Source organism: Oncorhynchus keta, unplaced genomic scaffold (genome assembly GCF_023373465.1).
Source record: "Oncorhynchus keta strain PuntledgeMale-10-30-2019 unplaced genomic scaffold, Oket_V2 Un_contig_1353_pilon_pilon, whole genome shotgun sequence".
NCBI lineage: Eukaryota > Metazoa > Chordata > Actinopteri > Salmoniformes > Salmonidae > Oncorhynchus > Oncorhynchus keta.
The window spans coordinates 1-64297 of record NW_026278261.1 but is presented as its reverse complement, the minus strand read 5'-3'; the positions used below and the strand labels follow the sequence as shown (position 1 = coordinate 64297).

The following is a 64297-nucleotide window of genomic DNA, read 5'->3' as shown; positions in this document are numbered from 1 at the left end:
TCTGCTCTGATTGGCTGCTGTATAACACACATGTGGTCCATCACCCCTCCATCTGGAGAGCTACTGGGCGTGCAGGTTCTTGGTTCAACCCTGCTCAAACACACCAGTCAGCTTATCAAGGTTCCTGTTGAGCAGCTGATATTTTACAACGTGGTTGTGTTAGAGCAGGGCTGGAGTAAAAGCCTGCACCCCCAGCAGCTGGAATCTCCTGGAGGATAGTTGACCATCCTGCAACATTACATTTATAACCAAATACTGTGAGCGGCCCAGCCAGAGCCCGGACTTGAACCCGATCAAACATCTCTGGAGAGACCTGAAAATAGCTGCACAGCGACGCTCCCCATCCAACCTGACAGAGCTTGAGAGGATCTGCAGAGAAGAATGGGAGAAATTTCCCCAAATACAGATGTGCCAAGCTTGTAGCGTCAAACCCAAGAAGACTCGATGCTGTAATCGCTGCCAAAGGTGCTTCAACAAAGTACTGAGGAAAGGGTCTGAATACTTACGTAAAATGTGATATATATATATATACATTTTTTGCAAACATTTCTAAAAACCTGTTTTCCCTTTGTCATTATGGGGTATTGTGATGTCATTATGGGGTATTGTGATGTCATTATGGGGTATTGTGATGTCATTATGGGGTATTCAAATCAAATCACATTTTTTGTCACATACACATGGTTAGCAGATGTTAATGCGAGTGTAGCGAAATGCTTGTGCTTCTAGTTCCGACAATGCAGTGATAACCAACAAGTAATCTAACTAACAATTCCAAAACTACTGTCTTATACACAGTGTAAGGGGATAAAGAATATGTACATAAGGATATATGAATGAGTGATGGTACAGGGCAGCATACAGGAAGGCAGTTAGTTTGTGATGTCATTATGGGGTATTGTGTGTAGATTGATGGGGGGAACGATATAATCCAATTTAGAATAAGGGCTTTAACGTTAACAAAAGGTGTAAAAAGTCAAATGGTTTGAATACTTTCTTAAGGCATATGTATATCCCTACTTTACAGTGGGAAGATCCCAACCCCACACACACACACAGGCCCCTCCTCTGGGCAGCAAAGTAAACACTGGTTTCCAGGGGAGAGTGTGTTTGTTTTGGTTCAGATGCTGTAGTGCGTCTGCAGGTGGTTCAAACAAAAGAAGAGGAAGGAGAGATGAGGAAGAAGAAGAGTGAAAGACGTATGAAAGGAGAGAGAAAGAAAATAACAGGAAAAGTAAGATAAAAAAAATAAAAAATAAATTGAAATCAAACTGTAGAACTATAAAACTATAATCAAACAACCGTATAACCAGCTGAGCTATAATCAAACAACCATAGAACTATAATCAAACAACCGTAGAACTATAACTAAACAACCGTGAGAACTATAATCAAACAACCGTGAGAACTAACTGGAACTATAATCAAACAACTATAGAACTATAATCAAACAAACCGAGAACCATAATCAACAACCGTAGAACTAGCTGAACTATAATCAAACAACCATAGAACTATAATCAAACAACCGTAGAACTAGCTGGAACCATAATCAAACAACCATAGAAATTCAATTCGAGCTATAATCAAACAACCGTGAGAACTAACTGGAGCTATAATCAAACAACCATAGAATTCATATAATCAAAACAACCGTAGAACTAATTGGAGCTATAATCAAACAACCATAGAACTAACTGGAGCAATAATCAAACAACCATAGAACTATAATCAAACAACCATAGAACTAAATCAAACAACCGTGAGAACTATAATCAAACAAACCATAGAACTATAATCAAACAACCAACTAGAATCAAACAACCGTAGAACCAATCAAACAACCGTATAGAAACTATAATCAAACAACCATAGAACTATAATCAAACAACCATAGAACTAATCAAACTATAATAAACAACCATAGAACTATAATAATCAAACAACCGTGAACAACTGAACTATAATCAAACAACCGAACCAACTGAGAACAAACAACCAGAACTAACTGGAGTAATAATCAAACAACCATAGAACTAACTGGAGCAATAATCAAACAACTGTAGAACTAACTGGAGCTATAATCAAACAACCATAGAACTATAATCAAACAACCATAGAACTATAATTAAATAAATTCATAATCAAACAACCATAGAACTATAATCAAACAAACCATAGAACTAACTAATCAAACAACCATAGAACTATAATCAAACAAATCATAGAACTAACTGGAGCAATAATCAAACAACCATAGAACTAACTGGAACTATAATCAAACAACTGTAGAACTAACTGGAGCTATAATCAAAACAACCATAGAACTATAATTAAACAACTATAATCTATAATCAAACGAGAAACTATAATCAAACAACCATAGAACTATAGAAATAACTGGAACTATAATCAACAACCGTAGAACTATAATCAAACAACCGTAGAACTAATTCTACAAGCACCAACAACCATAGAACTAACTGGAGCAATAATCAAACAACTGTAGAACTAATTCGAGCTATAATCAAACAACCATAGAACTATAATCAACAACCATAGAACTATAATCAAACAACCATAGAACTATAATCAAACAATTCATAGAACTATAATCAAACAAACTATAGAACTATAATCAAACAACCATAGAACTATAATCAAACAACCATAGAACTATAATCAAACAACCATAGAACTAACTGGAACTATAATCAAACAACCATAGAACTATAATCAAACAACCATAGAACTATAATCAAACAACCGTAGAACTATAATCAAACAACCGTAGAACTAACTGGAACTATAATCAAACAACCATAGAACTATAATCAAACAACCGTAGAACTATAATCAAACAACCATAGAACTATAATCAAACAACCGTAGAACTAACTGGAGCTATAATCAAACAACCGTAGAACTATAATTAAACAACCGTAGAACTATAATCAAACAACCGTAGAACTAGCTGGAACTATAATCAAACAACCGTGGAACTAAATGGAGCTATAATAAAACAACCGTAGGGATTAACTGGAGCTATAATCAAACAACCGTAGAACTATAATCAAACATCAGTAGAACTAACTGGAACTATAATCAAACAACCGTAGAACTGGAGCAATAATCAAACAACCATAGAACTATAATTAAACAACCGTAGAACTAGCTGGAACTGTAATCAAACAACCGTAGAACTATAATTAAAAAACCGTAGAACTAGCTGGAACTATAATCAAACAACCGTAGAACTATAATTAAACAACCGTAGAACTATAATCAAACAACTGTAGAACTAGCTGGAACTATAATCAAACAACCGTAGAACTATAATTAAAAAAACGTAGAACTAGCTGGAACTATAATTAAACAACCGTAGAACTATAATTAAAAAACCGTAGAACTAGCTGGAACTATAATCAAACAACCGTAGAACTATAATTAAACAACCGTAGAACTATAATCAAACAACTGTAGAACTAACTGGAACTATAATCAAACAACCGTAGAACTATAATTAAAAAAACGTAGAACTAGCTGGAACTATAATCAAACAACCGTAGAACTATAATTAAACAACCGTAGAACTATAATCAAACAACCGTAGAACTATAATCAAACAACTGTAGAACTAGCTGGAACTATAATAAAAAAAACGTAGGGATTAACTGGAGCTATAATCAAACAACCATAGAACTAGCTGGAACATAATTAAACAACCGCAGAACTAGCTGGAACTATAATCAAACAACCGTAGAACTATAATAAAACAACTGTAGAACTAGCTGGAACTATAATCAAACAACCGTAGAACTATAATTTAAAAAACGTAGAACTAGCTGGAACTATAATCAAACAACCGTAGAACTATAATTAAACAACCGTAGAACTATAATTAAAAAACCGTAGAACTAGCTGGAACTATAATCAAACAACCGTAGAACTATAATTAAACAACCGTAGAAATATAATCAAACAACTGTAGAACTAACTGGAACTATAATCAAACAACCGTAGAACTATAATTAAAAAAACGTAGAACTAGCTGGAACTATAATCAAACAACCGTAGAACTATAATTAAACAACCGTAGAACTATAATCAAACAACCGTAGAACTATAATCAAACAACTGTAGAACTAGCTGGAACTATAATAAAAAAAACGTAGGGATTAACTGGAGCTATAATCAAACAACCATAGAACTAGCTGGAACTATAATCAAACAACCGTAGAACTATAATTAAACAACCGCAGAACTAGCTGGAACTATAATCAAACAACCGTAGAACTAACAACTCTAGAACTATGCAAATAGGTGTACAACTCTAGAACTATGCAAATAGGTGTACAACTCTAGAACTATGCAAATAGGTGTACAACTCTAGAACTATGCAAATAGGTGTACAACTCTAGAACTATGCAAATAGGTGTACAACTCTAGAACTATGCAAATAGGTGTACAACTCTAGAACTATGCAAATAGGTGTACAACTCTAGAACTATGCAAATAGGTGTACAATTCTAGAACTATGCAAATAGGTGTACAATTCTAGAACTATGTAAATAGGTGTACAATTCTAGAACTATGTAAATAGGTGTACAATTCTAGAACTATGCAAATAGGTGTACAATTCTAGAACTATGCAAATAGGTGTACAACTCTAGAACTATGCAAATAGGTGTACAATTCTAGAACTATGCAAATAGGTGTACAATTCTAGAACTATGCAAATAGGTGTAAAATTCTAGAACTATGTAAATAGGTTTACAATTCTAGAACTATGTAAATAGGTGTAAAATTCTAGAACTATGTAAATAGGTGTAAAATTCTAGAACTATGCAAATAGGTGTACAATTCTAGAACTATGTAAATAGGTCTACAATTCTAGAACTATGTAAATAGGTGTAAAATTCTAGAACTATGTAAATAGGTTTACAATTCTAGAACTATGTAAATAGGTTTACAATTCTAGAACTATGTAAATAGGTTTACAATTCTAGAACTATGTAAATAGGTTTACAACTATAGAACCTCCAAACAACACAACTGTAGAACTAGAGAAATAGATAGTTGTAATTAACCTCAAAACCTTTTCTTTCACTCATGTATTTTGTAATAAATCTGTCTTTTTTCAGCACCTTACTTTTGCTACAAACGACAACCCTCCACCCCCTTCTCTCCCTACACATCCCTCCTCTTCTCCGTCTCCGTCAGTGTCAGCACGAGAACTGCCAAGGAGAGGGGGGTTTGGGGAGAATATAAACACACACAGTATAAACTTGTCCAACTAGATCAGTGGCTCGTATTACCATGTGAAGGTCCAATGTTTTTGTTTTGTGTGTGTGTGTGTGTGTGTGTGTGTGTGTGTGTGTGTGTGTGTGTGTGTGTGTGTGTGTGTGTACGTATATGTGTGTGTGTGTGTGTGTGTGTGTGTGTGTGTGTGTGTGTGTGTGTGTGTGTGTTAGTGTGTTAATTGTTGTGGGGGAGTGTTACAGTAGCTAAAGTAGCAAGCCTGAAAAAGGCCACAGTGTGATAGGAGCGAGGGAAGGGTGTGTGAGGGGGCGGGGGAGTGTGTGTATGGGGGAGTGTGTGTGTATGGGGGAGTGTGTGTGTGGGGGAGTGTGTGTGTGTGAGGGGCGGGGGAGTGTGTATGGGGGAGTGTGTCTATGGGTGAGTGTGTGTATGGGTGAGTGTGTGTATGGGGAGTGTGTGTGTGGGGAGTGTGTGTGTGTGTGTGTGTGTGTGTGTGTGTGTGTGTGGGTGGGGGAGTGTGTGGGTGAGTGTGTGTATGGGTGTGTGTGTGTGTGTGTGTGTGTGTGTGTGTGTGTGTGTGTGTGTGTGTGTGTGTGTGTGTGTGTGTGTGTGTGTGTGTGTGTGTGTGAGTGGGTGGGGCCTAAGGGGAGCTCTGAAAGGAAAACCAGTGAGTGGAGAGCAGGAGAAAAAAAACACAAGCTGAGGCAAAAAAACAACAACCTGGGCTGGGACCACCAGGAGCTCACATGGCTGCCAAGCCGTGCTATATATGCATAGCTTGTGTACACATGGTATGACACCGGATGGCCCACGTGAAAAGGACAACACACACGCTACCAGGGGGAGACAGACACACAGGGGAATATGCTAGAATACTTCCTCTTCCAGGTTTTTTCTGACCTCAAAGTATTGGGCGAGTGTTTTCAGGCACCTATATCCAAACAGTAAAAGATAATAATAATAATAATAATAATAATAATAATAAAAGTATATAATTTTCAGAACGGATAAATGTTTTTATTGTAAAATTAAATGACTTAAAATGACTAAACCCAGATATAAAAGTACGAAAAGATAAGAGCTCTATCTGAAATAAAGATAGAGCTCTATCTTGAATAAAGATAGAGCTCTATCTGGAAATAAAGATAGAGCTCTACATTAGAGCCTATCTTGAAAAGATAGAGCCCCATATTGAAATAAAAGATAGAGCCTATATTGAAATAAAAGATCTTGAAATAAAAGATAGAGCTCTATATTGAAATAAAAGATAGAGCTCTATATTGAAATAAGATCATGTTGTTTGAGAACTAACAGTCACCAAAACAAAACTAGACAAATCAGAGACAATCTGAAATTCCCGAATATGGTGTCATGGCACGAGCCTCCACTAAAGCCACATTCAGAGATTCTGAACATGTGTGTGTGTGTGTGTGTGTGTGTGTGTGTGTGTGTGTGTGAGCAGGCATGTGTTGGTGTGTCTCCTCACCTGAGGGTCCCTGTCGGAGAGGCAGCGGGCTGACCAGGTGTCTCAGGTCCTCGTGGCATTGTGGAATGCTGATCTTGAGGGGAGATGTGGGGAGGAGGGTGAGGCGGGGCTGGGGAGACACGCCGCTCCTCCTCTCTCGACTCGTCCCCAGACAACAGAGAGGAGAACTGGATTTGATCACTGTACTGGGGAACCTGAACGCACATCTAGGAGAGGAGAGGAGGAGGGAGGGAGAGGGAAGAAGAGGAGAGGGAAGAGGAGGAGAGGGAAGAGGAGGATGAGGGAAGAGGAGGCTAGGAAGAGGAGGCGGAGGAGGGAAGAGGAGGCGGAGGGAAGAGGAGGAGGGGGAAGAGGAGGAGAGGAGGGAAGAGGGAGGAGATTTAAGAGGGGAGGAGAGGGAAGAGGAGGCGAGGAGGGAAGAGGAGGAGAGGGAAGAGGAGGGAGAGGGGAAGAGAGGGAAGAGGAGGCGAGGAAGAGGAGGCGGGGAAGAGGGAGGAGAGGGAAGAGAGGAGAGGGAAGAGGAGGAGAGGGAAGAGGAGGCGAGGGAAGAGGAGGAGAGGGAAGAGGAGGAGAGGGAAGAGAGGAGGAGAGGGAAGAGGAGGGAGGAGGGGAAGAGGAGGGAAGAGAGGGAAGAGGAGGAGAGGGAAGAGGAGGCGAGGGAAGAGGAGGCGAGGGAAGAGGAGGAGAGGGAAGAGAGGGAAGAGGAGGCGAGGAAGAGAGGAGGGGAAGAGGAGGAGAGGGAAGAGGAGGAGAGGGAAGAGGAGGCGAGGGAAGAGGAGGCGAGGAAGAGAGGCGAGGGAAGAGGAGGCGAGGGAAGAGGAGGCGAGGGAAGAGGAGGCGGAAGAGGAGGCGAGGAAGAGGAGGAGAGGAGGGAGGAGAGGGAAGAGGAGGCGAGGAAGAGGAGGCGAGGGAAGAGGAGGAGAGGGAAGAGGAGGAGAGGGAAGGGAAGGGAAGATGAGATCGAGAGGAAGACGGACGGAGGTGTTTACTCAGTATATCTTAGAGTTACAAGACATCTCTTCAGTAGAACACTTCCTACTTCTGGTAGTGCAGGCTTTAGTTCCAACCCAGCAATAAGTTTAAAACCTCAACAGAATCGGGTGGACTCCTCCGCGGACGGTTGAGCTAACGTAGGCCAATGTGATTAGCATGAGGTTGTAAGTAACAAGAACATCTCCCAGGACATAGACATATCTGATATTGGCAGAATGCTTAAATTATTGTTAATCTAACTGCACTGTCCAATTTACAGTAGCTATTACAGTGAACTAATACCATGCTATTGTTTGAGGAGAGCGCACAATTATGAACTTGAAAATGTATCCATAAACCAATTAGGCACATTTGGGAAGTCTTGATACGACATCGTGCTTCTACACCTGCATTGCTTGCTGTTTGGGGTTTTAGGCTGGGTTTCTGTACAGCACTTTGAGATATCAGCTGATGTACGAAGGGCTATATAAATACATTTGATTTGATTTGAACAGAAATGCAATGGTTCATTGGATCAGGCTAAAACTTTGCACGTACACTGCTGCCATCTAGTGGCCAAAATCTAAATGGCACCTAAAGTCCAAAGTTAAATAAGGAAATGTATTATATTTTACCAGATCTAATGTGGTATATTCTCCTACATTCATTTAACATTTCCACAAACTTCAGTGTTTCCTTTCAAATGGTATCATGAATATTCATATCCTTGCTTCAGGTCCTGGAGCTACAGGAGTTTTTGGGTAGTTTTTAAAAAAAATATGTTTTTTTATTAAGGAACCTTTTAACACACCTGGTTACACCTGTGGTAACAGGCCTCCAGACTAACATTTTCCCCTGGTGATACTGGTGCCACTAAGTTTTTCAGTTGGTGGCAGCAGGTTAGCATATAGACAGAGACAGACAGACTTTTGCACACACACACACACACACACACACACACACACACACACACACACACACACACACACACACACAAATAGTTCACACACACAGCTGTACCTGCCTCACACTTCATTTCTTTTAACATCCACATACCTGGGTAAGAACAGGAGCTATCCCTTTGTTCTCCTTTCAAAATGTGTGACCCGAAAAGGAGGAGGAGATACATCTCTAATTGATGAGATCCCATTGATGATTGAGATGACATCATAGAATTAAGAATCCTATTCTCATTACAAAAAAAAAAAACAACAGTATTGTCATCTGTGTGATCAGCTGACGGCTTGACGCTGCGGCAACGGTGATCTTGGGCTTAAAGGGCTGCTCAGTCACGGAAACCCATTTTCACGAAGCTTCCGATCAATAGTCATTGTGCTGACGTTGCTTCCAGAGGCAGTTTGGAGTCTGTAGTGAGTGTTGCAACAGAGGACAGACGACAACAACAAAAAATGCTTCAGCGGGCCCCTTCACTACAGACCCTGGGCCCCTTGAGCTTGGGCACTACAGACCCTGGTTCATTCCTTCCTTCCTGGGTGAGCAGTCTGGCACTGCATCTCAGGGTGTCACTACAGACCCTGGTTCGATTCCCTTCCTGTGAGCTTGGGCTAGAGGTGTCACTACAGACCCTGGTTCGATTCCTTCCTGTGAGCTTGGGCACTACAGACCCTGGTTCGATTCCTTCCTGTGAGCTTGGGCTCGGGGTGTCACGACAGACCCTGGTGGTCGATTCCTTCCTGTGAGCTTGGGCTAGAGGTGTCACTACAGACCCTGGTTCGATTCCTTCCTGTGAGCTTGGGCTAGAGGTGTCACTACAGACCCTGGTTCGATTCCTTCCTGTGAGCTTGGGCTCGGTGTCACTACAGACCCTGGTTCGATTCCTTCCTGTGAGCTTGGGCTCAGAGGTGTCACTACAGACCCTGGTTCGATTCCTTCCTGTGAGCTTGGGCTAGAGGTGTCACTACAGACCCTGGTTCAATTCCTTCCTGTGAGCTTGGGCTAGAGGTGTCACTACAGACCCTGGTTCGATTCCTTCCTGTGAGCTTGGGCTCGGGGTGTCACTACAGGGTGGCGCAGCAGTCTTGGGCTAAGGCACTGCATCTCAGCTTGGGCTAGAGTTGTCACTACAGACCCTGGTTCGATTCCTTCCTGTGATCTCGGGCTCCCGGGTGGCGCAGCAGTCTAAGGCACTGCATCTCAGCGCTAGAGGTGTCACTACAGACCCTGGTTCAGACCCTGGTTCTCCCGGGTGGCGCATTCCAGACTGTATCACAACCCTGGTTCGAGTGTATCATGTGTTTGAGTCCTATAGGACGGCGCACAATCGACCCAGAGTTGTCCAGGTTAGGGTTTGGCAGTCATTGTAAATAAGAATTTGTTCTTAATCGACTTGCCTAGTTGAAAGATTAAATAAATAACATTTAAAAATGGCGTGTCCTACCACTTCGAGGCTGAGCCGTTGTTTCTCCTAGACGTTTCCACTTCACAATAACAGCACTTATTGTTGACCGGGGGGCAGCTCTAGAAAGGCAGACATTTTACAACCTGACTTGGTTGGAAAGGGTGCATCCTACGACGTTGAAAGTCACGGCGCTCTTCACTAAGGCCATTCTACTGTTAATGTTTGTCTATGGAGATTGCATGGCAGTGTGTTCGATTATATACAGCTGTCGGCAACGGGTGCGGCTGAAATAAACAAATCCACTAATTTGAAGGGGTGTCCACATACTTTTGTCCATGTATTATTCATGTATATATTAAACCCCTTCCAATTAGTGGATTAGTGTGTTTTGTCTGTCTATCTATATATAGATATTGTTTTTTTTTTTCTGGGGGTAATGTGTGTATTTTTCTGTATTTCTTGCTAGGTATTAGTGTTGGGAGTTGTGAAACACACGTATATTGCTGCACCTGCAGATCTGTGTTACGCGACCAATAAACGTTGATTTGATAGTGAATAGCCGTCATGCTGACTTGAGACTGTTTACATTCTGTGTTTACGGGGACGCAATGTCGCCACCACCGTCCGTCAAAACCACAGTGAGTAGCACAAATTAACTCTAAAAATGTTTCCTTTAGCTACACTGCGCAGTCTCCTAAAGACCATAAGTTTTCAATGCGAATGGCTAATGCATAGAGTAGACAACTTTGACTAGTGGTCTTAACTTTCTAACTTACAGCTAAAAAAATGTGAATAGTGGCAGGTGTTTGTTTATTAACAAGTCCAAAAAAAAAATTGCTTTAACATAACTAGCATGCTAATGTTGCTAACTTTACAGTAGGCAGAGCTAAAAATGTGACTTGTGGCAGGTACTTACTCCCGGGGCAGCTGCAGGAGGCGCGCCTCTCCTCTGAAACACGCCGTCCACGAAGACGCCGTTCTTCCCGAGGCAGCGCAGCGAAAACCCGCACGGCTCCTCGAAGGTGATCTGCAGGTGCCGCCGAGAGATGAAGCTCGAGTGACCCATGTTTATATCCACGGAGCCGTGCGACGAGTTACGCCTACGGTCACTGTCCGCTGCCTCATGACGAAATCAAAGTCCCGGCCTTCGAGCCTGGCCAGGGCCCGAGGAGGAGACGCGAGGCGAGGAGGCATCGCGCAGCCCCGACTCAGCACCGAAGAGCCTGAGAAGGTGAAATTGGGAGGGTATGCGGGTGAGGTCACCCCGACTCGAACAGGGCTGCACGGGGCAGATTGCAAGGCCAGTAGGGCTCGAGCTCCGGTGTCGTCCCGAAAGTCTGCCATCTTCTTTTTGGGGAGGGGGTGAATACAAACACACTCTCGACTCTCAGACACACAGGTCCCAGTAACGCGAAGGGTTATTGGACGGGCCGCTCACGAGCTCCGTCGCTGTGGGAAAGAGACAGAAACAACATGGATTCTGGCCGCGGCGAAAACCCGGCGTGAACGAGGGAGTGTGAATCCGGAAATGGCGTTAGTTTCGAAAAAGTTGTCTCGACCCTCAATCCAATAACACCGATAAGAGAAGTGGTAAACATCACACTGTTTGCTGCTCAGTATTACACACCCCCATCCTATAACCCACGAGCCCTATTTATTTGTGGCATTGTTCAAGACCGGGATGACTATTATTATTATTGAAGATGTTAGGCATATTGTAATCTTATTTAACAATATTATCTTAAGATGAATTGTTTTTGTCTTGTTTGTTTCTAAACGGGAAAAGGAGGCTTTGGACGGGAGAGGGTTATAATGCTCGTTTCCAGGAACCGGACGACACGTGCATTGGTTCCGGGCCAGAATGAGAAATGTTTTTAATTTGAGCAGATGACTTGTTTTGGTCACTGCTTTCCCCGACTGTTTGTTCGTAATATGAAGGTGAACTTTTCTCTGTGTGAAGGAGATGAACTTTGGTGACCAGAGATTCTCTCTACACTGTGTTTATAAATGCGGAAAGTACAAGAGAACTGGAAAGTGTGGAGAGTGGATCGGTAGTTTGGAATGGGGCCAGGCGAGTTTTACCACCCTAACGGGGAAAAAGATTGCAGTCAGTGCAATTTAACTGCATTTAAAGTCTTTAACAGCTGTATGTTACAAATACTGCGTACAAAATAGCACTGTTAAAAAAATTAAAATTAAAATAGAGTAATTTTACTGCATCCGAAATACCACAGTTGACTGATGTTACTGCAGTTTCAAAACTAATATTTGTTTGTTGTGGTTGTAAGGGCAGCGCTGTGTATTTACATCCACACGAGGGCGGTACTGGGATCGGAAACGAAACCTACGTAATGACCCAGTCTTAACACTACAATTAGGCTTAACTGAATAAATTATAAATATGTATTGATCAATTAAAAAAGTGTGTGTGTGTGTGTGTGTGTGTGTGTGTGTGTGTGTGTGTGTGTGTGTGTGTGTGATTAAAAACAAAACAAAAACTCAGTTTTAAGTGAGAATGGACTGAAGAAATCACAAATGCCTCTTCCACCCATGCTCTACCAAGGGTTTTCCCTGCACCACTAGGCCTCTTCCACCTGTGCTCTACCAAGGGTTTTCCCAGCACCACAAGGCCTCTTCCACCCATGCTCTACCAAGGGTTTTCCCAGCACCACAAGGCCTCTTCCACCCATGCTCTACCAAGGCTTTTCCCAGCACCACAAGGCCTCTTCCACCCATGCTCTACCAAGGGTTTTCCCAGCACCACAAGGCCTCTTCCACCCATGCTCTACCAAGGGTTTTCCCAGCACCACAAGGCCTCTTCCACCCATGCTCTACCAAGGGTTTTCCCAGCACCACAAGGCCTCTTCCACCCATGCTCTACCAAGGCTTTTCCCAGCACCACAAGGCCTCTTCCACCCATGCTCTACCAAGGCTTTTCCCAGCACCACAAGGCCTCTTCCACCCATGCTCTACCAAGGGTTTTCCCAGCACCACAAGGCCTCTTCCACCCATGCTCTACCAAGGGGTTTTCCCAGCACCACAAGGCCTCTTCCACCCTACCAAGGCACAACAGCTTTTTGACCTACTACAGTAGCTATGTTGGTCTATTGTACTTTAAAACAATGTGTAAGGCAGGTTGCTTAGGATTCAAAACCTTCTCAAACAGCCTCATTCATACTGCTAGAGGAGGTGCTTCCCACAATGGTGCTGGGAAAACCCTTGGTAGAGCATGGGTAAGGCAGGCCTGCTTAGTGATTCAAAACCTTCTCAAACAGCCTCATTCATACTGCTAGAGGAGGTGCTTCCACAATAGTGTGATTTGTGCCACAGACAAGGTAACGTATTGGATTCTTCACACACCACAGTAAGATTGTATCTCATTATACCTTTTCATGCTTTAAAAAAAAAAAAATTAAAACAAATTTAGCTTTTATACTTACACTGAACAAAAATATAAATGTGTTATGTAACAATAAGATTTTACTGAGTTACAGTTCATATCAGTCAATTGAAATAAATAAATTAGGCCCTAATCTATGGATTTCACATGACTGGGAATAAATGTATTATTATTTGTGTATAGTGGATCAGAAAACCAGTCTGTCTGGTGTGACCACCGTTTGTCTCGTGCAGCGTGAAACATCTCCTTCACATAGAGTTGATCAGGCTGTTGATTGTGGCCTGTGGAATGTTGTTCCACTCCTCTTCAAATGGCTGTGGTTGAAGTTGCTGGATATCGCCGGGAACTGGAACACGCTGTCGTACACATCGATCCAGAGCATCCCAAACATGCTCAATGGGTGACATGTGTGGTGAGTAATGCAGGCCATGGAAGAACTGGGAACAGTTTCCAGGAATTGTGTACAGATCCTTGCGACATTGTTGCGTTATCATGCCGAAACATGAGGTGATGGCGGCGGATGAATGGCGTGACAACGGGCCTCAGGATTGCCATCGATAAAATGTAATTGTGTAGCGTATGCCTGTCCATTCCATAACAAGACCATCACAGTAGGGCTGTTCACCTGCATAACCTTGTAGATTGTCAAGAGCAAATTTGGAAAACTCCTGACCCGAACACTGTAACGAACGAACGAAACGAAATGACAAACTGCTGAGAAACAGCTACAAAATACAAAGTCATTAGACAAGCACGAAACTCACGAGAGAAAATTCTAGACATACTTACAAATCTGAAAGTGTGCTTAGGTGGCCAAACCCTTGAATACAAAACGTCTGCTACAAATGTCCAGTTGTTTTCATTTCTTTACTTACCTACACACACACACACACACACACACACACCTACCTTTTTGTCTCGCACTGTTGGTTAGAGCCTGTAAGTCAACATTTCACTGTGAGGTCTACTACACCTGTTGTATTCAGCATTTCACTCTAAGGTCTACTACACCTGTTGTAGTCAGCATTTCACTGTAAGGTGTACTACACCTGTTGTATTCAGCATTTCACTGTAAGGTCTACTACACCTGTTGTATTCAGCATTTCACTCTAAGGTCTACTACACCTGTTGTATTCAGCATTTCACTGTAAGGTCTACTACACCTGTTGTATTCAGCATTTCACTCTAAGGTCTACTACACCTGTTGTATTCAGCATTTCACTGTGAGGTCTACTACACCTGTTGTATTCAGCATTTCACTGTGAGGTCTACTACACCTGTTGTATTCAGCATTTCACTGTAAGGTCTACTACACCTGTTGTATTCAGCATTTCACCGTAAGGTCTACTACACCTGTTGTATTCAGCATTTCACTGTGAGGTCTACTACACCTGTTGTATTCAGCATTTCACTGTAAGGTCTACCTACACCTGTTGTATTGAGCATTTCACTGTGAGGTCTACTACACCTGTTGTATTCAGCATTTCACTGTGAGGTCTACTACACCTGTTGTATTCAACATTTCACTGTGAGGTCTACTACACCTGTTGTATTCAACATTTCACTGTGAGGTCTACTGAGTCAGGACCACTGCTTGGGCCTTGAAACACTCGTTTGAATTCCTCAGCAAAGGCAGAGTAGCTGGCACAGCAGGAACTATGGGCATCCCACACAGCAGTAGCCCAGGCCAGGGCTTTTTCCGACAGCAGGGTGATGATATATGCGATTTTAGACCGGTCGGTGGGGAACGACGAGGGTTGCAGCTCGAAGGAGAGGGAACATTGGGTGAGAAACCCTTTACAAGCACTTGGATCACCTGAGAACCGCTGGGGAGGTGGAAGACGAGGTTCAGCCAGGAGGTTACTGTCATTAAGGTTAACTGCCATGGGTACGTGAATCTGAGGTACTGGGACGGGAACTGTTGCCAGGGTAAGTCGATCAGATATCTGCTTTATGGAAGTCAGCATCTCCGACAGAAGATGAGAATGTCTAGCCATTAAGGCCTCTTGCTGAACCAGGGTGGCTTCGTGGCGTTGGACAGTCTCCTGGTGGTGGGACAGCATGGCAACAAGGTCCTGGGAACTGGCTGCCTCTGGGTTCATTTTTTGGCTCTGTGTTTCTGTCAGGAAACACAGAGCCACGAATAGTCGGCAGAAGCCAGAAGATGAGGCAGACACAGCAGTACTTGAGACGGTGTATTTAATGAAGTAAAAAGTGAAGTCCTTCAGGAAAACATGAAACTCCACAACCTCAAAAGGAATTCCACAAGAACAAAGGTAATCCTCCAAGACAAAAAGGTAAATCCACAAGGTGGAAGGTATAGCATAAAAAGCCTCAAAAGATACTCAAAAATAAATAAACAAGAACAAAAAAATAATTCCACAAGAGAGTCCACCGGGATCAACAAGAGTTCACAGAATACTAGGGCTGGGTGGTAACATACAAACACAGAGCAAAGAACTGAGGAAAACTAAGGGTTTAAATACAATCAGGGGAAACGAGGCACAGGTGCAAATAATAATGGGGATCAAGGGAAAACAAAAGGTCAAAAAGCACAATGGGGGCATCTAGTGACCAAAAACCGGAACAACCCTGGCCAAATCCTGACACACAGTAATACCACTCACCACATATAACAGGGAATAACAGTAGTGTTCTGTGGGGAATAACAGTAGTGTTCTGTGGGGAGTAACAGTAGTGTTCTGTGGGGAATAACAGTAGTGTTCTGTGGGGAATAACAGTAGTGTTCTGTGGGGAATAACAGTAGTGTTCTGTGGGGAGTAACAGTAGTGTTCTGTGGGGAATAACAGTAGTGTTCTGTGGGGAATAACAGTAGTGTTCTGTGGGGAATAACAGTAGTGTTCTGTGGGGAATAACAGTAGTGTTCTGTGGGGAATAACAGTAGTGTTCTGTGGGGAGTAACAGTAGTGTTCTGTGGGGAATAACAGTAGTGTTCTGTGGGGAGTAACAGTAGTGTTCTGTGGGGAATAACAGTAGTGTTCTGTGGGGAATAACAGTAGTGTTCTGTGGGGAATAACAGTAGTGTTCTGTGGGGAATAACAGTAGTGTTCTGTGGGGAATAACAGTAGTGTTCTGTGGGGAATAACAGTAGTGTTCTGTGGGGAATAACAGTAGTGTTCTGTGGGGAATAACAGTAGTGTTCTGTGGGGAATAACAGTAGTGTTCTGTGGGGAATAACAGTAGTGTTCTGTGAGGGAATAACAGTAGTGTTCTGTGGGGAATAACAGTAGTGTTCTGTGGGGAATAACAGTAGTGTTCTGTGGGGAATAACAGTAGTGTTCTGTGGGGAATAACAGTAGTGTTCTGTGGGGAATAACAGTAGTGTTCTGTGGGGAATAACAGTAGTGTTCTGTGGGGAATAACAGTAGTGTTCTGTGGGGAATAACAGTAGTGTTCTGTGGGGAATAACAGTAGTGTTCTGTGGGGAATAACAGTAGTGTTCTGTGGGGAATAACAGTAGTGTTCTGTGGGGAATACCAGTAGTGTTCTGTGGGGAATAACAGTAGTGTTCTGTGGGGAATAACAGTAGTGTTCTGTGGGAATAACAGTAATGTTCTGTGGGGAGTAACAGTAGTGTTCTGTGGGGAATAACAGTAGTGTTCTGTGGGGAATAACAGTAGTGTTCTGTGGGGAGTAACAGTAGTGTTCTGTGGGGAATAACAGTAGTGTTCTGTGGGGAGTAACAGTAGTGTTCTGTGGGGAATAACAGTAGTGTTCTGTGGGGAATAACAGTAGTGTTCTGTGGGGAATAACAGTAGTGTTCTGTGGGGAATAACAGTAGTGTTCTGTGGGGAATAACAGTAGTGTTCTGTGGGGAGTAACAGTAGTGTTCTGTGGGGAGTAACAGTAGTGTTCTGTGGGGAATAACAGTAGTGTTCTGTGGGGAATAACAGTAGTGTTCTGTGGGGAATAACAGTAGTGTTCTGTGGGGAATAACAGTAGTGTTCTGTGGGGAGTAACAGTAGTGTTCTGTGGGGAATAACAGTAGTGTTCTGTGGGGAATAACAGTAGTGTTCTGTGGGGAATAACAGTAGTGTTCTATGAGGGAATAACAGTAGTGTTCTGTGGGGAGTAACAGTAGTGTTCTGTGGGGAATAACAGTAGTGTTCTGTGGGGAATAACAGTAGTGTTCTGTGGGGAGTAACAGTAGTGTTCTGTGGGGAATAACAGTAGTGTTCTGTGGGGAATAACAGTAGTTTTCTGTGGGGAATAACAGTAGTGTTCTGTGGGGAATAACAGTAGTGTTCTGTGGGGAGTAACAGTAGTGTTCTGTGGGGAATCAAATCAAATCAAATCAAATCAAATTTATTTATATAGCCCTTCGTAACATCAGTGTTCTGTGGGGAATAACAGTGCTGTACAGAATAACCCAGCCTAAAACCCCAAACAGCAAACAGCAGGTGTAAAATAACTGTAACAGTAGTGTTCTGTGGAGAATAACAGTAGTGTTCTGTGGGGAATAACAGTAGTGTTCTGTGGGGAATAACAGTAGTGTTCTGTGGGGAATAACAGTAGTGTTCTGTGGGGAATAACAGTAGTGTTCTGTGGGGAATAACAGTAGTGTTCTGTGGGGAATAACAGTAGTGTTCTGTGGGGAATAACAGTAGTGTTCTGTGGGGAATAACAGTAGTGTTCTGTGGGGAATAACAGTAGTGTTCTGTGGGGAGTAACAGTAGTGTTCTGTGGGGAATAACAGTAGTGTTCTGTGGGGAATAACAGTAGTGTTCTGTGGGGAATAACAGTAGTGTTCTGTGGGGAATAACAGTAGTGTTCTGTGGGGAATAACAGTAGTGTTCTGTGGGGAATAACAGTAGTGTTCTGTGGGGAGTAACAGTACTACTGCACTGTTCTGTGGGGAATAACAGTAGTGTTCTGTGGAGAATAACAGTAGTGTTCTGTGGGGAATAACAGTAGTGTTCTCGTTGATCTATATTTTAGCTAATTGTTAAGAATGAGAATTTAGCTAATGAGAGAATGAGTAAATAGCTAATGAAATCTCTTGATGACAAGATTACATGAATCTGCCCCTAAACTATATTTATTGCCCTATGGCCCCTGGTCTAAAACAGGTGCAGTAGGAATACGGGCTGGCTGTGATACTGTAGGACTACTGCACCTGTTGGACCTGGCTGTGATACTGTAGGAATACTGCACCTGTTGGACCTGGCTGTGATGCTGTAGGACTACTGCACCTGTTGGACCTGGCTGTGATACTGTAGTACTACTGCACCTGTTGGACCTGGCTGTGATACTGTAGGACTACTGCACCTGTTGGACCTGGCTGTGATACTGTAGGACTACTGCACCTGTTGGACCTGGCTGTGATACTGTAGGACTACTGCACCTGTTGGACCTGGCTGTGATACTGTAGGACTACTGCACCTGTTGGACCTGGCTGTGATACTGTAGTACTACTTATGTTACTTTACTGGGTGAATTCAGGAAGCATTCCAAGGTCCTCCTGTGTTTGTGTTCACCACGGCAACCAGAAATGTAAATAAAGAGATGATTGCCCGAACGATAATCAGCCTCTGTGTCTGAGGATCTTTTCCCTAAATGTAATGTTCATGTCAACCCAGGTCCATCTTTTCAAAGAAACACAATTTATTTCAATCTTGTTCCGTTTTCACTTTTTATTGCCTGGTAAATAAGCAACAGATATAGATAACGAAAAGGAGAATAAGGTGAGGAATCATTGCATGTCAACTAGGCGCATCTTTCTTTAAAGAAATACTATTTATTTCAATCTCTAGTTGAGTAAAATAAGTAGTTTTGTTCCCGGTCACAAGATAATCCAGAAAAATTGCAATAGACAGCGCCACACTCAGGCAGAAAACGGAATGTTCTATTCTAAACCAGGCTCATCTCTTTTCAAAAATAAAACACCATTTATTTAACTTGTGTTCCTGTGAGCACAAGAAAATCCGAACAATTCGGGTAAAGATCGCCACAGTCAAGGTAGAACATTGTGAATGTTCTATCCGTCAGAACAATTGGTTTCCCTGGCTGTTATATGGTTGCTAGTAAATTAATAGAAGACATTCACTGCTTTAAACTTGTCTCCAATTTAATCGCAATTGGTTTCCTGGCTGTTATGTGGTTGCTAGTAAATTAATAGAAGACATTCACTGGTCTTTTTGTCTCCAATTTAATCGCAATTGGTTTCCCTGGCTGTTATATGGTTGCTAGTAAATTAATAGAAGACATTCACTGCTTTAAACTTGTCTCCAATTTAATCGCATAGTTTACACTGATCCCACCGCGGACCTTTGACAAATAAATATCCGTCTGAAAAAGGCGTCCAGTGGTCTGTTTTGTCAACGAGTTTAAAGTATTCCAAGCACTGGTCATAACCAGATGATCCCAATAATGTAGCTAGTAAACGATGCCCTCTCCTGGTATGTTCTATTGCGACCTGTCTGTGGGACTCGTTGTTTCCCTATTAACTACTGAGAGATACAGTGAAGTCAAAGACGAAATTAACCGCAATACACTGGTCTCAAATATATTACCATAACTAGGCAACACAGAACCACGGCGGACCCATTGTTAAAATGAGAGGCGTCTTCACCGTATTAAAAGGTGTCCCACTGCAACGTGCCTAGCTCCGCCCACTGGGGCGTGACTTATGGAGCGCTCTTTGAAATAAACGCTCCTATCGTTATATATGGAGAGTGCTTGACTTGGGCCGGAGCTGTCCAGAGCGCCTTACCGATACTTCTAATTTTTTTGCGGTTCCTCTATTAAACAAAGTAGCCTATAACCGGCCCAGATTGACACCCAGAAAATGTTATATATAATTCATAATCCAAATGACCCTTCAGTGCGTGTCTGTGTGTACCCGTTATCCGACGAGAGAGCCGCGACATTTCAACAGCATGTATAAAATAATGACAAACACAGACTATCTGGACCAGCCAATTCAAAACACAACGTAGCAGTTCTCTGAGCATTAATGTCCCTTTAGCCGTCTGTAGCAGTTCTCTAACTGAGCATTAATGTCCCTTTAGCCGTTTGTAGCAGTTCTCTAACTGAGCATTAATGTCCCTTTAGCCGTTTGTAACTGGCATTAATGTTTCTCTAACTGAGCATTAATGTCCCTTTAGCCGTTCGTAGCAGTTCTCTAACTGAGCATTAATGTCCCTTTAGCCGTTTAGCAGTTCTCTAACTGAGCATTAATGTCCCTTTAGCCGTTTGTAGCAGTTCTCTAACTGAGCATTAATGTCCATTTAGCCCTTGTGCAGTTCTCTAACTGAGCATTAATGTCCCTTTAGCCGTTCCCTTAGCCGCTTGTAGCAGTTCTCTAACTGAGCATTAATGTCCCTTTAGCCGTTCGTAGCAGTTCTCTAACTGAGCATTAATGTCCCTTTTTGTGGCAGTTCTCTAACTGAGCATTAATGTCCCTTTAGCCGTTTGTAGCAGTTCTCTAACTGAGCATTAATGTCCCTTTGTTTGTAGCAGCCGTTCGTAGCAGTTCTCTAACTGAGCATTAATGTCCCTTTAGCCGTTTGTAGCAGTTCTCTAACTGAGCATTAATGTCCCTTTAGCCGTTTGTAGCAGTTCTCTAACTGAGCATTAATGTCCCTTTAGCCGTTTGCCGTAGCAGTTCTCTAACTGAGCATTAATGTCCCTTTAGCCGTTTGTAGCAGTTCTCTAACTGAGCATTAATGTCCCTTTAGCCGTTTGTAGCAGTTCTCTAACTGAGCATTAATGTCCCTTTAGCCGTTTGTAGCAGTTCTCTAACTGAGCATTAATGTCCCTTTAGCCGTTTGTAGCAGTTCTCTAACTGAGCATTAATGTCCCTTTAGCCGTTTGTAGCAGTTCTCTAACTGAGCATTAATGTCCCTTTAGCCGTTTGTAGCAGTTCTCTAACTGAGCATTAATGTCCCTTTAGCCGTTTGTAGCAGTTCTCTAACTGAGCATTAATGTCCCTTTGCCGTTTGTAGCAGTTCTCTAACTGAGCATTAATGTCCCTTTAGCCGTTTGTAGCAGTTCTCTAACTGAGCATTAATGTCCCTTTAGCCGTTTGTAGCAGTTCTCTAACTGAGCATTAATGTCCCTTTAGCCGTCGTAGCAGTTCTCTAACTGAGCATTAATGTCCCTTTAGCCATTCGTAGCAGTTCTCTAACTGAGCATTAATGTCCCTTTGCCGTTTGTAGCAGTTCTCTAACTGAGCATTAATGTCCCTTTAGCCGTTTGTAGCAGTTCTCTAACTGAGCATTAATGTCCCTTTAGCCGTTTGTAGCAGTTCTCTAACTGAGCATTAATGTCCCTTTAGCCGTTTGTAGCAGTTCTCTAACTGAGCATTATTGTCCCTTAGCCGTTTTTAGCAGTTCTCTAACTGAGCATTAATGTCCCTTTAGCCGTTTGTAGCAGTTCTCTAACTGAGCATTAATGTCCCTTTAGCCGTTTGTAGCAGTTCTCTAACTGAGCATTAATGTCCCTTTAGCCGTTTGTAGCAGTTCTCTAACTGAGCATTAATGTCCCTTTAGCCGTTTGTAGCAGTTCTCTAACTGGAGCATTAATGTCCCTTTAGCCATTTGTAGCAGTTCTCTAACTGAGCATTAATGTCCCTTTAGCCGTTTGTAGCAGTTCTCTAACTGAGCATTAATGTCCCTTTAGCCGTTTGTAGCAGTTCTCTAACTGAGCATTAATGTCCCTTTTTGTAGCAGTTCTCTAACTGTTAATGTCCCTTTAGTAGCAGTTCTCTAACTGAACATTAATGTCCCTTTAGCCGTTTGTAGCAGTTCTCTAACTGAGCATTAATGTCCCTTTAGCCGCTTTTTGTAGCAGTTCTCTAACTGAGCATTAATGTCCCTTTAGCCGTTTGTAGCAGTTCTCTAACTGAGCATTAATGTCCCTTTAGCCGTTTGTAGCAGTTCTCTAACTGAGCATTAATGTCCCTTTAGCCGTTTGTAGGAGTTCTCTAACTGAGCATTATTGTCCCTTTAGCCGTTTTGTAGCAGTTCTCTAACTGAGCATTAATGTCCCTTTAGCCGTTTGTAGCAGTTCTCTAACTGAGCATTAATGTCCCTTTAGCCGTTTGTAGCAGTTCTCTAACTGAGCATTAATGTCCCTTTAGCCGTTTGTAGCAGTTCTCTAACTGTTAATGTCCCTTTAGCCGCTCGTAGCAGTTCTCTAACTGAGCATTAATGTCCCTTTAGCCGTTTGTAGGAGTTCTCTAACTGAGCATTATTGTCCCTTTAGCCGTTTGTAGCAGTTCTCTAACTGAGCATTAATGTCCCTTTAGCCGTTTGTAGCAGTTCTCTAACTGAGCATTAATGTCCCTTTAGCCGTTTGTAGCAGTTCTCTAACTGAGCATTAATGTCCCTTTAGCCGTTTGTAGCAGTTCTCTAACTGAGCATTAATGTCCCTTTAGCCGTTTGTAGCAGTTCTCTAACTGAGCATTAATGTCCCTTTAGCCGTTCGTAGCAGTTCTCTCACTGAGCATTAATGTCCCTTTAGCCGTTTGTAGCAGTTCTCTAACTGAGCATTAATGTCCCTTTAGCCGTCTGTAGCAGTTCTCTAACTGAGCATTAATGTCCCTTTCGCCGTTTGACCGGAACTGTATAGCCGAAATAAATCTGCAAGGTTGGGAAAACTAGGATTAAACAGTAAAGCCATGTAATTGGGAGACCGTTAAAAAATATTCCAAGAATAGCTGTTAATTAATTAATTAATTGACTTGCTGTGCATAGACCTCACCTGAAACATGAATATTTGAGCCTTATATACAGTTGAAGTCGGGAAGGATACATACACCTTAGCCAAATACATTTAAACTCAGTTTTTCATAATTCCTGACAATTAATCCTAGTAAACATGTTTTATGTCTGTTAGAATCACCACTTCATTTTAAGAATGTGAAATGTCAGAATAATAGTAGAGGGAATGATTTATTTCAGCTTGTATTTCATTCATCACATTCCCAGTGGGTCAGAAGTTTACATACACTCAATTAGTATTCGGTAGCATTGCCTTTAAATTGTTTAACTTGCGTCAAACGTTTCGGGTAGCCTTCCACAAGCTTCCCACAATAAGTTGGGTGAATTTTGGCCCATTCCTCCTGACAGAGCTGGTGTAACTGAGTCAGGTTTGAGGGCCTTCTTTACTCGCACATGCTTTTTCAGATCTGCCCACACATTTTCTATGGGATTGAGGTCAGGGCTTTGTGATGGCCACTCCAACACCTTGACTTTGTTGTCCATTTTGTCACAACTTTGGAAGTATGCTTGGGGTCATTGTCCATTTGGAAGACCCATTTGCGACGAAGCTTTAACTTCGTGACTGATGTCTTGAGATGTTGCTTCAATATGCCCACATCTATTTTGTAAAGTGCACCAGTCCCTCCTGCAGCAAAGCATCCCCACAACATGATGCTGCCACCCCTGTGCTTCACGGTTGGGATGGTGTTCTTTGGCTTGCAAGCCTCCCCCTTTTCCGCCAAACATAATGATGGTCATTATGGCCGAACAGTTCTATTTTTGTTTCATCAGACCTGAGGACATTTCTCCAAAAAGTACAATCTTTTGTCCCCATGTGCAGTTGCAAACCGTAGTCTGGCTTTTTTATGGCGGTTTTGGAGCAGTGGCTTCTTCCTTGCAGAGCGGCCTTTTGGGTTATGTCGATATAGGACTCGTTTTACTGTGGATTTAGATACTTTTGTACCTGTTTCCTCCAGCATCTTCACATGGTACTTTGCTGTTGTTCTGGGATTGATTTGCACTTTTCGCACCAAAGTACGTTCATCTCTAGGACACAGAACGTGTCTCCTTCCTGAGCGGTATGACGGTTGAGTGGTCCCATGGTGTTTATACTTGCGTACTATTGTTTGTACAGATGAACATGGTACCTTCAGGTGTTTGGAAATTGCTCCCAAGGATGAACCAGACTTGTGGAGGTCTACAATGTTTTTTTCTGAGGTCTTGGCTGATTTCTTTGATGTCAAGCAAAGAGGCACTGAGTTTGAAGGCAGGCCTTGAAATTCGTCCACAGGTACACCACCAATTTACTCAAATGATGTCAGTTAGCCTATCAGAAGCTTCTAAAGCCATGACATAATTTTCTGGAATTTTCCAATGTGTTTAAAGGCACAGTAAACTTCTGACCCACTGGAATTGTGATACAGTGAAATGATCTGTCTGTAAACAATTGTTGGAAAAATTACTTGTGTCATGCACAAAGTACATGTCCTAACCGACTTGCCAAAACTATAGTTTGTTAACAAGACATTTGTGGAGTGGTTGAAAAACTAGTTTTAATGACTCCAACCGAAGTGTATGTAAACTTGTGTTGTGTGCGTCCAATCAAGTTGATTTGTGAATTTTCTTAAGAGATTGGTTGAGATGAAGAAATGAGAATTTAACACTGAGCATCAACCAACATGCCTACAGTAGACGATCATCTATAATGTTTTGTCTTATGGATGCTAATAAAATACACAGACGACCTTGTTCATTAGTGTGATGATTTTATTGGTTTGTGATGATTAAAGTTAAAACCAAGCAGCTGCAGGGATCATCTCAACAGACAGTAAAGATTCTATTTTGGAATGACTGGACAGCAGAACACCCAGAGGAACAGAATGAGAGTACAGTTCTAGAGAACACCAGCTAGAGTTCTACATTCTAGGAGGATTCCAGCCACCAGCCAGTAGTGTGCAGGATCCAGACATGACATCATGCCATGGATTTAATACCCCTGGTGTCTAACTTAACAAGACATGTACCTCTAATGCATCCATAGTATTACTATCTCTCTTTTATCTGGTGGAAATGGGTTTCTGAGTTCTACTCAAACCAAGCATGAGACTGAGACCAGGATTCAATCCCAGCGCTTTATCAGCTATGTGCCATTTTAAATTTAATTTCTGATTGAACTGACTGAACTGAACATTTCATTGTGTGTGTGTGACTGATTGAGGTTGTGGACAGGTGTATTTTATACTGATAACAAGTTCAAACAGGTGCCATTAATACAGGTAACGAGTGGAGGACAGAGGAGCCTCTTAAAGAAGAAGTTACAGGTCTGTGAGAGCCAGAAATCTTGCTTGTTTCTAGGTGATCAAATACTTATTTTCCACCATAATTTGCAAATAAATTCATTAAAAATCCTACAATGTGATTTTCTGATTTTTCCTAATTTTGTCTGTCATAGTTGAAGTGTACCTATGATGAAAATTACAGGCCTCTCATCTTTTAATTGGGAGAACTTGCACAATTGGTGGCTGACTAAATACTTTTTTGCCCCACTGTATATAGTAGGGTTCTCCCGGGTAGGGTAGGGTGCTCTAGGTAGGGTGGGGTGCTCTAGGGGGGTGGGGGCTCTAGAGTAGGGTGGGGGCTCTAGGGGGGCTCTAGGGTAGGGTGGGGGCTCTAGGGGGCTCTAGGGAAGGGGTGGGGCGCTCTAGGGTAGGGTGGGGGCTCTAGGGTAGGGTGGGGTGCTCTAGGGTAGGGTGGACACCAAGGGGCTCTAGGGTAGGGTGGGGGCACTAGGGTGGGGTGGGGTGCTCTAGGGTAGGGTGGGGGGCTCTAGGGTAGGGTGGGGGCTCTAGGGAAGGGTGGGGGGCTCTAGGGGAAGGGTGGGGGGCTCTAGGGTAGGGTGGGTGCTCTAGGGAAGGGTGGGGGCTCTAGGGAAGGGTGGGGGCTCTAGGGTAGGGGTGGGGTGCTCTAGGGTAGGGTGGGGCTCTAGGGTAGGGTGGGGGCTCTAGGGGGGCTCTAGAGTAGGGTGGGGTGCTCTAGGGTAGGGTGGGGGCTCTAGGGTAGGGTGGGGGGCTCTTAGAGCAGGGTGGGGTGCTCTAGGGTAGGGTGGGGGACTCTAGAGTAGGGTGGGGGCTCTAGAGTAGGGTGGGGCTCTAAAAACAGGTGGTGAAGGGTGGGGGCTCCTGCATTCGGTCACATTTTTGGACCCTTCAGAGTGGTAGCGGTGGTGTTGCTAGGGGTGTTGCTATGGGGGTCCAGCCAGGTCATGTTTGATTGGTAACAGACCATTTGGCAGGTCAGGTTAAACCCTGGATGTCAATCTGACCATGTTAAACAGGTGGTCTATGTTAAACAGAGAATAACAGACCATGTTAAACAGGTGGTGACCATGTTAAAACAGGTGGTGACCATGTTAAAACAGGTGCTGACCATGTTAAAACAGGTGTTAAAACAGGTGACCATGTTAAACAGGTGGTGACCATGTTAAACAGGTGGTGACCATGTTAAAACAGGTGGTGACCATGTTAAAACAGGTGGTGACCATGTTAAAACAGGTGGTGACCATGTTAAAACAGGTGGTGACCATGTTAAAACAGGTTAAACAGGTGACCATGTTAAAACAGGTGGTGTTAAAACCATGTTAAAACAGGTGGTGACCATGTTAAACAGGTGGTGACCATGTTAAAACAGGTGGTGACCATGTTAAAACAGGTGGTGACCATGTTGAAACAGGTGGTGACCATGTTAAAACAGGTGGTGACCATGTTAAAACAGGTGGTGACCATGTTAAAACAGGTGGTGACCATGTTAAAAACAGGTGGTGACCATGTTAAAACAGGTGGTGACCATGTTAAAACAGGTGGTGACCATGTTAAAACAGGTGGTGACCATGTTAAAACAGGTGGTGACCATGTTAAAACAGGTGGTGACCATGTTAAAAACAGGTGGTGACCATGTTAAAACAGGTGGTGACCATGTTAAAACAGGTGGTGACCATGTTAAAACAGGTGGTGACCATGTTAAAACCATGTTAAAACAGGTGGTGACCATGTTAAAACAGGTGGTGACCATGTTAAAACAGGTGGTGACCATGCAGGTGCTGACCATGTTAAAACAGGTGGTGACCATGTTAAAACAGGTGGTGACCATGTTAAAACAGGTGGTGACCATGTTAAAACAGGTGGTGACCATGTTAAAACAGGTGGTGACCATGTTGTTAAAACAGGTGGTGACCATGTTAAAACAGGTGGTGACCATGTTAAAACAGGTCCATGTTAAACAGGTGGTGACCATGTTAAAACAGGTGGTGACCATGTTAAAACAGGTGGTGACCATGTTAAAACAGGTAGTGACCATGTTAAAACAGGTAGTGACCATGTTAAAACAGGTGCTGACCATGTTAAAATAGGTGGTGACCATGTTAAAACAGGTAGTGACCATGTTAAAACAGGTGCTGACCATGTTAAAACAGGTGCTGACCATGTTAAAACAGGTCCATGTTAAAACAGGTGCTGACCATGTTAAAACAGGTGGTGACCATGTTAAAACAGGTGGTGACCATGTTAAAACAGGTGGTGACCATGTTAAAACAGGTGGTGACCATGTTAAAACAGGTGGTGACCATGTTAAAACAGGTGGTGACCATGTTAAAACAGGTAGTGACCATGTTAAAACAGGTGGTGACCATGTTAAAACAGGTGTTGACCATGTTAAAACAGGTGGTGACCATGTTAAAACAGGTGGTGACCATGTTAAACAGGTGGTGACCATGTTAAAGGTCCATGTTAAAAACAGGTGGTGACCATGTTAAAACAGGTGGTGACCATGTTAAACAGGTGGTGACCATGTTAAAACAGGTGTGACCATGTGCTGACCATGTTAAAACAGGTGGTGACCATGTTAAAACAGGTGGTGACCATGTTAAAACAGGTGGTGACCATGTTAAAACAGGTCCATGTTAAAACAGGTGGTGACCATGTTAAAACAGGTGGTGAGGTCCATGTTAAAACAGGTGGTGACTATGTTAAAACAGGTCCATGTTAAAACAGGTGGTGACCATGTTAAAACAGGTCCATGTTAAAACAGGTGCTGACCATGTTAAAACAGGTGGTGACCATGTTAAAACAGGTGTGACCATGTTAAAACAGATCCATATAAAACAGGTTTGACCATGTTAAAACAGGTGGTGACCATGTTAAACAGGTGGTGACCATGTTAAAACAGGTGGTGACCATGTTAAAACAGGTGGTGACCATGTTAAAACAGGTGGTGACCATGTTAAAACAGGTGGTGACCATGTTAAAACAGGTGGTGACCATGTTAAAACAGGTGGTAACCATGTTAAAACAGGTGGTGATCATGTTAAAACAGGTGGTGACCATGTTAAAACAGGTGGTGACCATGTTAAAACAGGTTGTGACCATGTTAAAACAGGTGGTAACCATGTTAAAACAGGTGGTGATCATGTTAAAACAGGTGGTGACCATGTTAAAACAGGTGGTGACCATGTTAAACAGGTGGTGACCATGTTAAAACAGGTGGTGACCATGTAAAAACAGGTGGTGACCATGTTAAAACAGGTGGTGACCATGTTAAAACAGGTGGTGACCATGTTAAAACAGGTGGTGACCATGTTAAAACAGGTGGTGACCATGTTAAAACAGGTGGTGACCATGTTAAACAGGTGGTGACCATGTTAAAACAGGTGGTGACCATGTTAAAACAGGTGGTGACCATGTTAAAACAGGTAGTGACCATTCTGAAACAGATACTGATGTTTGATGATGTCATATTCTGTCTGCTCAGGTGAGAGTCTCACCTCGGTCTCGTCGCAGACGGAGAAAGTGAAACTCTGGAGGATCTCGACCATGGCCAGTTTGATCATGATCAGGGCGAAGCGCATCCCGATACAGTTCCTGGGCCCCGCCCCAAACGGCATGTACGTGTACGGATCAATAGGCTCCTTGTTCTCCTTACTGAACCTGGACAGGGGGAGGGCAGACACATTACACATTGTATTGTAGTTGATTTGTGGTTGTGGTATTGTTGTACTGTGGTTGTATTCAGGTTGTGTTATGGTTATGTTAAGGTTGTGTCATGGTTAGATTGTGGTTACGGTGCGGTCCAGTACCTCTCTGGTTTGAACTCCTCAGGGTCAGACCAGATCTCTGGGTCACGGTGGAGGGTCCTTTGGGGATGGCGTGGGAACCAGGACAATGCAGTCTTTGGGGATGACGATGCCTGCACGTGGTTACCTCCACCGTCTTCTTGCGACCCTCTCCAGTCGCGGGGCGATGGGGTACAGTCTCAGAGACTCGTTCAACACACAGTCCAAATAGTCCATCTGCATCAGAGCTTCGTATCTGGATTGGAGCATACACATCAGTACCTCACCCCATCTGACACCGGGTTACACACATCAGTACCTCAACCCATCAGTACTGGGGATACCTCACATCAGTACCTCACCCCATCTGACACCGGGGATACACACACATCAGTACCTCACCCCATCTGGCACCCACATCAGGATCTATCTCCCATCTGACACCGGAAACACACACATCAGTACCTCACCCCATCTGACAGGGATAACACATCAGTACCTCCTGCAATGGTGTGGGGTTGCCTCACAATCTATCTCCTCCTGCAGTTTGGTCATGGTGTGGGGTTACCTTGTTGGGGAACACAGTATCTATCTCCTCCTGCAGTTTGGTCATGGTGTGGGGGGTTACCTTGTTGGGGAACACAGTATCTATCTCCTCCTGCAGTTTGGTCATGGTGTGGGGGTTACCTTGTTGGGGAACACAGTATCTATCTCCTGCTTTGGTCATGGTGTGGGGTTACCTTGTTGGGGAACACAGTATCTATCTCCTCCTGCAGTTTGGTCATGGTGTGGGGTTACCTTGTTGGGGAACACAGTATCTATCTCCTCCTGCAGTTTGGTCATGGTGTGGGTTACCTTGTTGGGGAAACACAGTATCTATCTCCTCCTGCAGTTTGGTCATGGTGTGGGGTTACCTTGTTGGGAAAACAGTATCTATCTCCTCCTGCAGTTTGGTCATGGTTGGTTAGGTTATAGGCCAGGAAACTCATAGTACTGCTCCTGGTCTCATGGTGTGGGGGATGAAGATGATGGCCTGAGACAAGATCTCATGATCAGTCAGTCCTGTTGAGGAACAGAGAGATCTCCTCCTGCAGTTTGGATGGTGTGAGAGGAGTTGAGAGAGAGAGAGAGATCTATCTCCTCCTTTGAGTTTTACCTTGTTGGGGAAAACAGTATCTATCTCCTCCTGCAGGTCATGGTGGGGTTACCTTGTTGGGAACACAGATCTATCTCCTCCTGCAGTTTACAGGTGTGGGGGTTACCTTTTGGGGAACACAGTAATCTTCCAGTAGGTGGGGGTTACAGGTGTGTATTATCTCCTCCTGTTTGGTCAACATGTTGGTTGCCAGTTTCCAGGTCATAGTACTGCTGCTGGTCTCGTAACAGTGAGTTTTGAGACAGGTGTGTGTTTGTAACAGAGAGAGAGAGGTGTGTTTGTAATAGTTTCAGTAGTTTCCAGGTGTGTGTTTGTAACAGTAGTTTCCAGGTGTGTGTTTGTAACAGGTGTGTGTTTGTAACAGTAGTTTCCAGGTGTGTGTTTGTAACAGGTGTGTGTTTTGTAACAGGTGTGTGTTTGTAACAGTAGTTTCCAGGTGTGTGTTTGTAACAGTGTTGTTTGTAACAGGTGTGTGTTTGTAACAGTAGTTTACAGGTGTGTGTTTGTAACAGTAGTTTTGTAACAGGTGTGTGTTTAACAGTAGTTTACAGGTGTGTTTTGTAACAGTAGTTTACAGGTGTGTGTTTGTAACAGTGGTTTACAGGTGTGTGTTTGTAACAGTAGGTTACAGGTGTGTGTTTGTAACAGGTGTGTGTTTGTAACAGGTTTCTAACAGTGTGTTTTGTAACAGTGGTTTACAGGTGTGTGTTTTGTAACAGTAGGTTACAGTGTGTGTTTGTAACAGTAGTATCCAGGTGTGTGTTTGTAACAGGTGTGTGTTTGTAACAGTAGTTTCCAGGTGTGTGTTTGTAACAGTAGTTTACAGGTGTGTGTTTGTAACAGCAGTTTACAGGTGTGTGTTTGTAACAGCAGTTTACAGGTGTGTGTTTGTAACAGGTGTGTGTTTGTAACAGTAGTTTCCAGGTGTGTGTTTGTATTAGGTGTGTGTTTGTAACAGTAGTTTCCAGGTGTGTGTTTGTAACAGTAGTTTCCAGGTGTGTGTTTGTAACAGCAGTTTACAGGTGTGTGTTTGTAACAGGTGTGTGTTTGTAACAGTAGTTTCCAGGTGTGTGTTTGTAACAGGTGTGTGTTTGTAACAGTAGTTTCCAGGTGTGTGTTTGTAACAGTAGTTTCCAGGTGTGTGTTTGTAACAGTAGTTTCCAGGTGTGTGTTTGTAACAGTAGTTTCCAGGTGTGTGTTTGTAACAGTAGTTTACAGGTGTGTGTTTGGAACAGGTGTGTGTTTGTAACAGTAGTTTCCAGGTGTGTGTTTGTAACAGGTGTGTGTTTGTAACAGTAGTTTCCAGGTGTGTGTTTGTAACAGTAGTTTACAGGTGTGTGTTTGTAACAGTAGTTTACAGGTGTGTGTTTGTAACAGCAGTTTACAGGTGTGTGTTTGTAACAGGTGTGTGTTTGTAACAGTAGTTTCCAGGTGTGTGTTTGTATTAGGTGTGTGTTTTGTAACAGTAGTTTACAGGTGTGTGTTTGTAACAGCAGTTTCCAGGTGTGTGTTTTGTAATAGGTTACAGGTGTGTGTTTGTAACAGCAGTTTCCAGGTGTGTGTTTGTAATAGTAGTTTACAGGTGTGTGTTTGTAACAGCAGTTTCAGGTGTGTGTTTGTAATAGGTTACAGGTGTGTGTTTGTAACAGCAGTTTCCAGGTGTGTGTTTGTAATAGTAGTTTACAGGTGTGTGTTTGTATTAGGTTACAGGTGTGTTTGTAACAGCAGTTTCCAGGTGTGTGTTGCAACAGTAGTTTACAGGTGTGTGTTTGTAACAGCAGTTTCCAGGTGTGTGTGTTTGTAATAGGTTACAGGTGTGTGTTTGTAACAGCAGTTTCCAGGTGTGTGTTTGTAATAGTAGTTTACAGGTGTGTGTTTGTATTAGGTTACAGGTGTGTGTTTGTAACAGTAGTTTCCAGGTGTGTGTTTGTAACAGTAGTTTACAGGTGTGTGTTTTGTATCAGGTGTGTGTTTGTAACCATAGTTTACAGGTGTGTGTTTGTATCAGGTGTGTGTTTGTAACAGTAGTTAACAGGTGTGTGTTTGTAACAGTAGTTTACAGGTGTGTGTTTGTAACAGTAGTTTACAGGTGTGTGTTTGTAACAGGTGTGTGTTTGTAACAGTAGTTAACAGGTGTGTGTTTGTAACAGTAGTTAACAGGTGTGTGTTTGTAACAGTAGTTAACAGGTGTGTGTTTGTAACAGTAGTTTACAGGTGTGTGTTTGTAACAGTAGTTTACAGGTGTGTGTTTGTAACAGTAGTTTACAGGTGTGTGTTTGTAATAGTAGTTAACAGGTGTGTGTTTGTAACAGTAGATTACAGGTGTGTGTTTGTAACAGTAGTTTACAGGTGTGTGTTTGTAACAGTAGTATACAGGTGTGTGTTTGTAACAGTAGATTACAGGTGTGTGTTTGTAACAGTAGATTACAGGTGTGTGTTGTAACAGTAGTTTACAGGTGTGTGTTTGTAACAGTAGTATACAGGTGTGTGTTTGTAACAGGTGTGTGTTTGTAACAGTAGTATACAGGTGTGTGTTTGTAACAGGTGTGTGTTTGTAACAGTAGTATACAGGTGTGTGTTTGTAACAGTAGTTTCCAGGTGTGTGTTTGTAACAGTAGTTTCCAGGTGTGTGTTTGTAACAGTAGTTTACAGGTGTGTGTTTGTAACAGTAGTTTACAGGTGTGTGTTTGTAACAGTAGTTTACAGGTGTGTGTTTGTAACAGTAGTTTACAGGTGTGTGTTTGTAACAGGTGTGTGTTTGTAACAGTAGTTTCCAGGTGTGTGTTTGTAACAGTAGTTTACAGGTGTGTGTTTGTAACAGGTGTGTGTTTGTAACAGGTGTGTGTTTGTAACAGTAGTTTACAGGTGTGTGTTTGTAACAGTAGTTTACAGGTGTGTGTTTGTAACAGGTGTGTGGTTGTAACAGTAGTTTCCAGGTGTGTGTTTGTAACAGTAGTTTACAGGTGTGTGTTTGTAACAGGTGTGTGTTTGTAACAGTAGTTTCCAGTTGTGTGTTTGTAACAGTAATTTACAGGTGTGTGTTTGTAACAGGTGTGTGTTTGTAACAGGTGTGTGGTTGTAACAGTAGTTTCCAGGTGTGTGTTTGTAACAGTAGTTTACAGGTGTGTGTTTGTAACAGGTGTGTGTTTGTAACAGTAGATTACAGGTGTGTGTTTGTAACAGTAGTTTACAGGTGTGTGTTTGTAACAGGTGTGTGTTTGTAACAGGTGTGTGTTTGTAACAGTAGTTTACAGGTGTGTGTTTGTAACAGTAGTTTCCAGGTGTGTGTTTGTAACAGTAGTTTCCAGGTGTGTGTTTGTAACAGTAGTTTCCAGGTGTGTGTTTGTAACAGTAGTTTACAGGTGTGTGTTTGTAACAGTAGTTTCCAGGTGTTTGTTCGCCAGGTACCTTTAGTCTGTTCCTCTCCTGTCTTTGTGTCGCTGCCTTTCTGGGAGTCGATCATCAGCTGTAAGAAATCCACCCGACTCTGAGAACAGAATGAAATTCGCTCAAATTCGTCCAATCACAACCAACACACACATATTCTAATTGATCTGGTCCAATCACAACCAACACAAACAGATTCCAATTGATCTGGTCCAATCACAACCAACACAAACAGATTCCAATTGATCTGGTCCAATCACAACCAACACAAACAGATTCTAATATGACTGTAGATTTTTGGGTCGCAATAATAGTCTTTTTAAATTCCAACATGATATCGATATAGACATTCCATATTGGTCCCCATCACTAGTTACAAAACATGTTTACAGTTGAGTTCCCAGAGTCACGTCCAGATTTGATCTTAGCCAGCGAGGCGTAAAAGAAGTTGAACACCGCAGTTGGGACGAAAGAAAACTTCATCTTCTCCAAGATCGGACCAGTGAAGGGAAACAAAGCTGGAGAAGGAGAGGAGAGGAGGGGAGGAGAGTAGATGAGGAGAGGAGAGGAGAGGAGGGGAGAGGAGGAGAGGAGGGGAGGAGGGGAGGACAGGAGAGTAGATGAGGAGAGGAGAGGAGGACAGGAGTGGAGAAGAGGAGGAGGGGAGAGGAGAAGGGGAGGAGAAGAGGAGAGGAGGGGAGGAGGAGGGGAGGAGGAGGGGAGAGGAGATGAGAAGAGGAGAGTAGGAGAAGAGAAGGAGAGGAGGAGGAGAGGAGGGGAGTGGAGGAGGAGGGGAGGACAGGAGAGGATATGAGGGGAGGAGTGGAGGACAGGAGAGGAGAAGAGGAGAAGAGGAGAGGAGAAGAGGGGAGAGGAGAGAAGGAGAGGAGTGGAGGACCAGAGAGGAGAAGAGGAGGGGAGTAGAGGTCGGGAGAGGAGAGGAGATGAGGAGAGGTGGAGAGGAAAGTTTTATAGAAAGGTAAACATCTTCATGTGATTAAAAATTACAAATTTGTGTCTGTGTGTGTATGTACGTATACAGTCTCACAGATTAGTAGCAACAGTGGGTTGAACAGGTCAAACTTGAGCATCTTCTTGACGTTGGAGACAAAGGGGTCTGAAGGGTTGTTCAGAGAGTCAATGTCCACACTGAAAGCTGTGCTGGTGACCACGTCCATACTGTAGGGCCCAAAGAACCTGGAACACAACCACAATTACACACCACAAAGCTACTGACCACACAACTACTGACCACAACTACTGACCACAACTACACAACTACTGACCACACAACTACTGACCACAACTACTGACCACACAACTACTGACCACAACTACTGACCACACAACTACTGACCACAACTACTGACCACACAACTACTGACCACAACTACTGACCACAACCACACAACTAAATGAAATCAAATGTATTTGTCACATGCGCCGAATATTGAAATTACAAATTACAACCTAACTGTGAAATTACAAATTACAACCTAACTGTGCTTACAAGCCCTTAAGTTAACCAAGAATGCAGTTCAAGAAGAGAGTTAAGAAAATATTTACTAAATAAACTGAAGTAAGAAATATGTAAACAGTTTGGGTGGCAATTTGATTAATTGTTCTGCAGTCTCATGGCTTGCGGCTACGACAGAGCCTGGACACGAACCAGGATCTCAAGTGGCACAAGGTGAATAGCCAGAGGTTAGGAATCAGGGCTCACTCCTTCACTTCAATGGTCTGGTCTTTATCTGCCTGCTTCTTCATTCCGTTCAGCAGGTTAGCAGAGTGCTGTTTCATGATACCAAACATCTATATGTATAGAGAGAGAGAGAGAGAGAGAGAGAGAGAGAGAGAGAGAGAGAGAGGGTGGAGGTAGAGAGAGAGAGGTAGAGAGACAGAGGGTGGAGGTAGAGAGGTAGAGAGAGAAAGAGAGAGAGTGGGTGGAGGTAGAGAGGTAGAGAGGTAGAGACAGAGAGAGAGAGAGAGAGAGAATGAGGTAGAGAGAGAGAGAGAATGAGGTAGAGAGAGAGAGAGAGAGAGATGGAAAGAATTAATAAAAAACAGAGCAAACTAGAATGCTATTTGGCCCTAAACAGAGACTACACAGTGGCAGAATACCTGACCACTGTGAACTGCCCCAAACTTAAGGATGGCTTTGACTATGTACAGACTCAGTGAGCATAGCCTTGCTATTGAGAAAGGCCGCCGTAGGCAGACCTGCCTCTCAAGAGAAGACAGGCTATGTGCTCACTGCCCACAAAATGAGGTGGAAACTGAGCTGCACTTCCTAAGCTCCTGCACAATATATGACCATATTAGAGACACATATTTCCCTTAGATTACACAGATACACAAAGAATTTGAAAACAAGCCCGATTTTGATCTACTGTGTGAAATACCACAGTGTGCCATCACAGCAGCAAGATTTGAGACAGAGAGAGAGTGAGAGTGAATACTTTCCGAATGCACTGTATATACTGTTTCTAGTCAAGGCTATTGCTGTATATACATTTAAACTCAGTTTTTCACAATTCCTGACATTTAATCCAAGTAAAAATTCCCTGTCTTAGGTCAGTTAGGATCACCACTTCATTTTAAGAATGTGAAATGTAACAATAATAGTAGAGATAATTATTTATTTCAGCTTTTATTTCTTTCATACATTCCCAGTGGGTCAGAAACAACTCTGGAAGTATGCTTGGGGTCATTGTCCATTTGGAAGACCCATTTGCGACCAAGCATTAACTTTCTGATCGATGTCTTGAGAGGTTGCTTCAATATATCCACATAATGTTTGTTCCTCATGATGCCATCTATTTTGTGAAGTGCACCAGTCCCTCATGCAGCAAAGCACCTCCACAACATGATACTGCCACCCCCGTGCTTCACAGTTGGGATGGTGTTCTTCGGCTTGCAAGCCTCCCCCTTTTTCCTTCAAACATAATGATTGTCATTATGGCCAAACAGTTCTAATTTTTGTTTAATCAGACCAGAGGATATTTCTCTAAAAGTACAACCTTTGTCCCCATGTGCAGTTGCAAACTGGGCGGTTTTGGAGCAGTGGCTTCTTCCTTGCAGAGCTGCCTTTCAGGATATGTTGATTTAGGACACATTTTACTGTGGATATAGATACTTTTGCACCTGTTTCCTCCAGCATCTTCACAAGGTCCTTAGCTGTTGTTCTAGGCTTGATTTGCACCAAATTGTGTTCATCTCTAGGAGACAGAACACGTGTCTCCATCCTGAGCGGTATGAAGGCTGCGTGGTCCCATGGTGTTTGAGTTTACCATGTTTAACATGGGGTTATAAGTGAAATAATCTGTCTGTTGGAAACAATTGTTGGAAAAATTACTTGTGTCATGCACAAAGTAGATGTCCTAACCGACTTGAGAAAACTATAGTCCGTGAACAAGAAATTTGTAGAGTGGTTGAAAAACTAGTTTTAACTTCACTGGGGGGGCAGTACTTTGAGATCCGCATGCAAAGCGAGGCCAAAGTAAACTGCCTGTTACTCAGGCACAGAAGCAAGCATATAATTGGTAGATTTGGATAGAAAACACGTTAAAGTTTCCAAAACCTAATGTCTGTGAGTATAAAATAACTGATATGGCAGGTGAAAACCAGAGAATCCAGGAAGTGGGATTTTTAATGTAATGAATGCTGGTTTGATGATTGTCATGTGTTTGTTTCATTTGGCGCTGTCCTCAGATAATTGCATGGTTTGCTTTCGCCGCAAAGCCTTTTTTGAAATCTGACACAGTGGTTGGATTAACAAGAAGTTCATCTTTAAACCGATGTATAAAACTTGTATGTTTCAATTTCACTGGATGTTGGTCATCTCTACCATCTCTATCATCGTCAACCATCCCACGTCCCCCAGAGATGTTCATGACTCCAACCTAAGTGCATGTAAACTTCCAACTTCAACTGTATACAATTCTATCCATGTATTGTACAGATGTGCTATATATTCTATCAACATAATGTCCATAATGTCTATACATCCCATCACATTAGGGGAGGAGGGTAACCTAGTGGCTATATATTCTATCAACATAATGTACATGATGTCTATACATCCCATCACATTAGGGGAGGAGGGTAACCTAGTGGCTATATATTCTATCAACATAATGTACATGATGTCTATACATCACATCACATTAGGGGAGGAGGGTAACCTAGTGGCTATATATTCTATCAACATAATGTACATGATGTCTATACATCACATCACATTAGTGGAGGAGGGTAACCTAGTGGCTATATATTCTATCAACATAATGTACATGATGTCTATACATCACATCACATTAGTGGAGGCAGGTAACCTAGTGGTTAGGACGTTGGACTAGTAACCGGAAGGTTGCTAGATCGAATCCCCGAGCTGACAAGGTACAAATCAGTTGTTCTGCCACTAAAAACAAGACAGTTAACCCACTGTTCCTAGACCAGTTAACCCACTGTTCCTAGACCAGTTAACCCACTGTTCCTAGACCAGTTAACCCACTGTTCCTAGACCAGTTAACCCACTGTTCCTAGACCAGTTAACCCACTGTCCCTAGACCAGTTAACCCACTGTTCCTAGACCAGTTAACCCACTGTTCCTAGACCAGTTAACCCACTGTTCCTAGACCAGTTAACCCACTGTTCCTAGACCAGTTAACCCACTGTCCCTAGACCAGTTAACCCACTGTTCCTAGACCAGTTAACCCACTGTTCCTAGACCAGTTAACCCACTGTTCCTAGACCAGTTAACCCACTGTCCCTAGACCAGTTAACCCACTGTTCCTAGACCAGTTAACCCACTGTTCCTAGACCAGTTAACCCACTGTTCCTAGACCAGTTAACCCACTGTTCCTAGACCAGTTAACCCACTGTTCCTAGACCAGTTAACCCACTGTTCCTAGACCAGTTAACCCACTGTTCCTAGACCAGTTAACCCACTGTTCCTAGACCAGTTAACCCACTGTTCCTAGACCAGTTAACCCACTGTCCCTAGACCAGTTAACCCACTGTTCCTAGACCAGTTAACCCACTGTTCCTAGACCAGTTAACCCACTGTTCCTAGACCAGTTAACCCACTGTCCCTAGACCAGTTAACCCACTGTCCCTAGACCAGTTAACCCACTGTTCCTAGACCAGTTAACCCACTGTTCCTAGACCAGTTAACCCACTGTTCCTAGACCAGTTAACCCACTGTCCCTAGACCAGTTAACCCACTGTTCCTAGACCAGTTAACCCACTGTTCCTAGACCAGTTAACCCACTGTTCCTAGACCAGTTAACCCACTGTTCCTAGACCAGTTAACCTACTGTTCCTAGACCAGTTAACCCACTGTTCCTAGACCAGTTAACCCACTGTTCCTAGACCAGTTAACCCACTGTTCCTAGACCAGTTAACCCACTGTTCCTACGCCGTCATTGTAAATAAGAATTTGTTCATAACTGACTTGCCTAGTTAAATAAAGGTAAAATCAATTTTAAAAATATATACTTATATTTATATTTTTATACTCCAGACTTCGACATTGCTCATCCTAATATTTATATATTTCTTAATTCCATTATTTTACTTTAAGACTTGTGTGTTTTGTTGTGTCTTGTTAGAAATTACTGTACTGTAGGAGCCAGGAACAGAAACATTTCACTACACCCATAACTGCTAAATATGTGTTTGTGACTAATACAATTTTATTTGATTTAGGTTTGAGTTTATAACAAGCGATAATGAGTTTATAACAAGCTATAATGAGTTAATTAAGTGTTTATAACAAGCTATAATGAGTTTATAGAGTTTATAACAAGCTATAATGAGTTTATAGAGTTTATAACAAGCTATAATGAGTTTATAGAGTTTATAACAAGCTATAATGAGTTAATAAAGAGTTTATAACAAGTTATAATGAGTTTATACAGTTTATAACAAGTTGATAAAATTTATAATGAGTTTATAACAAGCTATAATGAGTTTATAACAAGTTGATAAAACATAGAAAGGGAGAGATGGAGGGATGGTTCTACCTCTTTCAGTCGTCCAGAGGTAAAGGAAGGTGAGAGGACACTGCGGATCCGCCTCCATGTATCGTCCTCGGCAACGAACAACGAATCAAACATCTCACCATTCAGATGGAAGTTCTAAAACATGGAGGTCAGTTATAATGATAACACCTGTTAATTATATGATTGAATATTGATAACCGTATTTACATAATATTCACCCTACTTTAAAATGTATGAATAATGAATGCTACAAATAATGTATTAATAATATCAGTCATAATGTTAGGATTATTAGTATTCCGATTATTATTAGGGGATATGTGTGTGTGTGTGTGTGTATGTGTGTGTGTGTGTGTATGTGTGTGTGTGTGTGTGTGTGTGTGTTTGTCTCACCCTGCGGTTGGTGAAGATGTTGTAACACTCTTTAATCAGGACGGTCTTGATAATGCTTTTGTCCATGATACACAAAACAGGCTGCCTCCCATCATAGATCCTTCACAGAGGAGAAACACACCTGGCTTTAACCACTAGATATACACACCTACATGGTACAGACTGCCTCCCATCATAGATCCTTCACAGAGGAGAAACACACCTGGCTTTAACCACTATATATACACACCTACATGGTACAGACTGCCTCCCATCATAGATCCTTCATAGAGGAGAAACACACCTGGCTTTAACCACTATATATACACACCTACATGGTACAGACTGCCTCCCATCATAGATCCTTCATAGAGGAGAAACACACCTGGCTTTAACCACTAGATATACACACCTACATGGTACAGACTGCCTCCCATCATAGATCCTTCACAGAGGAGAAACACACCTGGCTTTAACCACTATATATACACACCTACATGGTACAGACTGCCTCCCATCATAGATCCTTCACAGAGGAGAAACACACCTGGCTTTAACCACTATATATACACACCTACATGGTACAGACTGCCTCCCATCATAGATCCTTCACAGAGGAGAAACACACCTGGCTTTAACCACTATATACACACCTTATGGTACAGACTGCCTCCCATCATAGATCCTTCACAGAGGAATGAACACACCTGCAGCAGCCAACTAGTAACTGAATGTAATCAGATTACAGTACTGAGTTTGGGGTAATGTTGGACATTTAAACTAGTAACTGAATGTAATCAGATTACAGTACTGAGTTTGGGGTAATGTTGGACAGGTAAACTAGTAACTGAATGTAATCAGATTACAGTACTGAGTTTGGGGTAATGTTGGACAGGTAAGACTAGTAACTGAATGTAATCAGATTACGGTACTGAGTTTGGGGTAATGTAGGACAGGTAAACTAGTAACTGAATGTAATCAGATTACAGTACTGAGTTTGGGGTAATGTTGGACAGGTAAGACTAGTAACTGAATGTAATCAGATTACGGTACTGAGTTTGGGGTAATGTAGGACAGGTAAACTAGTAACTGAATGTAATCAGATTACAGTACTGAGTTTGGGGTAATGTTGGACAGGTAAACTAGTAACTGAATGTAATCAGATTACGGTACTGAGTTTGGGGTAATGTTGGACAGGTAAACTAGTAACTGAATGTAATCAGATTACGGTACTGAGTTTGGGGTAATGTTGGACAGGTAAACTAGTAACTGAATGTAATCAGATTACGGTACTGAGTTTGGGGTAATGTTGGACAGGTAAACTAGTAACTGAATGTAATCAGATTACGGTACTGAGTTTGGGGTAATGTTGGACAGGTAAACTAGTAACTGAATGTAATCAGATTACGGTACTGAGTTTGGGGTAATGTAGGACAGGTAAACTAGTAACTGAATGTAATCAGATTACGGTACTGAGTTTGGGGTAATGTTGGACAGGTAAACTAGTAACTGAATGTAATCAGATTACGGTACTGAGTTTGGGGTAATGTTGGACAGGTAAAACTAGTAACTGAATGTAATCAGATTACGGTACTGAGTTTGGGGTAATGTAGGACAGGTAAACTAGTAACTGAATGTAATCAGATTACAGTACTGAGTTTGGGGTAATGTTGGACAGGTAAACTAGTAACTGAATGTAATCAGATTACAGTACTGAGTTTGGGGTAATGTTGGACAGGTAAACTAGTAACTGAATGTAATCAGATTACGGTACTGAGTTTGGGGTAATGTTGGACAGGTAAACTAGTAACTGAATGTAATCAGATTACAGTACTGAGTTTGGGGTAATGTTGGACAGGTAAAACTAGTAACTGAATGTAATCAGATTACGGTACTGAGTTTGGGGTAATGTTGGACAGGTAAACTAGTAACTGAATGTAATCAGATTACGGTACTGAGTTTGGGGTAATGTTGGACAGGTAAACTAGTAACTGAATGTAATCAGATTACGGTACTGAGTTTGGGGTAATGTTGGACAGGTAAACTAGTAACTGAATGTAATCAGATTACGGTACTGAGTTTGGGGTAATGTTGGACAGGTAAACTAGTAACTGAATGTAATCAGATTACGGTACTGAGTTTGGGGTAATGTTGGACAGGTAAACTAGTAACTGAATGTAATCAGATTACGGTACTGAGTTTGGGGTAATGTTGGACAGGTAAAACTAGTAAATGAATGAATTGAGGAAAGAGCATACATAGTACAGTTGTGAGTCATCCTAGTATGGTACAGTCGACTGAACTCACCCCCAGATTCTCCCGTACTTCTGAAAGCACTCTGTGTCAAAGTTAGTGAAGCCCTGCAGAGAGACAGAGAGAAGAGAGAAACAGCTGATTCATGCCTGGGCATGCCCTTGGAGGTCATGTAGGTTTGTCTTACACTTGAACAGAGAACACACCTGAAACAGGTGAGAGTTGAGGAGGGTTTGTTATTTTATATGGTCCCCCAGGGTCAATAATACAACTTCTAAACTGATCAAGTCTCATATTACCTTGTATTTATCTATTGTTAAAACAACCGGCTCGTCCTCTTTTTCCTTCTCAATGTATTGTTTTACATGGGGGGGAAATAACACTATTGTTTAAAATATGAGAGAGATGTTTATTCTGAATGTGTACTAACCTTTTTATACTCCATCATTGTGCCAAAGTAAGGTAGGGGTTTGGGACCAGGGATACCCATCTTAGTGAATACACCATAGGGCCAGTACCCGTACCTGTACACACACACACACACACACACGCACGCACGCGCGCACACACGCACACACGCACGCACGCACACGTTAACTATCAGTATGTTCTTGAGAATTATACAATATATATCACATCTTGCATTGTTGGAAATGGACCCCTAACTAAGCATTTCACTGTTAGTCTACACCGGTTAACTATGATAAATGTGACAAATAACATTTGATGTGATGTAAGTCCTTACACTACAATGAGGGTGATGAGGAGGGACAGGAGGGTCCAGGTCTCAGCGGAGAAGTATGGCAGAAAACTCATCATCTTTTCCTCCGGTTCGGCTCCCTGCTGCTTCTGAAAACAAAGGCTCCGTTTCCTCTCAGGCTCGTTCAAGTTCACTTCTCCGATGGTCTGACAGATTTCAGAGTTGTTCTTTCTGTCCGGTTCGAGTGTGGTTCTTCTGCGACGCGGCAGATCTCGAATACCGACCGCTGCTCTTCTCCGTACTCTGTTAGAGGCCGTGCAAGTTGTTGTTAACAAGTTGATATTGTATCTCGTCGGAAAAGCACCTGTGTGATGCTCGCTACAATAAGGATGAGCCACAAGTTGTTATTGTATCTCGTCGGAAAAACACCTGTGTGATGCTCGCTACAATAAGGATGAGCCACAATGGAATTTGCAGTTCGCCTTCAAAATAAGGGTCCAATATTGAAATGGATGCAAAAATACTCAAATAGTGGATATAATGCCATATTTGGATTAGATAATGCTAAACAGGGTTTGAATGTTGTTATATGAATTAAACTAAAGACAGTAAGTAGTTCATTTGACACACAAACAATAGTTGAAGTCCCACTGTGGCTGTATTAGAATTGCATTGGGGCAGACTTCTATTGCACTGTACAGCGTTACCTCTGGATCTTGGGTCCATGAAATGTGAAGAGATTACGCAAATAATTGTGTCATAGCTCTTATTGCAGGACTTTAACTGTGGGAAATCACCTCACAAGTACACAGGTAAGGCTGTACATTAAAATATGATGGTCAATAGGCAAAATTGTGGAGTGATTTCCCTAAAAGTCCTGCAATAAGAGCTGTGACACAACAGAACCAATAAGAGCTGTGACACAACAGAACCAATAAGAGCTGTGACACAACAGAACCAATAAGAGCTGTGACACAACAGAACCAATAAGAGCTGTGACAAAACAGAACCAATAAGAGCTGACACAACAGAACCAATAAGAGCTGTGACACAACAGAACCAATAAGAGCTGACACAACAGAACCAATAAGAGCTGTGACACAACAGAACCAATAAGAGCTGTGACACAACAGAACTAATAAGAGCTGTGACACAACAGAACCAATAAGAGCTGACACAACATAACCAATAAGAGCTGTGACACAACAGAACCAATAAGAGCTGTGACACAACAGAACCAATAAGAGCTGTGACACAACATAACCAATAAGAGCTGTGACACAACAGAACCAATAAGAGCTGTGACAAAACAGAACCAATAAGAGCTGACACAACAGAACCAATAAGAGCTGTGACACAACAGAACCAATAAGAGCTGTGACACAACAGAACCAATAAGAGCTGTGACACAACAGAACCAATAAGAGCTGTGACACAACAGAACCAATAAGAGCTGTGACACAACAGAACCAATAAGAGCTGTGACACAACAGAACCAATAAGAGCTGACACAACAGAACCAATAAGAGCTGTGTCACAACAGAACCAATAAGAGCTGACACAACAGAACCAATAAGAGCTGACACAACAGAACCAATAAGAGCTGTGACACAACAGAACCAATAAGAGCTGTGACACAACAGAACCAATAAGAGCTGTGACACAACAGAACCAATAAGAGCTGTGACACAACATAACCAATAAGAGCTGACACAACAGAACCAATAAGAGCTGACACAACAGAACCAATAAGAGCTGTGACACAACAGAACCAATAAGAGCTGATACAACAGAACCAATAAGAGCTGACACAACAGAACCAATAAGAGCTGTGACACAACAGAACCAATAAGAGCTGTGACACAACAGAACCAATAAGAGCTGACACAACAGAACCAATAAGAGCTGTGACACAACAGAACCAATAAGAGCTGACACAACAGAACCAATAAGAGCTGTGACACAACAGAACCAATAAGAGCTGACACAACAGAACCAATAAGAGCTGTGACACAACAGAACCATTAAGAGCTGTGACACAACAGAACCAATAAGAGCTGTGACACAACAGAACCAATAAGAGCTGTGACACAACACAACCAATAAGAGCTGTGACACAACAGAACCAATAAGAGCTGACACAACAGAACCAATAAGAGCTGACACAACAGAACCAATAAGAGCTGTGACACAACAGAACCAATAAGAGCTGTGACACAACAGAACCAATAAGAGCTGTGACACAACAGAACCAATAAGAGCTGTGACACAACAGAACCAATAAGAGCTGTGACACAACAGAACCAATAAGAGCTGTGACACAACAGAACCAATAAGAGCTGTGACACAACAGAACCAATAAGAGCTGTGACACAACAGAACTAATAAGAGCTGACACAACAGAACCAATAAGAGCTGTGACACAACAGAACTAATAAGAGCTGTGATGCCAATATTTGTGTAAACTCTTTAGAACTTTATAATTGTAATCTGTGGGTGTCTGTGAGTAGGCTGGTACCTCATGTCATGAACCCAGACCCATAAGGCTGGTACGATATGTCATGAACCCAGACCCATAAGGCTGGTACGATATGTCATGAACCCAGACCCATAAGGCTGGTACGATATATCATGAACCCAAGACCCATAAGGCTGGTACGATATGTCATGAACCCAGACCCATAATGCTGGTACGATATGTCATGAACCCAGACCCATAAGGCTGGTACAGTATGTCATGAACCCAAGACCCATAAGGCTGTACCCCATGTCATGAACCCAGACCCATAAAGCTGGTACGATATGTCATGAACCCAGGACCCATAAGGCTTGTACGATATGTCATGAACCCAGGATCCATAAGGCTGGTACGATATGTCATGTACGATATGTCATGAACCCAGACCCATAAGGCTGGTACGATATGTCATGAACCCAGACCCATAAGGCTGGTACGATATGTCATGAACCCAGACCCATAAGGCTGGTACGATATGTCATGAACCCAGGATCCATAAGGCTGGTACGATATGTCATGAACCCAGACCCATAAGGCTGGTACGATATGTCATGAACCCAGGATCCATAAGGCTGGTACGATATGTCATGAACCCAGGATCCATAAGGCTGGTACGATATGTCATGAACCCAGACCCATAAGGCTGGTACGATATGTCATGAACCCAGACCCATAAGGCTGGTACGATATGTCATGAACCCAGACCCATAAGGCTGGTACGATATGTCATGAACCCAGGCCCATAAGGCTGGTACGATATGTAATGAACCCAGGCCCATAAGGCTGGTACGATATGTAATGAACCCAGACCCATAAGGCTGGTACGATATGTCATGAACCCAGACCCATAAGGCTGGTATGATATGTCATGAACCCAGACCCATAAGGCTGGTACGATATGTCATGAACCCAGACCCATAAGGCTGGTACGATATGTCATGAACCCAGACCCATAAGGCTGGTACGATATGTCATGAACCCTGACCCATAAGGCTGGTACGATATGTCATGAACCAAGACCCATTAGGGTGGTACGATATGTCATGAACCCTGACCCATAAGGCTGGTATGATATGTCATGAACCCAGACCCATAAGACTGGTACGATATGTCATGAACCCTGACCCATAAGGCTGGTACGATATGTCATGAACCCAGACCCATAAGGCTGGTACGATATGTCATGAACCCAGACCCATAAGGCTGGTACGATATGTCATGAACCCAAGACCCATAAGGCTGGTACGATATGTCATGAACCCAGACCCATAAGGCTGGTACGATACGGCATGAACCCAGACCCATAAGGCTGGTGCGATACGTCATGAACCCAGGATCCATAAGGCTGGTACGATATGTCATGAACCCAGACCCATAAGGCTGGTACGATATGTCATGAACCCAGACCCATAAGGCTGGTACGATATGTCATGAACCCTGACCCATAAGGCTGGTACGATATGTCATGAACCCAGACCCATTAGGGTGATACGATATGTCATGAACCCAGACCCATAAGGCTGGTACGATATGTCATGAACCCTGACCCATAAGGCTGGTACGATATGTCATGAACCAAGACCCATTAGGGTGGTACGATATGTCATGAACCCAGACCCATAAGGCTGGTACGATATGTCATGAACCCAGACCCATAAGGCTGGTACGATATGTCATGAACCCAAGACCCATAAGGCTGGTACGATATGTCATGAACCCAGACCCATAAGGCTGGTACGATACGGCATGAACCCAGACCCATAAGGCTGGTACGATACGTCATGAACCCAGGATCCATAAGGCTGGTACGATATGTCATGAACCCAGACCCATAAGGCTGGTACGATATGTCATGAACCCAGACCCATAAGGCTGGTACGATATGTCATGAACCCTGACCCATAAGGCTGGTACGATATGTCATGAACCCAGACCCATTAGGGTGATACGATATGTCATGAACCCAGACCCATAAGGCTGGTACGATATGTCATGAACCCAGGCCCATAAGGCTGGTACGATATGTAATGAACCCAGGCCCATAAGGCTGGTACGATATGTAATGAACCCAGACCCATAAGGCTGGTACGATATGTCATGAACCCAGACCCATAAGGCTGGTATGATATGTCATGAACCCAGACCCATAAGGCTGGTACGATATGTCATGAACCCAGACCCATAAGGCTGGTACGATATGTCATGAACCCAGACCCATAAGGCTGGTACGATATGTCATGAACCCTGACCCATAAGGCTGGTACGATATGTCATGAACCAAGACCCATTAGGGTGGTACGATATGTCATGAACCCTGACCCATAAGGCTGGTATGATATGTCATGAACCCAGACCCATAAGACTGGTACGATATGTCATGAACCCTGACCCATAAGGCTGGTACGATATGTCATGAACCCAGACCCATAAGGCTGGTACGATATGTCATGAACCCAGACCCATAAGGCTGGTACGATATGTCATGAACCCAAGACCCATAAGGCTGGTACGATATGTCATGAACCCAGACCCATAAGGCTGGTACGATACGGCATGAACCCAGACCCATAAGGCTGGTACGATACGTCATGAACCCAGGATCCATAAGGCTGGTACGATATGTCATGAACCCAGACCCATAAGGCTGGTACGATATGTCATGAACCCAGACCCATAAGGCTGGTACGATATGTCATGAACCCTGACCCATAAGGCTGGTACGATATGTCATGAACCCAGACCCATTAGGGTGATACGATATGTCATGAACCCAGACCCATAAGGCTGGTACGATATGTCATGAACCCTGACCCATAAGGCTGGTACGATATGTCATGAACCAAGACCCATTAGGGTGGTACGATATGTCATGAACCCAGACCCATAAGGCTGGTACGATATGTCATGAACCCAGACCCATAAGGCTGGTACGATATGTCATGAACCCAAGACCCATAAGGCTGGTACGATATGTCATGAACCCAGACCCATAAGGCTGGTACGATACGGTCATGAACCCAGACCCATAAGGCTGGTACGATATGTCATGAACCCAGATCCATAAGGCTGGTACGATATGTCATGAACCCAGACCCATAAGGCTGGTACGATATGTCATGAACCCAGACCCATAAGGCTGGTACGATATGTCATGAACCCTGACCCATAAGGCTGGTACGATATGTCATGAACCCAGACCCATTAGGGTGATACGATATGTCATGAACCCAGACCCATAAGGCTGGTACGATATGTCATGAACCCTGACCCATAAGGCTGGTACGATATGTCATGAACCAAGACCCATTAGGGTGGTACGATATGTCATGAACCCTGACCCATAAGGCTGGTACGATATGTCATGAACCCAGACCCATAAGACTGGTACGATATGTCATGAACCCTGACCCATAAGGCTGGTACGATATGTCATGAACCCAGACCCATAAGGCTGGTACGATATGTCATGAACCCAGACCCATAAGGCTGGTACGATATGTCATGAACCCAGGATCCATAAGGCTGGTACGATATGTCATGTACGATATGTCATGAACCCAGACCCATAAGGCTGGTACGATATGTCATGAACCCAGACCCATAAGGCTGGTACTGGTAACGATATGTCATGAAGGCTGGTCCCAGACCCATAAGGCTGGTACGATATGTCATGAACCCAGGATCCATAAGGCTGGTACGATATGTCATGAACCCAGACCCATAAGGCTGAGTACATGATATGTCATGAACCCAGGATCCATAAGGCTGGTACGATAAGTCATGAACCCAGGATCCATAAGGCTGGTACGATATGTCATGAACCCAGACCCATAAGGCTGGTACGATATGTCATGAACCCAGACCCATAAGGCTGGTACGATATGTCATGAACCCAGACCCATAAGGCTGGTACGATATGTCATGAACCCAGGCCCATAAGGCAGGTACGATATGTAATGAACCCAGGCCCATAAGGCTGGTACGATATGTAATGAACCCAGACCCATAAGGCTGGTACGATATGTCATGAACCCAGACCCATAAGGCTGGTACGATATGTCATGAACCCAGACCCATAAGGCTGGTACGATATGTCATGAACCCAGACCCATAAGGCTGGTATGATATGTCATGAACCCAGACCCATAAGGCTGGTACGATATGTCATGAACCCTGACCCATAAGGCTGGTACGATATGTCATGAACCAAGACCCATTAGGTGGTATGATATGTCATGAACCTGACCCATAAGGCTGGTATGATATGTCATGAACCCAGACCCATAAGACTGGTACGATATGTCATGAACCCTGACCCATAAGGCTGGTACGATATGTCATGAACCCAGACCCATAAGGCTGGTACGATATGTCATGAACCCAGACCCATAAGGCTGGTACGATATGTCATGAACCCAAGACCCATAAGGCTGGTACGATATGTCATGAACCCAGACCCATAAGGCTGGTACGATACGGCATGAACCCAGACCCATAAGGCTGGTACGATACGTCATGAACCCAGGATCCATAAGGCTGGTACGATATGTCATGAACCCAGACCCATAAGGCTGGTACGATATGTCATGAACCCAGACCCATAAGGCTGGTACGATATGTCATGAACCCTGACCCATAAGGCTGGTACGATATGTCATGAACCCAGACCCATTAGGGTGATACGATATGTCATGAACCCAGACCCATAAGGCTGGTACGATATGTCATGAACCCTGACCCATAAGGCTGGTACGATATGTAATGAACCCAGGCCCATAAGGCTGGTGCGATATGTAATGAACCCAGACCCATAAGGCTGGTACGATATGTCATGAACCCAGACCCATAAGGCTGGTACGATATGTCATGAACCCAGACCCATAAGGCTGGTACGATATGTCATGAACCCAGACCCATAAGGCTGGTATGATATGTCATGAACCCAGACCCATAAGGCTGGTACGATATGTCATGAACCCTGACCCATAAGGCTGGTACGATATGTCATGAACCAAGACCCATTAGGGTGGTACGATATGTCATGAACCCTGACCCATAAGGCTGGTATGATATGTCATGAACCCAGACCCATAAGACTGGTACGATATGTCATGAACCCTGACCCATAAGGCTGGTACGATATGTCATGAACCCAGACCCATAAGGCTGGTACGATATGTCATGAACCCAGACCCATAAGGCTGGTACGATATGTCATGAACCCAAGACCCATAAGGCTGGTACGATATGTCATGAACCCAGACCCATAAGGCTGGTACGATACGGCATGAACCCAGACCCATAAGGCTGGTACGATCGTCATGAACCCAGGATCCATAAGGCTGGTACGATATGTCATGAACCCAGACCCATAAGGCTGGTACGATATGTCATGAACCCAGACCCATAAGGCTGGTACGATATGTCATGAACCCTGACCCATAAGGCTGGTACGATATGTCATGAACCCAGACCCATTAGGGTGATACGATATGTCATGAACCCAGACCCATAAGGCTGGTACGATATGTCATGAACCCTGACCCATAAGGCTGGTACGATATGTCATGAACCAAGACCCATTAGGGTGGTACGATATGTCATGAACCCTGACCCATAAGGCTGGTACGATATGTCATGAACCCAGACCCATAAGACTGGTACGATATGTCATGAACCCAGACCCATAAGGCTGGTACGATATGTCATGAACCCAGACCCATAAGGCTGGTACGATACGGCATGAACCCAGACCCATAAGGCTGGTACGATACGTCATGAACCCAGGATCCATAAGGCTGGTACGATATGTCATGAACCCAGACCCATAAGGCTGGTACGATATGTCATGAACCCAGACCCATAAGACTGGTACGATATGTCATGAACCCAGACCCATAAGGCTGGTACGATATGTCATGAACCCAGACCCATAAGGCTGGTACGATATGTCATGAACCCAAGACCCATAAGGCTGGTACGATATGTCATGAACCCAGACCCATAAGGCTGGTACGATATGTCATGAACCCAGGACCCATAAGGCTGGTACGATATGTCATGAACCCAAGACCCATAAGGCTGGTACGATATGTCATGAACCCAAGACCCATAAGGCTGGTACGATATGTCATGAACCCAGACCCATAAGGCTGGTACGATATGTCATGAACCCAGACCCATAAGGCTGGTACGATATGTCATGAACCCAGACCCATAAGGCTGGTACGATATGTCATGAACCCAGGATCCATAAGGCTGGTACGATATGTCATGAACCCAAGACCCATAAGGCTGGTACGATATGTCATGAACCCAGACCCATAAGGCTGGTACGATATGTCATGAACCCAGACCCATAAGGCTGGTACGATATGTCATGAACCCAGACCCATAAGGCTGGTACGATATGTCATGAACCCAGACCCATAAGGCTGGTACGATATGTCATGAACCCAAGACCCATAAGGCTGGTACGATATGTCATGAACCCAGACCCATAAGGCTGGTACGATATGTCATGAACCCAGACCCATAAGGCTGGTACAGTATGTCATGAACCCAAGACCCATAAGGCTTGTACGATATGTCATGAACCCAGGATCCATAAGGCTGGTACGATATGTCATGAACCCAGGATCCATAAGGCTGGTACGATATGTCATGTACGATATGTCATGAACCCAGGATCCATAAGGCTGGTACGATATGTCATGTACGATATGTCATGAACCCAGGATCCATAAGGCTGGTACGATATGTCATGAACCCAGGATCCATAAGGCTGGTACGATATGTCATGAACCCAGGACCCATAAGGCTGGTACGATATGTCATGTACGATATGTCATGAACCCAGACCCATGAGGCTGGTACGATATGTCATGAACCCAGACCCATAAGGCTGGTACGATATGTCATGAACCCAGGATCCATAAGGCTGGTACGATATGTCATGAACCCAGACCCATAAGGCTGGTACGATATGTCATGAACCCAGGATCCATAAGGCTGGTACGATAAGTCATGAACCCAGGATCCATAAGGCTGGTACGATATGTCATGAACCCAGACCCATAAGGCTGGTACGATATGTCATGAACCCAGACCCATCAGGCTGGTACGATATGTCATGAACCCAGACCCATAAGGCTGGTACGATATGTCATGAACCCAGGCCCATAAGGCTGGTACGATATGTCATGAACCCAGACCCATAAGGCTGGTACGATATGTCATGAACCCAGACCCATTAGGGTGATACGATATGTCATGAACCCAGACCCATAAGGCTGGTACGATATGTCATGAACCCTGACCCATAAGGCTGGTACGATATGTCATGAACCAAGACCCATTAGGGTGGTACGATATGTCATGAACCCTGACCCATAAGGCTGGTATGATATGTCATGAACCCAGACCCATAAGACTGGTACGATATGTCATGAACCCTGACCCATAAGGCTGGTACGATATGTCATGAACCCAAGACCCATAAGGCTGGTACGATATGTCATGAACCCAGACCCATAAGGCTGGTACGATACGGCATGAACCCAGACCCATAAGGCTGGTACGATACGTCATGAACCCAGGATCCATAAGGCTGGTACGATATGTCATGAACCCAGACCCATAAGGCTGGTACGATATGTCATGAACCCAGACCCATAAGACTGGTACGATATGTCATGAACCCAGACCCATAAGGCTGGTACGATATGTCATGAACCCAGACCCATAAGGCTGGTACGATATGTCATGAACCCAGGACCCATAAGGCTGGTACGATATGTCATGAACCCAAGACCCATAAGGCTGGTACGATATGTCATGAACCCAGACCCATAAGGCTGGTACGATATGTCATGAACCCAGGACCCATAAGGCTGGTACGATATGTCATGAACCCAGGACCCATAAGGCTGGTACGATATGTCATGAACCCAAGACCCATAAGGCTGGTACGATATGTCATGTACGATATGTCATGAACCCAGACCCATGAGGCTGGTACGATATGTCATGAACCCAGACCCATAAGGCTGGTACGATATGTCATGAACCCAGGATCCATAAGGCTGGTACGATATGTCATGAACCCAGACCCATAAGGCTGGTACGATATGTCATGAACCCAGGATCCATAAGGCTGGTACGATAAGTCATGAACCCAGGATCCATAAGGCTGGTACGATATGTCATGAACCCAGACCCATAAGGCTGGTACGATATGTCATGAACCCAGACCCATCAGGCTGGTACGATATGTCATGAACCCAGACCCATAAGGCTGGTACGATATGTCATGAACCCAGGCCCATAAGGCTGGTACGATATGTCATGAACCCAGACCCATAAGGCTGGTACGATATGTCATGAACCCAGACCCATTAGGGTGATACGATATGTCATGAACCCAGACCCATAAGGCTGGTACGATATGTCATGAACCCTGACCCATAAGGCTGGTACGATATGTCATGAACCAAGACCCATTAGGGTGGTACGATATGTCATGAACCCTGACCCATAAGGCTGGTATGATATGTCATGAACCCAGACCCATAAGACTGGTACGATATGTCATGAACCCTGACCCATAAGGCTGGTACGATATGTCATGAACCCAAGACCCATAAGGCTGGTACGATATGTCATGAACCCAGACCCATAAGGCTGGTACGATACGGCATGAACCCAGACCCATAAGGCTGGTACGATACGTCATGAACCCAGGATCCATAAGGCTGGTACGATATGTCATGAACCCAGACCCATAAGGCTGGTACGATATGTCATGAACCCAGACCCATAAGACTGGTACGATATGTCATGAACCCTAACCCATAAGGCTGGTACGATATGTCATGAACCCAAGACCCATAAGGCTGGTACAATATGTCATGAACCCAAGACCCATAAGGCTGGTACGATATGTCATGAACCCAAGACCCATAAGGCTGGTACGATATGTCATGAACCCAAGACCCATAAGGCTGGTACGATATGTCATGAACCCAGGACCCATAAGGCTGGTACGATATGTCATGAACCCAGGACCCATAAGGCTGGTACGATATGTCATGAACCCAAGACCCCCATAAGGCTGGTACGATATGTCATGAACCCAGACCCATAAGGCTGGTACGATATGTCATGAACCCAGGACCCATAAGGCTGGTACGATATGTCATGAACCCAGGACCCATAAGGCTGGTACGATATGTCATGAACCCAAGACCCAAAAGGCTGGTACGATATGTCATGAACCCAGACCCATAAGGCTGGTACGATATGTCATGAACCCAGACCCATAAGGCTGGTACGATATGTCATGAACCCAGACCCATAAGGCTGGTACGATATGTCATGAACCCAGGATCCATAAGGCTGGTACGATATGTCATGAACCCAAGACCCATAAGGCTGGTACGATATGTCATGAACCCAGACCCATAAGGCTGGTACGATATGTCATGAACCCAGACCCATAAGGCTGGTACGATATGTCATGAACCCAGACCCATAAGGCTGGTACGATATGTCATGAACCCAGACCCATAAGGCTGGTACGATATGTCATGAACCCAAGACCCATAAGGCTGGTACGATATGTCATGAACCCAGACCCATAAGGCTGGTACGATATGTCATGAACCCAGACCCATAAGGCTGGTACGATATGTCATGAACCCAGGATCCATAAGGCTGGTACGATATGTCATGAACCCAGGATCCATAAGGCTGGTACGATATGTCATGTACGATATGTCATGAACCCAGGATCCATAAGGCTGGTGCGATATGTCATGTACGATATGTCATGAACCCAGGATCCATAAGGCTGGTACGATATGTCATGAACCCAGGATCCATAAGGCTGGTACGATATGTCATGAACCCAAGACCCATAAGGCTGGTACGATATGTCATGTACGATATGTCATGAACCCAGACCCATAAGGCTGGTACGATATGTCATGAACCCAGACCCATAAGGCTGGTATGATATGTCATGAACCCAGGATCCATAAGGCTGGTACGATATGTCATGAACCCAGACCCATAAGGCTGGTACGATATGTCATGAACCCAGGATCCATAAGGCTGGTACGATAAGTCATGAACCCAGGATCCATAAGGCTGGTACGATATGTCATGAACCCAGACCCATAAGGCTGGTACGATATGTCATGAACCCAGACCCATCAGGCTGGTACGATATGTCATGAACCCAGACCCATAAGGCTGGTACGATATGTCATGAACCCAGGCCCATAAGGCTGGTACGATATGTCATGAACCCAGACCCATAAGGCTGGTACGATATGTCATGAACCCAGACCCATTAGGGTGATACGATATGTCATGAACCCAGACCCATAAGGCTGGTACGATATGTCATGAACCCTGACCCATAAGGCTGGTACGATATGTCATGAACCAAGACCCATTAGGTGGTACGATATGTCATGAACCCTGACCCATAAGGCTGGTATGATATGTCATGAACCCAGACCCATAAGACTGGTACGATATGTCATGAACCCTGACCCATAAGGCTGGTACGATATGTCATGAACCCAAGACCCATAAGGCTGGTACGATATGTCATGAACCCAGACCCATAAGGCTGGTACGATACGGCATGAACCCAGACCCATAAGGCTGGTACGATACGTCATGAACCCAGGATCCATAAGGCTGGTACGATATGTCATGAACCCAGACCCATAAGGCTGGTACGATATGTCATGAACCCAGACCCATAAGACTGGTACGATATGTCATGAACCCAGACCCATAAGGCTGGTACGATATGTCATGAACCCAGACCCATAAGGCTGGTACGATATGTCATGAACCCAAGACCCATTATGCTGGTACCATATGTCATGAACCCAAGATCCATAAGGCTGGTACGATATGTCATGAACCCAGGCCCATAAGGCTGGTACGATATGTCATGAACCCAAGACCCATAAGGCTGGTACGATATGTCATGAACCCAAGACCCATAAGGCTGGTACGATATGTCATGAACCCAAGATCCATAAGGCTGGTACGATATGTCATGAACCCAGACCCATAAGGCTGGTACGATATGTCATGAACCCAGGACCCATAAGGCTGGTACGATATGTCATGAACCCAGGACCCATAAGGCTGGTACGATATGTCATGAACCCAAGACCCATAAGGCTGGTACGATATGTCATGAACCCAGACCCATAAGGCTGGTACGATATGTCATGAACCCAGACCCATAAGGCTGGTACGATATGTCATGAACCCAGACCCATAAGGCTGGTACGATATGTCATGAACCCAGGATCCATAAGGCTGGTACGATATGTCATGAACCCAAGACCCATAAGGCTGGTACGATATGTCATGAACCCAGACCCATAAGGCTGGTACGATATGTCATGAACCCAAGACCCATAAGGCTGGTACGATATGTCATGAACCCAGGACCCATAAGGCTGGTACGATATGTCATGAACCCAGGACCCATTAGGGTTGTACGATATGTCATGAACCCAGACCCATAAGACTGGTACGATATGTCATGAACCCTAACCCATAAGGCTGGTACGATATGTCATGAACCCAAGACCCATAAGGCTGGTACAATATGTCATGAACCCAAGACCCATATGGCTGGTATGATATGTCATGAACACAAGATCCATAAGGCTGGTACGATATGTCATGAACCCAAGACCCATAAGGCTGGTACGATATGTCATGAACCCAAGACCCATAAGGCTGGTACGATATGTCATGAACCCAGGACCCATAAGGCTGGTACGATATGTCATGAACCCTGACCCATAAGGCTGGTACGATATGTCATGAACCCAGACCCATAAGACTGGTACGATATGTCATGAACCCTGACCCATAAGGCTGGTACGATATGTCATGAACCCAGACCCATTAGGGTGGTACGATATGTCATGAACCCTGACCCATAAGGCTGGTACGATATGTCATGAACCCAGACCCATAAGGCTGGTACGACATGTCATGAACCCAGACCCATTAGGGTGGTACGATATGTCATGAACCCAGACCCATAAGGCTGGTACGATATGTCATGAACCCTGACCCATAAGGCTGGTACGATATGTCATGAACCAAGACCCATTAGGGTGGTACGATATGTCATGAACCCTGACCCATAAGGCTGGTACGATATGTCATGAACCCAGACCCATAAGACTGGTACGATATGTCATGAACCCAGACCCATAAGACTGGTACGATATGTCATGAACCCAGACCCATAAGGCTGGTACGATATGTCATGAACCCAGGATCCATAAGGCTGGTACGATATGTCATGAACCCAGGATCCATAAGGCTGGTACGATATGTCATGAACCCAGGATCCATAAGGCTGGTACGATATGTCATGAACCCAGACCCATAAGGCTGGTACGATATGTCATGAACCCAGACCCATAAGGCTGGTACGATATGTCATGAACCCAGGACCCATAAGGCTGGTACGATATGTCATGAACCCAGACCCATAAGGCTGGTACGATATGTCATGAACCCAGACCCATAAGGCTGGTACGATATGTCATGAACCCAGACCCATAAGGCTGGTACGATATGTCATGAACCCAAGACCCATAAGGCTGGTACGATATGTCATGAACCCAGGACCCATAAGGCTGGTATGATAAGTCATGAACCCAGGATCCATAAGGCTGGTACGATATGTCATGAACCCAGACCCATAAGGCTGGTACGATATGTCATGAACCCAGACCCATAAGGCTGGTACGATATGTCGTGAGCCCAGACCCATAAGGCTGGTACGATATGTCATGAACCCAAGACCCATAATGCTGCATGTTGAAGGTATGTTGCAGTCCTGAATACTAAACATCCACAGAGCAATTTAAAACAGATTTTATTTGGTGTCAAATTAACTAATTATTGTCTTTTGTTGAATGTATTATATATGTTTAGCAACATAAAGGCCCTCCAGGATTGTTGCATGATTCCACAATTTATTTCCGTTTGCATCCGATTTAATGGGTAACTTTTATTTTGAAAACCCGAACCACCGATTCCACTATTGTTGCTCAGGCAAATGTTCACGACACAAACACAATCAGGAGATTATAGGAGACTGTGTGAGAGGTGAAAGCGAAGCAGGGAGGGATGGTGAATGATTGACAGAGAGAGCAGAGGGCAGATTCATTACGGAAACAGTTTAACGTTTAAGAACTAAAAGGAAGCAACAGAGAGTTTCTACTGGGATAAACTCAGGTTGAGAGTTTCTACTGGGATAAACTCAGGTTGAGAGTTTCTACTGGGATAAACTCAGGTTGAGAGTTTCTACTGGGATAAACTCAGGTTGAGAGTTTCTACTGGGATAAACTCAGGTTGAGAGTTTCTACTGGGATAAACTCAAGTTGAGAGTTTCTACTGGGATAAACTCAGGTTGAGAGTTTCTACTGGGATAAACTCAGGTTGAGAGTTTCTACTGGGATAAACTCAGGTTGAGAGTTTCTACTGGGATAAACTCAGGTTGAGAGTTTCTACTGGATAAACTCAGGTTGAGAGTTTCTACTGGGATAAACTCAGGTTGAGAGTTTCTACTGGGATAAACTCAGGTTGAGAGTTTCTACTGGGATAAACTCAGGTTTGTCTCTCCATGTTTGTTACGTTTGCTTCCGTTAAAAGGCAAGCTATTTACAAAATAGTTTCATGTGAAACCACACTGTTATTCTAATCATTAGTTTTATTTAGTATAGTAGTTGGTCTTAAGGATCCTAAATAAGGCCATAGATTACTTTTAAAAATGATTAAACTAGGTGGCACCAGGAGTATGATGTAAGATGTGATCCTGGTGTTCCAATGAGCTGCAAGATTATCTCTGATTCAAAATATTATTCTTATTTACAAGAGCTGTAAAATGTGGACAGTGGATTAATAGTTTGTAATGGGCTGTGTATTTACTTCCAACGGCCACACGGGGGCAGTATTGGGATCTGAAAAGAAACGTTTGTGGATGACCAAGTCGTCACACTATAATTAGGCCTAGCTGAATGAAATTATAAATACAACATGTCTTGATAAAAAACACAAATCAATCTATATAGATTGTTCTCATGTATATTTGTGTGTGTTTGTGTCTTAAGTTTTGTCTTACGAAAGTTAATAAATACACAGAGCGACCTTGTTCATTAGTGTGATGATTTTATTGGTTTGTGATGATTAAAGTTAAAACCAAGCAGCTGCAGGGATCATTTCAACAGACAGTAAAGATTCTATTTTGGAATGACTGGACAGCAGAACACCCAGAGGAACAGAATGAGAGTACAGTTCTAGAGAACACCAGCTAGAGTTCTACATTCTAGGAGGATTCCAGACACCAGCCAGTAGTGTGCAGGATCCAGACATGACATCATGCCATGGATTTAATACGGTGTCTAACTTTAACAAGACATGTACCTCTAATGCATCCATAGTATTACTATCTCTCTTTTATCTGGTGGAAATGGGTTTCTGAGTCCTACTCAAACCAAGCATGAGACTGAGACCAGGATTCAATCCCAGTGCTTTGTCAGCTATGTGCCATTTTAAAGGTCATTCCTGATTGAACTGACTTATCATACAGTCATTGTGAATGCAGTCTTATTATCATATTATATTAAGTAGTAACTATAATCAGCTGCAGAGTCAGGACAGAATATTCAGTAGCCTATAGCAGGGTCAGGACAGAATATTCAGTAGCCTATAGCAGGGTCAGGACTGAATATTCAGTAGCCTATAGCAGGGTTAGGACTGAATATTCAGTAGCCTATCGCAGGGTCAGGACTGAATATGCAGTAGCCTATAGCAGGGTTAGTGTAAGGACTGATTATTCAGTAGCCTATAGCAGGGTCAGGACTTGAATATTCAGTAGCCTATAGCAGCGTAAAGGGTAAGGACTGAATATTCAGTTGCCGATAGATAGATAGATAGATAGATAGATAGATAGATAGATAGATAGATAGATAGATAGATAGATAGATAGATAGATAGATAGATAGATAGATTTATTCAGTAGCCTATAGCAGGGTCAGGACTTGAATATTCAGTAGCCTATAGCAGCGTAAAGGGTAAGGACTGAATATTCAGTTGCCGATAGATAGATAGATAGATAGATAGATAGATAGATAGATAGATAGATAGATAGATAGATAGATAGATAGATAGATAGATAGGGTACTCTAGGGTAGGTCACTTTAGGGTAGGTTACTCCAGGGGAGGGGAGGATGTTCTAGGGTAGGGTTCTCCAAGGTGGCGTAGGGTGTTTTAGGGTAGGGTGTTTTAGGGTAGGGTGTTTTAGGGTAGGGTGTTCTAGGGTAGGCTCCTCTAGGGTAGGGTAGGGTGTTCTAGGGTTTGGTGCTCTAGGGGAGGGTAGGTTCCTCTAGGGTAGGGGGCTCTATGGTAGGGTACTTTAGGGTAGGGTATGGTACTCTAGGGTAGGGTAGGGTATTCTAGGTAGGGGGCTCTAGGGTAGGGTAGGGTCCTCCAGGGTAGGGTGCTCTAGGATAGGGTAGGGTGCTGTTTGTGTTCTAGGGTAGGGTACTTTAGGGTAGGGTAGGGTGCTGTTTGTGTTCTAGGGTAGAGTACTTTAGGGTAGGGTAGGGTGCTGTTTGTGTCCTAGGGTAGGGTACTTTAGAGTAGGGTAGGGTGCTGTTTGTGTTCTAGGGTAGAGTACTTTAGGGTAGGGTAGGGTACTTTAGGGTAGGGTAGGGTGCTGTTTGTGTTCTAGGGTAGGGTACTTTAGGGTAGGGTAGGGTAGGGTGCTGTTTGTGTTCTAGGGTAGGGTACTTTAGGGTAGGGTAGGGTGCTGTTTGTGTTCTACGGTAGGGTCTAGTAGAAAGAGTTATAGGTAGATGGTGTGATCGATCGATAGTACTCCAGGGTAAGGGTACTTTATGGTAGGGTACTCCTGCATTTGGTTCATGTTGTTGGACTGTTCAGAGTGGTGGTGGTGTTGCTAGAGGTGTTGCTACGGGGCTCCAGCCTCAATTTGATTGGTCGTTTTGGAATCAGCAGAAACTGGTTGTCCAGCTCCAACGGGATCTATAGAGGAAGAACAGAACAGAACATGACCCTAGTTGTCCAGCTCCAACAGGTTATATAGGGAAAAACAGAACAGAACATAACCCTGGTTGTCCATCTCCAACAGGATCTATAGGGAATAACAGAACAGAACATAACCCTGGTTGTCCATCTCCAACGGGATCTATAGAGGATAACAGAACAGGTCCTTCTGTAGCACAGTTGGTAGAGCATGGCGCTTGTAACGCCAGGGTAGTGGGTTTGATTCCCGGGACCACCCATACGTAGAATGTATGCACGCTTTGGATAAAAGCGTCTGCTAAATGGCATATATTATATTATTATTATTATTATATTAGAACAGAACATAACCCTGGTTGTCCATCTCCAACAGGATCTATAGAGAATAACAGAACAGAACATAACCCTGGTTGTCCATCTCCAACAGGATCTATAGAGAATAACAGAACAGAACATAACCCTGGTTGTCCATCTCCAACAGGATCTATAGAGAATAACAGAACAGAACATAACCCTGGTTGTCCATCTCCAACAGGATCTATAGAGAATAACAGAACAGAACATAACCCTGGTTGTCCATCTCCAACAGGATCTATAGAGAATAACAGAACAGAACATAACCCTGGTTGTCCATCTCCAACAGGATCTATAGAGAATAACAGAACAGAACATAACCCTGGTTGTCCATCTAAAACAGGATCTATAGAGAATAACCCTGACCATGAAAGAATAACAGAACAGAACTAAAACAGGATCTAAATAGAATAATAGACCATGTTAAAACAGATGTGACCATGTTAAAACAGGTGGTGACCATGTTAAAACAGATGATGACCATCTACCATGTTAAAACAGGTGGTGACCATAACAGAACATGTTAAAACAAACAGGTGGTGACCATGTTAAAATGTTAAAAGCCTGACCATGTTAAAACAGGTAGTCCATGTTGAAAATGGTGACCATGTTAAAACGAGTAGACCATGTTAAAACAGATGTTAAAACGAGGACCATGTTAAAACAGGTGGTGACCATGTTAAACAGATGATGACCATGTTAAAACAGGTCCATGTTAAAACAGGTGGTGACCATGTTAAAACAGGTGTTAAAACAGGTGGTGACCATGTTAAAACAGGTGGTGACCATGTTAAACCAGGTGGTTAAAACAGGGTGCTGACCATGTTAAAACAGGTGGTGACCATGTTAAAACAGGTAGTGACCATGTGACCATGTTAAAACCCATGTTAAAACAGGTAGTGACCATGTTGAAACAGGTGGTGACCATGTTAAAACAGGTGGTGACCATGTTAAAACAGGTGGTGACCATGTTAAAACGATGTTAAAACAGTCCATGTTAAACAGGTGATGACCATGTTAAAACAGGTGGTGACCATGTTAAAACAGGTAGTGACCATGTTAAACCCATGTTAAAACAGGTGGTGACCATGTTAAAACAGGTGGTGACCATGTTAAAACAGGTGGTGACCATGTTAAAACAGGTGTTAAAACAGGTGGTGACCATGTTAAAACAGATGATGACCATGTTAAAACAGGTCCATGTTAAAACAGGTGAAAACAGGTGACCATGTTAAAACCATGTTAAACAGGTCCATGTTAAAACAGGTGGTGACCATGTTAAAACAGGTGGTGACCATGTTAAAACAGGGTGACCATGTTAAAACAGGTGGTGACCATGTTAAAACAGGTGGTGACCATGTTAAAACCATCATTAGAGGTAGTGACCATGTTAAAAACAGGTGGTGACCATGTTAAAACAGGTAGTGACCATGTTAAAACAGATGGTGACCATGTTAAAACAGGTGGTGACCATGTTAAAACAGGTGGTGACCATGTTAAAACAGGTAGTGACCATGTTAAAACAGGTCCATGTTAAAACAGGTGGTGACCATGTTAAAACAGGTAGTGACCATGAAAACCATGTTAAAACAGGTGGTGACCATGTTAAACAGGTGGTGACCATGTTAAAACAGGTAGTGACCATGACCATGTTGGTGGTGAATGTTAAAACAGGTGGTGACCATGTTAAAACAGGTGGTGACCATGTTAAACAGGCGGTGACCATGTTAAAACAGGTGGTGACCATGTTAAAACAGGTGACCATGTTAAAACAGGTAGTGACCATGTTGAAACAGGTAGTGACCATGTTAAAACAGGTGGTGACCATGTTAAAACAGGTGACCATGTTAAACAGGTGGTGACCATGTTAAAACAGGTCCATGTTAAAACCAGGTGGTGACCATGTTAAAACAGGTGACCATGTTAAAACATGTTAAAACAGGTGGTGACCATGTTAAAACAGGTGGTGACCATGTTAAAACAGGTGGTGACCATGTTAAAACAGGTAGTGACCATGTTAAAACAGGTGGTGACCATGTTAAAACAGGTGGTGACCATGTTAAAACAGGTGGTGACCATGTTAAAACAGGTGGTGACCATGTTAAAACAGGTGGTGACCATGTTAAAACAGGTGG

The 64297-nt window shown here is 43.4% G+C and overlaps 1 protein-coding gene, 1 long non-coding RNA gene and 1 pseudogene across 5 annotated transcripts; 2 read left to right on the top strand and 1 right to left on the bottom strand.

Annotated features, from left to right (window-relative positions):
• Positions 1-26665: 26665 nt before the first annotated feature.
• On the top strand, positions 26666-64291 carry LOC127918174 (uncharacterized). Of its 3 annotated transcripts, none has more exons than XM_052501449.1 (5): positions 26666-26797; positions 27448-27567; positions 27731-27898; positions 28425-28529; positions 28739-28845. In XM_052501449.1, exons 1-5 carry the CDS (start codon positions 26702-26704, stop codon positions 28751-28753), a joined length of 504 nt encoding a protein of 167 aa, XP_052357409.1. In that variant the 5' UTR covers positions 26666-26701; the 3' UTR covers positions 28754-28845. The 3 variants fall into 3 exon arrangements, 2 of the variants coding, with proteins under 2 accessions (XP_052357409.1, XP_052357408.1); XR_008099306.1 differs by lacking the exons at positions 26666-26797; positions 27448-27567 and adding exons at positions 63878-63919; positions 64189-64291 and having other exon boundaries at positions 27601-27898; positions 28739-28780; XM_052501448.1 differs by lacking the exons at positions 26666-26797; positions 27448-27567 and adding an exon at positions 27240-27402 and having other exon boundaries at positions 27710-27856; positions 28467-28550; positions 28760-28891.
• On the bottom strand, positions 28902-43596 carry LOC127918175 (cytochrome P450 3A27-like; annotated as a pseudogene).
• LOC127918176 (uncharacterized) lies at positions 31063-33942 on the top strand. 2 transcript variants are annotated; one of them, XR_008099308.1, is made up of 4 exons: positions 31063-31128; positions 32526-32569; positions 32964-33284; positions 33843-33942. It is a non-coding gene; the product is annotated as an uncharacterized LOC127918176 (long non-coding RNA). The 2 variants fall into 2 exon arrangements; XR_008099307.1 differs by having other exon boundaries at positions 32964-33301; positions 33789-33913.
• Positions 64292-64297: the final 6 nt, after the last annotated feature.

What these genes read in the sequence shown, in the direction of transcription:
- LOC127918174 (XM_052501448.1), top strand. Translation starts at nt 27,250, where the DNA reads ATGTTAAAACAGGTGGTGACCATGTTAAAACAGGTGGTGACCATGCAG. An exon ending in TGGTGACCATGTTAAAACAG is followed by an intron (nt 27,403 to 27,709) that starts GTGGTGACCATG and finishes ATGTTAAAACAG; the next exon opens with GTGCTGACCATGTTAAAACA. An exon ending in TGGTAACCATGTTAAAACAG is followed by an intron (nt 28,551 to 28,759) that starts GTGGTGATCATG and finishes ATGTAAAAACAG; the next exon opens with GTGGTGACCATGTTAAAACA.